This window comes from Juglans microcarpa x Juglans regia, chromosome 2D (genome assembly GCF_004785595.1).
Source record: "Juglans microcarpa x Juglans regia isolate MS1-56 chromosome 2D, Jm3101_v1.0, whole genome shotgun sequence".
NCBI lineage: Eukaryota > Viridiplantae > Streptophyta > Magnoliopsida > Fagales > Juglandaceae > Juglans > Juglans microcarpa x Juglans regia.
The window spans coordinates 17,119,142-17,188,270 of NC_054596.1; the positions used below are offsets into that span (position 1 = coordinate 17,119,142).

Genomic DNA, 69,129 nt, shown 5'->3' on the forward strand with positions numbered 1-69,129 from the left:
ACAAAATACCAAAGTCTCTTTACACACAACCAACTATTGAGTTTTAATAGTATATAGCTCTCAAAATATGCTAAATAATTATCAATAATCCCTTGAATTATCAATAATATAATTTTGAAATAACTTAAAATTGTTATATTTCCATATACTCCGCGAAATAGTAAGGAAAATAGAAACTAAATTCAAATCAAACCTCATTAAGTCCCAAACCATATCAACAAAATGACCAGCTACCTCTGAAAAAGAAAAACCCAAGGACCAACTAATATGATATATAATATTAGTTGGCATTAAGTCATTTAATTGTGATATATAGTTGGCATTATGTCATTTAATTGTGATATATAATAATGAGTTATTCTATTATCAAGTCAATGTAAAAGCACATCATCCACATTACTTCAACAATAATATTTTATTTATAGGAATAAATTTTAAAATTTATATTCCAAATCAAATTATGTCATGTAAACACTTTATACATCGTCACATTTGGATGGTGAAAGCGTTTCATTTCATCTCATCATTACAACTTTCTCAAATTCTCATACAAAATATAATAAACATTACAACTTTTTCAAATCTCAAAACAATAATAATATTAAAAAATAATATTATACTAATATTTTATTTAACTTTTAACTTTCATTTTAACTCACTATCCAAACAGCACATATTCTACTCATCAGCTTGAAAATATTATTGTTCTATAACAATAAATGTTTGCTTATCGCATACAATTATAGAAGATCATAGAACAACTTGTATGAATTATGAATACTTATTATCAATTAAATTCAGAAACTTTCATAATTCACCGTCCTTATATAACGCTTAGCTTTTAGTGCAAATCTCAAAACCATAATATGTGATAGATCTTATTTATAAATTATTTGGTCAAGTATTTAAAAAATCCTAATTTTTATACATTTATCTTTTCACCCTAGACTTTTCAATTTTATTGTATTGTTTATTATTTGAAAATTTCTATCAATATGGTACTTCTATCGTATTTCTATTAACAAAATTTAAAGGAAATGTGCATGTGACATGTAGTGACGATGCGTAACATGCCACATGTCTACAAAAATAAAAATATAGACGTAGTTTAAAAGGCTAAAAATCTTTTAAAGTACCTGAAGGATTTTTAGAAGAATAAATTTTTACAACCTCTTCATATTCCACACTCTATATTTTTTTTAATTTTTATTTTTTTTCTTTTATCAAATATTTATTATATGAATAATGAATAAAAAAAATTTGAAATAATTTAAAAAGAATAAACTCATAAAAATTTTAAGAAAAAGATTAAAAAATTAAAAATTTTAAAAAGATATGAAGTATGGAGTATGGTGAAGGTTGTGTAGTAAAACTCTTTCCCAAAATCCTAACAAAAACAAAACTAAAATGCATAAGAAAGAATTTTAAAAAATATATAAGAAAATATAAAGAAATATATTTATAACACGCAAAAATGCAAGAACATAAATAACAACTTTTAGTTAAAAGGGATTTATTATGTATTAGTCATTATTCACTCTCACACTTTATATCTATAATTTTTTTATAGAGTGTAGGAGTGTTTTTTATAAGATATGATATGTTTTTTATATATTGTAAGATGTGAAATGGTGAATAGTAACATGTATGAATAATATTTCTAATTAAAAGTCCTGAAATAAAATTAAAAAGAGAGAGAAAATGCTAAAAAGTTCATGTTAACGTGAAAAACATTAATTAAGCTATATACAAATTTATCCAATATGTTGTTTTCAATTTAATTTTTTATTTTATTTTATATTATAAAAAACAATAAAAATTACTTCAGTTATGTGGAATCTATGTTATAATAATAATCTATAAAATAATTTTTTTAGAGTTTCTTTTATAACCATTTCCTAAAAATAAATAAAGAAATAAAATGATGGAAACTGTATGTCGGCAATAAAGCTTTTCTTTCATCCATGATCTGACTAAAAAGTCAAAAGCAGGCGAGACATTCTGCTGTGCGCGTTCACATGCTATAATAATAAAAAAAAAATTAAAAATAGTAGCCGTTGAAGACACCCCCGCCCCTATCTGTATACTGTTCTCTGCACCTGCCGGCAACTAAATCCCAGTGGTCCACGACCCCCCCTACGTATTTAATCCTTTCTTTATTACTTTAAACTAAAATAAACAATTCAATATACCAAACCGCGACAGCCGGAAGGTATAGTAACGTCACCGGTGCCACCTCACTCCCAGTTCCGATTCACCTTCCTCATTTTAAGAAACGCACCGCACTACGACACTCGCTCGCCGTTACTCTCTCTCTCGACGGACTCTATAAACGCTGCGGTTTTTTCTTTTTCCGGGGAGTGGGAACCCGGGCTCTTTTCAGCTTTTTCGAGTCCCCTCTACTTCTCGTTGATCCCGAAAACGATGGGTTTCGGTTTTGCTAGCTCTCTGAGTCCACTCCGCCTCTGATCTCTTGTTGCTCCTCTTCATCCTCCGCTCTAAAGATTGAAGCACTTGGTCTCCGTGAACTCTCAAACTCCGAAGGATTCAAGCACCCGCTCCCGTTGAACCCGAGTACGCTCTGTTTGGGCTCTGGTCTTCCACGGTTCTTGTTTCCTGAGCAGAGTTCCTGCGGATAGAGTGGTAAGGGTGGGACCAAGTTTGCGTTTTCTGCTTGATCCAATGCCTGTTTGGTTGTTAAGGAAATGTGCGCAAGTTATAAGATGTTATTCTTTTTTAGGGTTCTTAATTTCGGAACTCTAGTACTTACTATCATGATAAAATAAAATCGAACACTAATAACAGTGCGGCAACAGTCTGAATTTTTGGCTTTTTACTGTCTGTTTGGCTGCTTAGAACATGATATTTTGGTGTTTACGAGGATTATATATGTTTGTATTTAAGTCTGTTTGTATCTATACGTCTTTTTTTTTCTTATTTCTAATGCTTCAAGAATTAAATTTTAATGCAATGGCCGTTTGGTTCTGAGTATTTATCTTCTGACTTCACTGTCGTTTTGTTGCTCTGAAAACGAGGGTAACTACAGAACAATAAAACGTAAATTTCTTTTTAAATATATATGTGGACACACACACATACATATGTGTTTGTTGCCTCAACTCTGGAAAATAAAGTACCTTCTGCCATTATTTATATTGATTAATCAACTTTTCAAGAATTGAACTCTATCTATGCTGAATTTGGTTGCTGAAAGGTGGAGCAAGTGTTGACTGCTGAAATTTATGGTGTTTTATTCCAGTTGAAATTTCATTTTAGGATTATTTGCTTTCCCCATTTTTCTTGGCAACCAAAAAGATAATGTGTGAGTTCCAGTCTTATGTCTAGTTTCCGTGCTTTTTTAATACACACACACACACGTTTTTGCGTCAAGGACTTGACAGGTTATGGAACAAACCCGAGTTTTGTCGTGCTGTCTTCTCCTTTTCTTTATCTATTATTTAATTTCTTTAAGTTGTTCTGCATACCCTAAATGTTTGATAAAGGGGACATTCCCTTCCAGGCAAAGCACCGGAAGTGAAGACTAGCTTTTGTTCAAACCATGCTTTTGGGCTGCATTCTATTCCTAATTTTATTTAGTACTCCTTCATGAAGATGGGGACTCTCCTTCATGAGTTCCAGTCTTATTCAGTGTCCAAAGTGGTGCCCTGTGATTATTCTTCAGGTGTATATTACCTTGTTATTCTCTTATAAGCGTCACTTACTGGTATCTGATCAATTCTTCCTGTTGCTTATACCGGCTTCCTTCTTGTATCATCAAACTGTCACCCATTAATATATCACCAACATCGTTTGATTCCAAATTCAAAGTACGTTCTAAACTATAAATTATTTTAATTGATAATTTTGGTCTGGATACTGCCCTCCAAAAACAAAATAAATACAATTGCATTTCATGCTCCAAATTTTTAAGTCAATCAATCTTTCTTGGCGAAAGAGAGATATCTCAAGCGACCAGCTCAGGTGCAAGATACTATCATTAATGGCTGGTATTTTAGGAAATTATCATTTTTTTGGGGGAAACTATCAAAGCTCCGAAAGTAAACATTAGTTTTTGTTCAAACCATACTTTGTGGCTGCAATCAATACCTGATCTTATTAAGGTGGGGGAATCTCTTTTACCAAAAACAGGTCGTGTCCAAAGTGGTGCCCTGTGATTATTCTTCAGGTGTACAGTACCTAGTTATTCTTCTTTTTTTTTTTTTTTTTTTTTTCAGGAAATCATCATTGCTTTCTTTGAGGTGCTCACATGGCTACACTTAAGGATATAGAAGTTGCAGCGGCTATCAATATCCTCACTGCATTTGCTTTTTTTGTGGCATTTGCCATACTTCGGCTTCAACCCATCAATGATAGGGTCTACTTTCCAAAATGGTATCTGAAGGGTTTAAGAAGCAGTCCACTCAACAGTGGTGCATTTGTAGGCAGGTTCGTTAATTTGGACTTCAGGTCATACATCAGGTTTTTGAACTGGATGCCTGCTGCATTGCAAATGCCAGAACCTGAGCTAATTGATCATGCAGGGTTGGATTCTGCTGTTTACTTGAGGATCTACTTAGTAGGGTATGCTCTTAAATGCTATTTTTCTGTAGCTTGCAAGGTTGAATGTCAACTGTCTTTTTATAGTCTAATGTCAATCCAAGGAGTTTTGAGTAGTCATTCTACATTTTCCATGTGCAGAGCTTTGTGCTAATATATTCTGTGGATTAACTTTTTTCCCACATGTTTGCATTGGAGGATGCGACATTTTAACTGAATATTTTTCTTACTTCGGACTTTGGTTTGTTACTTTGTCCTGTTGGACTGATTCTATCATTTCTGCTATTGAAGTGCAGGCTAAAAATTTTTGTTCCTATTACATTCCTGGCTTTTGCAATCATGGTACCTGTCAATTGGACTAATGTCACCTTGGAGCACTCAGATTTAACTTATAGTGACATAGATAAGCTTTCTATTTCAAATATTCCAATTGGATCTCATAGGTATGCAGATCTTTCTATTGATATCTATTGTGTCTTATTTTATTCTTTATACGTTCTTTTCTATGCCATCCTTATCAAATGTTATTTATGAACTTTTTGTTGACTTTAAGTTCTACTTGCTAGCTGTAGCCATCTTTTACTACAGTTCCACTTCTTAATAATGAATGCCTCCTTTTCATTTTTTTTTTTTTTTTGGGGTTAGTAAAAAGAAGAATCAAAAGGCGAAGATTCTTATGTTAGTACTAATACTGTAAATGACATGTTGTCAGCTCAAAATTGTTACCAACACCGGGTACTTGGGCTATGCCTATTTATATTATCAATAAAATCCTTTTTTACTGAAAAAAAAAAAAAACAGGATATTACATTTTTCTGCAAGTCCATGTGCAAGGTGGAATGATGTAACTGGACGATTATTTTGTGACTTTAGTATGTTTGATACTTATATCCGCTATCTTTGTGAGCATTTGGTTAGCCCTCAATTACTTTTCTCATTCTAATGACTGCTTTTGTTGTCCATCGTAATAATAAAATATGTTAGTTATAGTCTACGACTCTTTGTTTTTATGGTTTCGAGAGCAACTAGCGTACTGGGCTATGGAGTGAACAACAGCACATCACCGTATATTTAGTTTTGTACATACATTTTTCCTACTGTGCATAGCATTCCCATTAGTTTTTTTAATTAATTGTATAAAAAATATCTCTTGCAGATTTTGGACCCATTTGGTAATGGCATATGTTTTTACCTTCTGGACCTGCTATGTTTTAAAAAAGGAGTATGAGATAGTTGCATCAATGAGGTTGCATTTTCTCGCATCAGAACACCGGCGACCTGATCAGTTTACAGTAAGTTCAAACTTAGTGTGTAATCAAATTAGTATTATATTGACTTCCAGGTCACGTCCTTGTAGCATGATTGTTAAGTTATGACATCTGAAAGTTTAAGGCGGAGATCATGCATTCAAACAGCCTAGAAAAATGTTTGTTTTTCTCTGAAGTGATTCCTTTACATTGTTGTAGGTAAATATGCAATCTTATATGCCCAGAACTTAATTAGTTTGAACTGTATTGAGGAAGGTAAATGATGAATTGAACCATAAGGAGTTGTCGGATGTTGGATTTTGCTTAGGTTACGTTTGCATTGATCCTTACTTTTCCATATGTTTTTGTCGATCCTTTTATTTTGACTTTGTATTCTTCTCGGGTTTTGACTTGTTGAGTTGGCCCAGTCAGTCAACGTCTAGTTCAGTTTCCATGGAACTGCAGCCTTCTGACTCGAGGATGTGAAATTGTTAGTGAGGAATAAGACATTGTTCTTTTAAGTTAATTGAAAATCAAGCAAGAATGTTGAGGATAAAGGTAGAGGAATGGTGAGGATTCAACCGTGCAATCCCTGGGTGGTGGTAAGGTGGATAAGATTCAAGGGTTTAATTTGTGCATTGGTTGGAGAAGGGCAGTTTATAAGTCTGAAAATGAGTTCCAGGAGGTTGGTGAGGACATATGGCACTTGTTAGTCACATGTTGTATTTTCAATCCTATGATTGAATTAGATGGTAGGGCATCTTGCTACAGTTATTTCAATTGGGGTATCATTTGAACAAATTGACTATCAAATATGGATTTTGCATGAGGTGAAATTATTAGGTATTAAATTTTAAGGAAAATTTGTCTCAACCCCTGTGGTTTTATGAAAACTTTAAGGAAAGTTCAAGATTCTGGTTTTATGAAAGTGAGGTTTTGAAACCCCAGTATTATACTTTTGATTCTAAAAGACCTCTTGTGGTATTTTATGTGAAAAAAAGCAATCAAAACTACTTTTAGAGACCCTCTTAAGGGGAAAAAAAAAAAGCAACAGTGACTGTAGGGTAGCAGCAGGGATCCCCCCTCCATGCGGCCAGCCATTGCGGGGAGTTCCCCCCTCCGCACCCCATCCTATGCAGTGGGGATCTGCTACCCACCATGAGCAGCCACTCATTTTTTTTCTAGGTTGGAGGATATAAAGTGATTTTGATTATTTTAATAAATCATCATAGGTCCTTTAAAATCAAAAGTAAAAAAAAATAGTGTTTCAAATCCTAAATTTTTTAAAACTGGGGTCTTAAAAAAGTTTTACTTTTGATTTTAAAGGATCTCTTATGGCTTTTTATTGAAACAAAAAAAGCACTTGGAATTCTTTTATATTTTTTGTTAAAAAGTCAGTTAAGTCATTTAAAATTAAAAGTGAAAAGTTCTTTCAAATCTTCACTTTTTAAATTGGTGTCTTAAAACCCAAGAGTCCCAAATCACAGGTGGTGTAAAGCATATTTTCAATCAATTTTCCTCCCTCCCACTAAATTTTCAATTACTAAGATACAAACAATTGTATGTCTATGCATCCATTTGAATAGGGTGAAGAGTAACGAGGTAGAACATATGTATGGTACATTTATACTAGTAATTATTGGCACCATTTGTGATGAAATGCTCCTAAACCTTGAGACTATTTTTCTTCATATTACTTAAATCTTGATTTCTTTGGTAACTCAGGTAATAGTAAGAAATGTGCCACCAGATCCTGATGAGTCAGTTGATGAGCTTGTGGAACACTTTTTTCTGGTCAACCACCCTGAACACTATCTCACCTATCAGGTTGATTCTATACTTCTCCATAAAAACAGATAAATAAGTGAAAAAGCATGCATAGAATACATAAATGTGTACTCAAACACACAGATGTATGCATATCTACATAGATGCATACACCCGCACTGAGACACATACATAGATACATACATTCATTCATTCATGTAGATGGTCATAGTTTGAAGTGGTGGTAGTCTTTGTTCATGTATTAGAGGATGAATATTTTTTTTTGATCAGTAATAATTTATTCAAGAAATAGGCATAAGCCCAAGTACACAGGACGTATACAAAGGAAGCACCTACAACTTCCTCTAAAACAACTTTTCGTTTGTGGAAGGTGTATTAGAGGATGAATATTGTTTGCTGCACTTGTTCATGATTCCCTTTTTTACCAACTTGATTTGCATATCCAGTTAAAGAATAGAGGTATGAGCTGCAATCAGTGTGATTTTTAGTATGTTATAGTCATTACTTTAGTTTGATGAACATTATTCCAAATTATACTCCTAAATAAGAAAATTTGGTTTGATGTACTATTGATAATGGTGAATGGTATTGGGATCGTCTATGTTTGGAAGAATAATTAGAATGACCGTGGGATCGTTGTAGGTTACATATGCTTATCTATGTTTTCAAAACTTGAAGTGCACAAGCTTACAACCAATTGCTATTTGGAGTATCCACCTGCAGGTAGTTTACAATGCAAACAGACTTTCTAATCTTGTCAAGGAGAAGAAAAAATTGCAGAACTGGCTTGACTACTATCAACTTAAATATTCGAGAAATCAATCTTTGAGGCCTTCTTCAAAGGTATTGTACTCCTCCAGTTTTTGGTTTGTTCTTCCTAACTCAGATATTCTGGACTAGTGTTTTTCATAATCAAATACTGAACAATTGGCATTATATTATTCTCATTTTTCTTTTGTAAATAATGTGCTATGCACAGACTGGCTTTCTAGGTCTTTGTGGTGAAAGGGTGGATGCAATTGATTTTTATACATCTAAGATTGAAAATCTCTCAGAAGAGGTAAGCAGCATTCAGTGAATATCTTGATTTTTCTTATTTGACATCCTTGAAAGTGTATACCATGTCCTTATGTCTGTGCTACAATACAAGCATTATTCATCACTTCAAGCTAGGGTATTCTTGCCACCTTAATTGTTCTACCTAATTTACTCCTTGTAACTGTTTCCATTTTAAATTGGAGCAACAAGTCAATGGCCCAAAATGATATGTAGTGGGCCCACCACTCTAGTTTTATTGATGCATCACCCATTTTTAAGAAAAGCTTATGGACAACTCAGCTGATTAGTCTTGATCTTCTAATGTGAGTTTAGCACTCTAAAACCGTGGTTGGGGAAAAAACTCTGTTCAAAGTTGTTCCTTTTACCAGCTCACTGACATGATTGCAATTGAGCTGTGCATTGATTTGAAAGCAAATATTTAATACTGTGTGTTCCTTTTTAATGAATAATTATCAGATAGCCTCAGAGAGGGAGAAGATTATCAGCAGTCCTAAATCAATCATGCCAGCAGCGTTTGTTTCTTTCAAAACTCGTTGGGGTGCTGCTGTTTGTGCACAAACTCAACAATCGAGGAATCCGACTATATGGTTAACTGAGTGGGCTCCAGAGCCACGTGATGTATATTGGGATAACTTGGCGATTCCTTACGTTTCACTCACAATTAGGAAGCTTATTGTTGCGGTTGCTTTCTTCTTCCTTACCTTCTTTTTCATGATCCCTATTGCATTTGTACAGTCACTTGCAAACATTGAGGGTATTGAGAAAGCAGTCCCTTTCCTAAAGCCCATAATTGAAATGTGAGTGTCTTCATCTTTTTATTCTTTGGATTCTTATTTTGGTTTACATAGAGAAAGTTGAAACATATAGAAGGAGATTTTAGGAGTGGTGCCTAATCTATCTCTGTCTTCTTTAATTGCTTGCGTCTTTGACATTTAGCATATCATGAAAGTATATAAGAGAAGGAATTTCAGGAGAAAAGAAAGTATGAAGGTTGAGATTAGGAATGAGGCAGCAGTTCAGTTGGCTTGTAATAATAAGCCCTCGGTTTACAATTCTCATAGATGCGGTACACATTTGTGGTTTGCCTTACCATATGCAAGTATCTGATGGAACATTTAGAAATTGTTATTAGTCTGTAATTGTTAGTTATTAGTCTGTAATTTAAGGGTGATGACAACATTTAGAAAGCTTTAATACTTCCATGTATCTAGTTTCTATCTCAAAAGCTGTTATTCTTGTTGAAGAACATTTGTACAATATAGTAAACAAATTTATAGGTATTTCCACTTACTAGCTTTACTTTGATGTTAAAATAAATTCCATGATATTCCTTGAAGGTCTCTAAACTAATTAGTTGTAGCTATGAAAACTAGAATAGTGTTTGTTCATGATTGTTCTGCCCTATTCTCACCTAGCAATTCTACTTGTCATTTTCTTGCGGTACAATATGTACTAACATCCTCTGCTTTTTGCAGAAAAGTCATAAAGTCATTTATCCAAGGTTTCCTTCCAGGAATTGCTTTGAAGATTTTTCTCATTTTTCTACCGGCGATATTGATGCTAATGTCAAAATTTGAAGGATTTATTAGCATTTCTGCTCTAGAGAGGATCTCTGCAACTAGATACTATATTTTCCAATTTATTAATGTCTTTCTTGGGAGCATAATTACTGGAACTGCATTCCAACAACTAGATAATTTCATCCACCAGTCAGCAAATGAGTATGTCCTAAGTTATACACTGGATATTTTCAATCGGTATTTGTTTGGATCTGATTACCATTTCCAAATATCTTATGCTGTGGATAATTGCTTTTACCAATTTAATGAGCTTGGCAACTGTTGCTCGTTATTGAAATTATCTAAATAAATGGCTTTTGATCCTACCAGCTTCATGTAGCTTTACCGTTGCAATGCTCAGATGAGTTCACATGATACAATTTTGTTCGTTGTAGCTCATTTGGAGTTTGTTATGCACATTGTATTTCCATCGTGTCAAATTTTCACACAACTTGATTTCTCTAAACCCCCGACCGATCTTTCTTATTTCCCACGACCCCAGGATCTGAAAAGCTCCCTCATATTTGTGTTTATAGATGTTGTGATAAGTATCATTATTGTCCATGACTTATGCCATGCATACATAGTAGCAGGTATGGCTATCATGTGCAGCCATAAAATGATTTCTCCACAAGCTTTGTCCTGCAATTGTTTCCTCAGTTTCTCTTTTGTTAAAGTTATCTAGCTAATCTTCTTATGTTTGATAAGTAATCGAGAAGTTTATTAAACTTATCATTCCTTTCCCTCCAAATAAACCACATTAGATAGAGAGAGGCCATCTTCCTCACTGCTGCAATTTGTGTGTTGCCATATAACCCCTCTTCAGCTTACAAAGAAATCTACAAACCTTCTGGGTATAACCCAAGCCAACCCTACTCAACTAACCTTCTGGGCTTAACCCACCTCGCTTTTTCTGCGCATTCAGCACCAATCAATTAGAATGATATGATATTTCCTTGAGGTTATCCATTGCGAGTTTCTTCCCTAAAGAGGATTTCTAAGCGAAGAAAGTTGCTTTTAAAGGTGTCGTAGTCTGTTAGATGCTCCTCCAATACAAAGAATTACTGTCCTGTGGTCTAAGGATCTGATATAACAAACAGTGAACTTTCTTTTCTTGGAAATGGGTCCAGATGATTTTATCAATATTATATAGTGGAGATTGAAAAATTCTGTGAAGGCATCAACATCCCTGGTCTTGAGCTGCTCTGGAAAAATGGACATTCCACTGAGGGAGCCATTGGATAATTCCAAGTTAGCCATTAAGGCCTCTGCGGGTGGTTGATTTACTTGTTGGAAGGAGATTCAAGGCTGTCCCCAAGTGGCAGCAGTATGGAAGATGATTCCATTGTGCATTATATGTGGTGTACTTGGCCGGAAAGGAATGCGCGGTGCTTTGAAGATAGGGAGCACACAATGATGGAGCTTCAGAATTTTTTTGTACACACGTTATTGCTTTGGTTATCAGCCATTGTACTTAATGGAAACAATGTTCATGACTTCTTATCCTTAATTTAGTGATTCTAGAATGTATTTAGGCATTCTTTTGTATACCTCCTGTGTACATGGGCTATGCCTATTTCATTCGTATTAATAAAATTTACCTCTTATAAAAATAAATAAATAAATAAATAAAAAAAGCCTCTTGCTCACGCACAATGTTATGCATCTGTTGGAAAGCTTCCTTAAGGACTCTGTCTCCACTTTTTAAGACATGCCAAAATCTGATTCTTGAGCCATGGCCATACTTGTGTCTTGTGTATGTGCTTTATATGCTTTTTATCTTATGTTCTGTGCTTCCTTGATTTGAGAATTTGTAATATAACATTCTTGTATAATTTTGCAGTATCCCAAAGACAATTGGTGTTTCCATTCCGATGAAGGCAACCTTCTTCATAACTTATATAATGGTTGATGGGTGGGCTGGTGTTGCTGGAGAAATTCTAAGGTTAAAGCCATTGATAATTTATCACTTGAAAAATTTTTTACTGGTCAAGACTGAAAAGGATAGGGAAGAGGCAATGGATCCTGGAACCCTTGGTTTCAATACCGGAGAACCTCAAATACAACTTTATTTCTTGCTTGGCCTTGTTTATGCTGTGGTGACTCCCATTTTGCTCCCTTTCATCTTGGTATTCTTTGGCCTGGCATATGCTGTATACCGGCATCAGGTAAAAGTAGCTCTTCTCATATGTTTGTAATGTAAGGATAGTGATAGGGAAGAGGCAATGGATACATTTTGCATATCTGTTATCTTATGAGCAAGGACGAATTACCTTTAGCATTCAATTTGCATATGATGTACTTGTTTTCAGTTCAGTGGATTCCATTTTTAAAATAATGCTAGACACAGTCATGGGTTGTGCAAGCGCTGAGCACTCCTTTTGAAAAAGAGCTAGGTCCACCATCAAAAAATTAATTTTTTCATGTGGATCCCATATTTACTCATTTTTTCAAAAGGAGTGCGCTGCGCTTACACAACCCATGATTGTATCTAGCATAACTCCCCATGCAATGCGGTCGATGCACTGTTTTTCAGCTTGGTCTTGGTGTTAAAGATATGCTTACCATGGAGGATTTCTAGTAGGGGTGAGCACCGACTTAGTTGAAGTCGAATTCCCCTAAATCCGACTCCGACTCCGACTCTGGCTTGTCGGAGTGGAGTCGGATTTGGGCTTTCAGCTTTGGGCTTTTTTTTTAGCTTCATATTTAACCCATTTAAAAAAAAAAAAAAAAAAATTTGGGGTCTTTTAAATATCAATTTTTCGAAAAAATTAAAAACTAAAACTAAATCATTCACTACTAATTTACTTCTATACTAATATCTAACTTGTTTTTATACTAGACATATACTATAGTGTCTAATTACATGTTTTCATACTATAGTATTACATATTATTTTTAGTGTCTAATTACATGTGATTATACTATAGTATTACATGCTATTATATTATACTAGTATCTAACTTATTTTTAACTTATTTCTATATTAGACTTATTTCTAGTGTCTAATAACATGTTATTATACTTTAGTAAATTGGTATTATGTGTTATTAACTTATTATACTAGACTTATTAGTTATTTCTATACTACTGTCTAATTTATTTATATACAAGACTTGTCTAATTACATGTTATTATACTAATGTCTTAACTTATTTCTAACTCAATTATATACTAGACTTTCTAGTGTCTAATTATATGTTATTGTACTTTAGTAAATTAGTATTATGTATTATTAACTTATTATACTAGGCTTATTTAAATACTAGTGTCTAACTCATTTGTATACTTGATTATGTATGGTAGTAATACTATAATGTTTACATATACTAAATTATCATTAGTCTATTTATATTACAGTATAAGTATATTGTTTTATAAAAGTTAGCTCATACTAGAATATTATTGAATTTAACTATAGAAGTTCTAGTTATATGACTATATAACTCTACTAGTATATATGATAAATATATAGAATTCATATTTTTATAACATATATACAATATCGGAGTCGGATTCAAAGTTGGAGTCAGAGTCGGAGTCGGTCTAGAAATCTGACTCCAACTGAAAAATTAAAAAAGAAATCTGACTCCGACTCTGTTTTGTCAGAGCGGAGCCCGAGCAGAGTCGGATTCCTAGTCGGATTTTCAGATTTTTACTCAGCCCTAATTTCTAGTCAAAAACTTTGAGTGGTCTTTCTTCGAAATTAGATCCTTGCTCAGTTTGTTTTCCATAACGTTGTATCAGATGTTTGTAAGGAAATTGATAGTTGAATTTTGTGAAATGTCAGTTTCTAAGAATAGTTTCTTCATGAATGCTGTGATTCGTCCCCCAATGTGGCAAAATATTTTTCGTCATTTTATTAGTTCTGGTTTCAAGTAATCTGTTATGAATGGGAAAATGTGGATGTCAGCATTATTAGCTCTTTGTTACTTCAGGATTTTTGTGATTCAAGTTTTACTTGTTATTTTGTTGAAGGGGCTGGTGATATCATCATTGATTCGAATGTATTGGTAGAATCAAGATGGTGTGTATTTGTGATGAAACTTCTTTGTGTATTTAGCTGCACTGAGCCAAGTCAAGTGTATGCTTTTCTAACTGTTTTTACTTTCTTTTGATGCTGGAATAAATTTTTTTTTCTAAGTTCTTATGCTGCATGTTTTGACTAGGAAAGTTGCTCTAATGACAGTCTTGTATAAATCTGCAGATTATAAATGTCTACAATCAGGAGTACGAGAGTGCTGCCGCATTCTGGCCTGATGTCCATGGGCGCATAATAGTTGCTCTAGTTGTTTCCCAGTTGCTACTAATGGGATTACTAAGTACAAAAGAAGCTGCTCAGTCAACTCCATTGCTTCTTGCGCTCCCAGTGTTGACCATATGGTTTCATATATTTTGCAAAGGCCGTTATGAACCTGCTTTTGTTAGATATCCATTGCAGGTTTGTGGATGTTTCTTCTACTGGTTGGAGTATCTGCATGATAAAACAATTTGTAGTTGGGCCTTTTGGCGTTTCAAATCTACTACCTTATTTTTCTTCCCCAGTTTATATGGTGAAGACATTTTAGCTGACTAATGTTTGATCATAATTTGAATGGAGTTTGATAGATGCTCTCCTATTCTTATACGGTTTCATTTATCTGAGAGTGATCATTTTCATTTTGATGTACTTTTTTAGGAAGCAATGATGAAAGATACCTTGGAACGTGCAAGGGAGCCAAACCTAAACATGAAAGGCTTTCTACAAAATGCCTACATGCACCCAGTTTTCAAGGGAGGAGATGATAGTGAGAGTGATGTTGCTTCGGGAGACGGGGATCAGGAACCTGAGCTCGTCCCAACAAAGCGTCAGTCACGAAGGAATACACCACTGCCCAGCAAGCATAGCGGTTCAGTGTCATCCCTGCCTGAAGCTGTTCAGGAACATGCTCAACTTTTATAGTGCGACTTGGGACTCTCCTCCACTTAATATGTTGGCACATAAGGTCAACAGAAGGCAGTTGTAGTTCATTCTCTAGTAAAGCAAAATAAGGAAAAATGGGGGACAAAAGAGAAGAGAAGAGAAGATACACATCACTTGGTTTAGGTACGGTTTTCTAAAGTGCATTCTTTTTTGGCCTTTAGTAACTGTGGCTTGGCATCAACGAAGTTAGGCTGTAATTAAGTTATCATACGAACTTGAAGGTTTTAACTGAAAAGTAGCCTTACAATATTATTGACCAAGCTGTCCTTCAAATCTTATGGGCAACAATAAGTCTATGCACTATAGATTGTAAGTAGCTCTTTATATGGTTATTTGACGATCAAGAATCCCATAGTATTTGCGTAAGGAAAAAACTACTTTGCTTCCCAAATTTACTGCTTAAGTTAACCGCTTGACCTTTCCTTCTTCTCCTTTTTTTTCTTTTTTTTTTTTTTTTTCGTAGTGACTAAGAAAGTAATTTTAAATATATTGGAGTATTTTTTTTTATTTTTTAAAAATATTTAAATATATTAAAAAAATGTGAAAAAAATGAAAAAAAAAAAAAAAACCAAAAACAACAGTTGGTCAACTTGAGCAGGCTACTATGGGCGCTTTTTTGCATAATAGTCCATTTACATTTAAGAGATTATTATATATGAGAAATGATAATTGCAATTATAAGTAAATATCTCACAATTATTTTTAAAAAAATAAATAAATACGGAATTCATATAAAAAGAAAATTAATTTTTTAATAGTAAATTTTATTCTTTTTTAAAATAACTGTATGATATTTGTATACTTTATGACTATGTAGCATTATTCTTTAAAATTAATTATTGCATATAGAGGAAATAAAACGGATTCGTTGTTGGATGATGTACCATTGTGAACTTACTCGTGCGCTATCAGGAGGCTTGCATTTGTATATATTCGAAGACTACGTCCGTTTGAATTAAAATATGAAATAAGATAGTTTTAGATAAATTGAATAAAATATTATTAGAATATTATTTTTTAATAATATTATTGTTATGAGATTTGAGTTGAATTGTTTATTATATTTTGGATAAAAATTTATAAAAATTGTAATAATAAGATGAGATGAGTTGAGATTAATTCTTAGGCTTTGCTTGGTAAGGAAATTTATCTCAACTTATCATTACAATTTTTTTAAATCCTAACATAAAATATAATAAATAATTCAACTTTTTCAAATTCTAAAATAATAATAATATTAAAAAATAATATTCTGATAATATTTTATCATCTCAACTCAATTCAACTCAACTCAGGCTGCATTTGAGTGTTAAACTGATTTGAGTTGAATTGAGTTGAAATGATAAAATATTGATAGAATATTATTTTTTAATATTATTATTATTTTAAAATTTAAAAAAATTGAATTGTTTATTATATTTTATGTTGAAATTTAAAAAAATTATAATGATAAATTGAAATGAATTTAACTTCCAAACGAAACCTCAAATTTAACATCCAAATACAGCTTTAATCTAAACGAAACTACACATAAAATGGGGGGAAGTCATTTTTATTATTTTCTTGCTCCACAAACATTCCTTTCCTTCCACCTTTCCCTCTGTGCGCGGATTGTGCACAGAATTGGGTTCAGAATATCACAGAACAAGCTTTATTTTGCACCCTAAAATAGACAACAACAAAAAAAGGCACACGCACACTCACAAACACAGAGACAGCGTCGTTCCAACTCAACCCCACCCTTTCTCCTGGGCCAATTAAGACGTCTCGGAAACCTCCCAAGTCCTAACCTCTCAAGTTAGAGAGAGAGAGAGAGAGAGAGAGAGAGATTGCAATTCGTAAATGGAGGTGATCACCGTGGCGGACACGACCTCGGGCAGCAGAACGGCGGCGTTTTCTTTGTCGACGACGACAACAGTAACACTAACCTCCTTGCTCCCTTCGAACCTCCCCCTTCTCTCGGCCTTTCTCGCCGGCGGTCTTGCTCAGTTCCTCAAGCTCTTTACCACCTGGTCCTTACAACTCTCTGTCTCTTTCAATTTCACCGAGCTTTATTTATTTTTATTCTTCTCTTTTAATTCACTTGGTAATTGCTTTATCACTCGGTGGACTTTGAAATTCCAGAGTATGATTTTTTTGTAATGATAAGCAATGTAATAGTTTCATCATAGTCTCTAAAGAAGAGAAATTTGTTGATCAATCGTATATCTTGTTCAGTTTTATTAGAGACATGTTATTGATGGATTCAATCATTAATTGAAAGACCATAATTTTCTTCTTCTTTTTATTTGGTAAGTTCATTTTTTTTTATTTTTTTTTGGAAAATTTGAAAATTGAGAAGAAATATATGCAAATTTAGTGTGAATTTGCTTTTATTGTATATATTTTGTGGGTTTTGAAAGCAATTACTGACCTTATTGTTTGCTAAGCGTGAGATACCGAAATCGTGTAATCATACTCTTCCATTGCATAATAACAGCACCCCCCCCCCCCCCCCCCCAACTTCTTTTTTTTAGAAGTAATAGCTCAATTATTTGTCCTAGTTGCTCAGGTATAAAGAAAAGAGATGGGATTCTAAGAGGATGCTTAATTCTGGTGGAATGCCTTCATCCCATTCTGCAACTGTGGCGGCTCTAGCGGCTTCTATAGGTCTCCAAGAAGGAACAGGAGGACCGGCTTTCACCATTGCAGTGGTCTTGGCATGTGTTGTACGTGCTTCCCAACCATTTTCTTCGTAAATATTTCCTCCTAAGCTTGACTCATAGGCTCTTATTGATTCATGAGTGGAGGGTATAAGGGGTCTGGATTTCCTTAGTAGTTGGAACGCCTGCAAAAGGATGTCAATTGTTTGATGAAATAGTGCTTTCCTGATAGCATATAAACAGTCCATAAGTTAAGCTTCCCTGAAATAGCAATTCACCAACTTCTTCAAGTATTTGGTTCATGATGTCATGAAATGTTGTCATCTTTGTGTAATTACTATTATCACTTTGGGAATTCGTTGTGAAAGGTTACTGTGCATTATTCGTGCAAGGTGGGTGTGATTGATTGTTTAACATACTTGCAGGTGATGTATGATGCCTCAGGGGTAAGGCTCCATGCTGGTCGCCAGGCTGAAGTAAGTTCTTGATATGACCGTCAATTTGCTTTTTTTTTTTGTGCTTGCTTTTAGCTTTGCTGCAGGACACTCCTGCATGATCAAAATTTCTTTCGTTTATTGATTTCTTTGATTGTTATGTGGTTCTCATTGTAGTTGCTGAATCAAATTGTGTGTGAGCTTCCTCCAGAGCATCCTTTATCCAACATAAGACCACTACGTGATTCCCTTGGGCACACTCCACTTCAGGTCTGTTATAATCTTACTGCCCTTGATTTCAACTAGTGGTATTTCCCTGGTCTATAATTTGTGTCTGTCTCAGGGCTTTAATGGTATAATTTAAATCACTGGTTCCACGGTGAAATCAACTTGACCATGATTACATGTGACTCTATCTGTTGGAATTCAATCACTCTGGAGGCACATATGGTTGCACCAGTGCATGCTATAGACAGTAGAATGGGTTTGGTGGAGATATGACAAAGAAACGACAAAAATAACAACACACGCTTGGACACACAGACACACTTTACATATGTGACTTGCAATGCTGGATGAAAACTTGAAATAATAAGCAAATAGGACTTTCAATGCTTTAATAATGCAGTAAGAATGCAATTTCAAGATAGGATTGTTCTTCTACACACCATACTATGCAATCCCAAGAAGCAACTAGTATTTCCTGTAATACCATGGATTGTGTATAAGAAGGTAGTAAATGGGACCCCACATTGCTTGCAGGGAGAAGTTCAATTTATAATGATTCTAAGAGGCTTGAATTGTAACATTGATTGGTCCTTTTGAAGTATGGGCCCGATGTGACTTGGGCCTTCCTTGAATTGTTACAAATGCTATCAATTGCAAATCCAATTAGAAGTGTAGGACTTGAGCCGTGCCACCTATAATGAAATGATCTAATAAGGACATTGGGGATTTAAGTGCTGGAGATTGTATTGTCCTGAATTTTGTATAAATAGGTGGTGAATAGGATCCACATTTCTTGGAGAGAGTAGTTCAAGCTCTTTATAATGAGTCCAAGGAACTTCAATTGTAGCATTGTCTAATCCTTTTGGAGTATGGATCCAGATGTGGGTTGGAACTTTCTTAGGTCACTACATTTCAATTTGGAGGAAAAACACAAAAATTGAGTCTTGCGAAATTGATCAATGCACATTCCCTATTCTTGTAAAGTAAGAGGGGAGAAAAATTGAAATTATTGTCAGGAAGAGTTTACAGGGTACAAGGGTAAAATTGAAATTGATCAATGCACACAAGATTACCCTTACAAGATTGCTTGCGTGTACATGTAATGGTGCTATGGGCAAAGTTGGATAACTATTTTGTTATGAGGAAGGAAAGACACCTTTGGGTTTGCACTTTTGGCTTTTTGAGACCGTGAGCAATTGAGATCTCAATTTTGGAGCTTGAAATTTGAAAATGCCTTCGATATTTTTTAACCAAAAAGATAAAATGTACGTTTATACTGTCCAATAAAAAGAACAATAAGGAAAAAAAGGTGGCTCCCCAACCAGTGCTCACAGTAATCAGTGGATGGCAGGGATAGCCCTTCGTTCGGCCCAACCCACCAAGGGGTGGCTGTGCGGAGGGTTGAGGTGGGAGATCTCCTGCATGAAGTGGGTTGTGAGGGGTGAGATTTCTAACCCTGTGAGGTGGGCCACTTGGGGGTGGGGAGATCCCCCCCCTCCATGCAAGGTTGGGGGATCTGCCCCAATTCTCTTGGTTCACCACGTGGGATCTATCCTCTCCCCTTGTGACCCACCATGGGGAATCCCCCACCTCCAGTTCCCAGAAGCTAAAGGTGTCAAAAGATAGGAAGTGTATGGCATAATTTTCCTAAAGTTAGTTATCTTTTCTAATAAATATTAATCTCTAGGTACTTGCTAATGGTGAACAATCCTTTTATTTGGTCTGGTACAGGTGGTTGCCGGTGCTGTGTTGGGATGCCTAGTAGCATATTTGATGAGAAACTCCAATTAGGATATCAAATGGCCTTTAATTCTTTTTCCATAAATTGGATACATTTAAACTGTGTATCTGTGATGTTGTGTATACTCTTATGGTGGAACTACCATTCGTGAGCTCCTACTCAACCATGGAGTTCCTCTTTAATTCTTCATTCAAAATCTCGTTCAGCACAATGAAATGGTAGTGCAGCAGCAGTATCTCATGTCTTCTGTGATTCTCTTGATAATTTTAGCCTGAGCAAGGGGTAAAGAAATTTTCAAATTACGTCTGCTGTCTTTGAGAGAAGTGAGCTATGCTCGGATAGAAACCCTAGCCCTAGGTGATCTGACTCTATTAGCATGAGATCTTCAATTCGACCAATCCCACTTTGTGTGTTGCCCGAAATGGGATGCTAAAAAGGCCCTGTGTGGTTTCACTATTTTTACAAGTTTTTAAAAAGGTCGATGCTACTGCCTCTAAGTATGTACCGATGGGCGTGCATTTAGTGTATTTAATATTTATATTTTTATCTTTTTCTTTCAAATGTTTTTTAAACATCTTTCAACATTTTTTAAAAAAGAAATAAACAAAATCACTAGTAGTCACTTTCTTAACTTTTAAGAAAAAAATAAAATATATGAGCGGTCAAACCCAAGGAATAAAATCATGGGATAATTTAGCATTTTCCTTTCGAGAATGGTTTTTTTTTTTTTTTTTTAAAAAAAATATCAACTTCAGTCCAAATACGTTTTAAATCCCAAAGAAATTTCCTATTTCTTAAAAATTGTCTTTCATCATTTGTTTAGGCTTCCATGAAAAGAAAATTCAAAACCAACTCAATAAGTTTACAACTTTGCTCTTCAAAATTGCAAACAACTTTCACGAAAACTCAAAAAGAAAATCTTTCAAGTTTTTTCAAGCAACTTTTTTGTAAAAAAAAAAAAAATCAGTTACTTTTACATGTCCAAATACAAATCACAATGTATATCCAAGGAATTTTTGCTTTTTTTTTCTATCCATTTACATTATACTTAAATAGGATCTCACGATGCATGGATAGTACTAAGGTAATATGCATTTGCGGAAAATTCATTATCGAGAGCCTGTAAACCACTGGAATCAATCGAGATTATGTCCTTGGACACCTGGTGCCAATAAAAACAAACTATTTTTCTATTCCCATGTAAAAACCTATGAACCCTCCTCGTTTATCAATAATTCTCATTTTGATAATAAAATTAAATAATAATGCAAAATATAGATTTTTAATAACTTGATGCAAAGTACAAAACATTTGATAATTTAAAAGTGTAATATGTATATTTTCCTTCTCTCATTCCTTCTTTCCAATGTTACTTTTTAACATTTGGGCCTTTGGCGTTAGAGGTTTTATTTTAAATTATTATAATCTTAAATTATAATTTAAAATTATAAATTTTTCCTTTTTTGATTAAATTATTATAATTTTATTTTTTGTTCAATTTACCTTTTAAAATAAAAAGTAGTTTTCACGTGGTAACCCGTGTGTTTTGTTAATTGAGGTAGACAAAATTTATAATGTAAGTGACAAAAAACTTGTTACAGCATGGGATACTATTCTTAAAAGACAAAAAGATAATACAAGAGGTAAATCTCAATATGATCAAAACAGAAGGAGTTATTGACTAAAATTCCTAAAAATAAAATAAGAGGAATTACAAATTTTTTTTTTTTTTTTTTTTGATTTGGGAGAGGAGGTTTCGAATTCTAAACTTTCATTTTAGATGCTGGAAGTTATGCCAATAAAACCACGTGCCGCTGGTGAGAGGAATTACATTTTTCACTCATAAAGAATCACTTATTTTTCATTTTGCAGCGTACAATTATAAAAATCCCATTTGCATCTTGTACTATCAATAAACTACACTTACCACATTGGATCATGTGTCGCGATGTTAACGTAGTATACAAAATACATTCATGCTATATTCACAAATACATTTCATAAAACTAAATTTATAAACTCATATAGCGTGACGTGGTATATTGATTATAAATTTCTTTTAAAGTAGATGTAATGTATAACATCAAATTATATCAATTAAATTTAATTTTTTAATATCTCTTTGTGAGCGATGCATTTCTCATTTTTTATGTTCTCGTGCACAATTGTTTGTAGAAAAAATTTATTCTCAAATCGATATATAGAGCATACCTGGTAAATTCTTTATTATATAATTTAATTTAATTTAAAAGATAACTTTTAAAATTTAAATCTTTCAAATCAAATTTTATTATTTAAATTACGTGAATGGTGTACTCACCGACCTGATAATAGAACAAAACTTTTTTATATAATAATATTGAGACTGATTTGTCCTTTTTCCTTAGAATTATTCTTTTACTTAATCCTACAAAAACCTTACACCCCACCTCTCTAGTTAATCAATATTTGATTTGTTATTTTTATCTTTTTATTTTAATGCTTAAATGGATGTATATTTAGAGCTTGTTTAAATATAGAAATGATTTTATCTTATCTCATCATTACAATTTTTTTAAATTCCATACAAAATGTGATAAGCAATTTAACTTTTTTAAATTTTAAAACAATAATAATATTAAAAAATAATATTTTATTCAACTTATCTAAAACTATTATAATTCATCTCATCTCATTATTTAAACTAATTCTTAAATAAATAAAAAGACAAGAATAATAAATTATATGTTAATTACGTGGATGTGTGCGCTGTAATGTTTCCTTGCAGTATTTATTTAAAGTAAATTGTCATCGATTTGTAACAGACTCCATTCATCTCTCTCTCTCTCTCTCTCTCTCAAACGTACACACACCTCCTCGCAATGCAGATGAAAGCTTAGGACTGAACCATGACGAAGAAGAGAGCAGCATCGCAGATACGCCACCTCTTGAGGTTTTTCTCAAGAAAAATGCTTCTTGCAAGCGGATGGTGTATGGTGTAAACGGCTTGCAATCGGCGTATCCACGTCAATGTTTTCATTTTCCTTCTCTCTTCGTGGTATGATCTGTACCTTACTTGTCTTCCATGGCCCTTCCTTCTTCGAAATCTCAACCCCTTCCTCATCCTGCTCCTACCCTTTACACATTCCTAATAATTTCATCCCAAATTAATAACTCCTCTCTCTCTCTCTCTCTCTGTAATAGCTAGATTTAGGTTTTCTTCGCAGCGCACGTTTGCCTCTGTAATGCCCCATCTACACTCGCTTCAATTACGGAAATCCCAATGTACGGACACTCACAGGCCCTAAACATGCCCAATCAGATCTCCGCGTCAGCCGAGGACGACGACGTTTCCGGCGCCGGTCAATCGATAACTCCCTCATTCGCTACGAAGCCCACTCAATTGATGACGCTGCCGGCTCAGTAGGCGGTGTCGTCGATGACGACACTGCTGACGCTATGTACAGTCATGGTGGTAGTGATGGTGGAGCCTCGGAGATGGTGATTCAGCGTCACGACGGCACCAGCCAGCTCACGCTCTCATTTCGAGGCCAAGTTTATGTATTCGACTCTGTTACCCCCGATAAAGTTCAGGCAGTGTTGCTGCTTCTAGGTGGATGCGAACTATCTTCAGGCCCACAAGCGGAGATGTTGCCTCAGAACCAGAGGGGTGGTGTGATGGAGTACTCTGTAAAGTGTAGTCAACCGCAAAGAGCAGCTTCATTGAATAGGTTCCGGCAGAAGAGAAAAGAGCGATGCTTCGATAAGAAAGATATAGTGTTCGTCAAGAAGTTGCTCTCGGGATGCAGCGTAATAAGGGCCAATTTACTTCTTCCAAAAAGTTTGAAGGAGCTTATAATTCGGGTGCACTCCAGGAGTCAAGGCAAGATACTGGCTTTTGGACTATTTCTTTGAATGCAAGTGCCTGAGATGGGAAACATCGAAAAGCACCCAGAGAGAGAGAGAGAGAGAGATGGAACCGTCCACTAACCATCTGCTTTATGTTTTATTTTTTTATTCCACGTAAGACCCCGATTACTTGCCGCTTTGCACGCCCTGTTTGTACCCAGCAGAATTGTTTTCTCAAAGCTCATTATCTTTCTCTGTGTCCTGCTATGCTATTGGCTTTTCAGTTTTCACAGGTTGCAGTATTCTCGGTCCAAGCTCCAAGCTCCAAGCTCCAGGCACCAATCTTTACGTCTCGAATTTCTCGTACGTTACGTGCCCGTCATCATGTTCACTTTGAAGGCCCCCCTAAGATTGCTTTTCTCTTCCTTGTCCGCCGAGACCTTCCTCTTGATTTTCTCTGGGGTGCCTTCTTCAAGGTTTCTTTTACCTCAAGATTATATGGTTGTGATAAAAAATTATAACAGCAAAAGAAAAAAGCGGAAATCACGATATGGATCTCTAGAAACAGCGTAGTGTATTGTGATCAGAACACTGCTAAAAGCATATAAAATCAATTTCGAAAAATTCGACAGTTTGTTGTATATAAAATGTAAGAGCAGAGTTCCAGAAAATTATATGCTCCGTGAGGTTTTGATATGTTTGTTTTGATTTGTATATCGTGAACTCTTTTACAGAATGGTGATGTTGCAAATTTCTCCATCTATATTCATTCAGAGCCAGGTTTTGTGTTTAAAGAGACGACTACAAGTTCGGCATTCTTTTATGGCCGACAGTTGAACAATAGCATTAAGGTACCAAAAGTTCGGCATTCTTTTACTTTGATGAACAACCAGAACTTGTTCGTGTTTTGTTTTGATTCTCCCCAAACCACAGTTTGACTGCCAAGAAGAATGGAGGAAAATATTAGAAAACAAGGGTTGTGTATCGTGTTTTACATGACAAATTAATCTCCCATCAGTGTCCCAGTTGAATGAAATTTCTTGGGATCCAAACGGATCGAGTCACATGGAATGATTTTGTTCCAAAGTTTTCTCATGCTAAAATTTATTTGGGTATTCATATGGCAGGTAATGTGGGGAGAATCAAGTATGATAGAGGCGGAAAGCTTATTGCTTGAAAAAGCTCTTAATGATGCATCCAATCAGAGATTTGTCCTTCTCTCCGATAGGTTGAATCTAGTTTTTTGAACTTATCAAGTTCGGTGCTACATTGCTAATGCTTCTATTTTGTGCGAAGACCTAAGCTGTTCGTGTAGTTTCTAATCCATTCTGTTGATTTTTTATTTTTATTTTTATTTACTCTCTCTTGTGAACGACTGATTAGCAATATCACTTTTCTTTTTTGACTAACTGGATTTAGATGATACAATATTACCCTTTTATTAATTGCTTGTGATGCAGTTGTGTCCCTTTGTACAACTTCAGTTACATCTACAACATCGTGATGTCTTCTCCAAAAAGTTTTGTGGACAGGTAGTAAAAAGGAATTTATCTCCAGCAGAACTAGAATGAAATTCTTTATAGACATATTGCTTATACTCGTGTGGCACTCGGATGTTTCTGGCAAATATGGAACAAAGAGGGAATCTGAGTTTTATGTACTGTGTGACTGTTATAGCTTTCTTGATGTCAAAGATAATCGTTACAATTCCAAGATGTCACTGACTATACCAGAGAAGAATTGGCGAAAAGGATCCCAGGTTTTATATCTCCCCTGTTAATTTATTTCTTTCTTCTTACCAACAGTGACAATAAATGATGGGTATTGCAACTGATTAGAACGATATTTTTCACCCACCTAATGAACTTAAGAGTTACAAAGTTGAAAGTTGTTCATCACGGTCCTACATTTTGTATCAAAACTGTGCCTCTGAAATGCTGCTGCTCCATTTAAGCCACTGAGATTGATTCAAACACTTGACAAATTTGCTTGGACAAAAGCTTTCTTTTTGTAGTTATTAGTTTCGAATACCATCGACTATGAGATTTTGTCCATGTTTATTTCAGTGGGTCATTCTGATCAGAAGACATGCTGAAATAGTCGTGGACGATGATATTATTCTTCCTGTCTTCAGGGAATTTTGCAAGGTATGCAGGAAGACACCTTGTTGGGTCCTATTTCATATTGTTTCAATCTGATAAAGTTGCAAGAAATTCTCTTCTTTAACAAAGCAATTAAGTTGGTCATGAATTTCTCTAACACAGTTCTATATCTACCATATAATGAAGAAAATCCAGTTTCTAGCTGAGTCGCTTGCCATTAGTTCAGTTGCTAAATTTGAGACAACTGACACTTCTATTAATGTCCTCACTTTTCAGCGATGGCCACCTATAGACTCAACCAAGGGAAGGCAACTTCTAGTAAGTGAATACTATTTGCACTTTCAGATGAAGAAAAAAAATAGATGATTTACCTCATGCCTTTTGAAAGGGCATACTACTGTACATGCCGCCTTTTATGCAAGCAGGATATCGAATTCAGATTTACATTTCCATGGCTGAAAGTTCAGAATCACCACGACTGTATCCCTGATGAACATTACGTGCAGACATTACTTGAAGTAAGCAATTCCTTTTCTTCTGTACATAAGTTATATTTGGATTGACCGTTCCATAAAAAAAGGTAGAATAGATTGTCATTACCAACTTTTCATTGAAAAATGTGTCTTTCATGGGCATAGATAAGCATTGTGTCAATTTTTTTTCTTTAGTTTCCCTTATTGGCATCATATGGCTGTTTTCTTTTTCTCTGGAAACAATCAGGAATAGAATTTTCATTTTGGGCATTTCATTAAAAATATTTTGTTTGTGTTTCACATAAGATGAATGAGCTTGATGATGAACTTGAACGAAGGACATTGACCTACACTTCATGGGATCAGTCTGCAATGAGAGAGGAAGAAAGCTCTTGGCACCCTATCACGTTCCATTATGCAGATGCTGGTCCTCAAAAAATCAAAGAAATAAAGGTGAGTTCTCGTGCCAAGTTCAGTTCAATTTTAGGCACTTAAAGCATAAACCCACAATGTATTAGAAGGAGAATATTCCATATAAAAAGTCTGATTCTGCTTTATACGAATATTTGGATATAGAAAACATAGATGTCCTTGCAGTACTTGGTATATACCTGCAACTTGACAAATTATAATGCGTTAACTTGACCTATAAAATCCTTGTGCTCAGGGAATTGGTAATATGATAAAGCCAAACCAATCCGAGTCAATTATTATTTGCAACTTGTGCAGTGCCATGTTTACGTAGATGTAAACCAGCTACTACACTCCAGCTTGTAGTGTTCCTATGCGGTATGCCCGTTTTGACCATAAAGTTTGTCTGGTTGATCTTGATTAGTTTTCTTACCATTTTCTCACAGGATATCAACCATCTCTACTATGAATCTGAACACCATTTTCTCACAAGATATCAACCATCTCTACTATGAATCTGAACACCAAACTGAATGGTGCCAAATCCACTCCAATCTCACTCCATGTTTCTTATTTGCTAGAAAGTTCACTCGTGGGGCAGCCATTCGCCTTTTGAAAGAGGGATTGATTGGTTCCTATGATATAAATGAATTATCAAATACAACAACACCATGGATGGCTTCATTCACCCGGAAAAGAAAAAGTGACCAAGCTATGTAACTCTTGTAGCATTGTGAAGTGGCCTTCAGAAAATTTTGCAGAATGTTTTTAATCTAGCTCTACAAAGCAGTTTCTCATACCACGTGACTGTAGAGATCCGTACAAGTGGAGATTGTGGTGCAACCGAGAAGTGAAGAGGAAAAAGTGGGATAAGGTGAAGCTTGGAAGTGTTTGAAAGGTGAAATCAGTACCAAGTATTTCACCGTAATTTCTCTGCTCATTTCAAAACCCCTCTAGTTTTCTTTTCCTTGGACCAAAATTGAATAGAGGAAAGAAAAGGGATGACGATCTCAGGAATTTTATGGGAGATGTTAGAATGCTTTAGAAGGGAAGTAAATATATTGACCAATGTGAGAAAGCTTCCTGTTTTTTTGCAATTAATGTTAAGATCCAAAGAGAGTTAATATTTTGGATCAACATGGTAATATTTCCTTTTCGTACTGCATCTTATGGCTTCTACTATTCATAAACAATGGAATTCTGGAACATATCAAACACTAAAAATGAGAAGCTCCAACCTCACAAAATATGTTAACATGCAATGTTAAAGGTTTTCATGATTAGATAGATACTATCATTTTCAAGTGAAATGAAAATGAAAATAACTTTACAACCAAAATTATCACAGTTGAGGTTATTTGTAATCCTTCTAACCTTTCATCTCTTATTGTCTTAATTTCTTGTTGGGTAAACTTGTATTTAGGCTTGATTACGCTCAACTTGATTTCCAAAAGATTGGGTTAAGCTTCGTTATGATTCATACTAAATTAATTCATTTTGGAGAACAATTAAGTCTATCATATAATGTCTAAGGTCCTTTGAATCAGATGGTATAAGGCCTAATCTCCAAATGGAAAAATCAGGTTTGAAGGGACCCCCCCCCTTTCTATATATATATATATATATATATATATATACTATCATATAATGATGTGACATCAATTGATTGGCTCACAAAAGCATCTCAATTTAGTACAAATTATATGTTCTCATATATTAAAAAAAAAAAAAGTGTTACTGCTACAAAAATATTACATAATAGTAAACTCACAAACTGACATAATTTCATATGATACGTTAGATTTACAAAAGTACTTTTACAATCTAGCATACCATATCAAATAACGTCAAGTTGTGGCTTTACTTTTATGGAATATTTTTGTGGCTAAAACATTTATCTTAAAAATATATATAATTAGGTCAAACAATATGATGGAAAGTAAAATTTATACTAAGAGTTGATCTTCAAATCGGATTTTGGGCTTTTGGGCCTTTTACACCTTCCATGGGTCTACTTACACATTAAACCGCTCTTTTGCCTTGAGTTCGTTCATCCCTCTCTCTTCGAGTTCACTTTCTCAAGCTTGAGTCCGTTCCTACTCTCTTCCGCACCATCAATCTCTCTGTCCTTGAGCTCCCAATGCCTTCTCACCAAGTCCGTTCCTCTCATTTCTCTCACCGTCACTCTCTCTCTTGGCGCTTTCTCACAATTTTTTTAGAATCGTGTTGTTTGCCCTATCACCCTAATCATGTCAATTTCCTTCCATGGCCATTACTCCCCAAACATCCTAAAGCTTTCATAACCATTTGATAGAACTCCACAAAGAGAAAAAATTTCAAAACATTGATTACAACAATTTGAATAGATTTATGTTACAAGGCATGACAGAGGAAGTTAGGGTTTGGAAGGTGATGGAGTTCAGAGATGAGTTTAAGTGAAGTGAAGTGGGTGTCGTGGGTCGTGGGCCTTGGTGCGCATGGGTCCTTAATAAAGTCAAGATTTGTAAGGTCGGCAGCATTTGATCATTAGAGGTTAGTCCATTAGGTCGTAGGTCAGCTAGGTTGTAGTGGGCATTTATCTTTTGTTATGAATTGTTATTTTGTATTACGTTCATGTAGTATTTTAATTTTAATTTTCTTAGTGGCTAAGAGTCACGTAGTGGAAGGAGTGTCAATTTTGTTATATGCGAGAGTAGAGGGTTGTTAGAGGGTAAGCAGAATATTCCAAACTTTATCTTTCCCTATTTTCTAGAGGTTGCTCCCCTCGAAGTGGGCTGTATCCCTACGTTTGATAGTAATTCCAGAATTTTCTCTCATTTTCTATCATACTTTCTATTACACATTTTTGGGTTTATTACAATTGGTATCAGAGCAGTCTGTTCTCTATGCAATCTAATTCAAATCGCAGAAGGCACCCAAATTAATCAACTACAAGATGGTCTCAACTCCCTGAAGAAGTCCACAGAATCCCAATTCAAGGCTGTCAAGGTTGAAATGTAGACTTTAAGAAGACAAGTTGAGAAGTCTATAGAAGTGGAGATGTAGGCTATGCGTAAACAGGTGGAGGTAGTGACGCATCAACTTTCTTCTCTAACCCTGGAGCTGTAAAGAAATAACAACACCCAGTTCGAAGAATCATCTTCAAATCAAAGGGAGTCAAGACATGATTCAAGAGTGACACACGTGGGGGAAGTTCAACCAAGGGCAGTATGATTGGATTTCCCCACTTTTCATGGGGAGGACCCCTGGGGTGCCTGTATAAGGTAAATCAGTTCTTCACTTTCCATAACATACCACCACTACACAAAATGAGACTTGTATCTTTTCACATGGAGGGCCAAGCTCTTGTGTGGTTCCAGGACTTGGATGAGTTAGGAGCTTTGACAAGTTGGGAGAAATTTGTTAAGGCATTATTTGTCAAATTTGGTCCTAGTAGTTACGATGATCCGATGGCGTCTTAGACAAACAAGCACTGTGGAAGTCTACAAGGCTAGCTTTAGGCCTTATCAAATAGGCTAAGGGGGTTGTTTGAGAAGTATAAACTTAGATATTTTCTAAGTGGATTGAGGGATGATATAAGGTTGCATGTTCATACATTCAACCCTAACAATTTAACTGATGCCTATAGCCTAACTAAAATATAGGAAGAACGTGTAAACCTACACAATAAATTAATCAACCATACCCTAAACCTATACACTACTGAACTAGCATCCTTGAAATTCCAACCCTCCCTACACCCAAATGACCCCAACAAAAACCAGAGTAAGGCCATTGTCCTAGTGTAGAAAATTAGCCAAGCTCAAATGAAGAACAGAAGGGAGAAAGGTTTATGTTATTATTGTGATTCCAAATGAAGTCTGAGCCATAAGGGCCACAACCCTAAACTATATTTGATTGAGGAGGTGGAAGATAGCTTGGAGGGTTGTGGGGATGACAATGATTCAGGGGTAGAACAACTTGAGAACCTGAAAATGCTCTATGCAAAAAAACTACCAAAAATCTCATTACATGCGATTATAGGTTCCTTAAGTCCCAAAACTATGAGAGTTAAATGGAAGATTGACTGACAGTGGGTAATCATTTTTATAGACTCGGGCAGTACCCACAACTTTGTAGATCCTGTTGTACTTAACCGAGTCTCATTGTCCTTGGTTATGGAAGAGAAGGTGAGGGTTAAAGTAGCCAATGGGGAACAAGTAGACAGTGAAGGGAAAGTTATGAGGTTAATGTACAAGTATAGGGAGTGATTTTTAACATTGATATGTATTTGTTGGTTTTAGCAGAATGTGACATGGTACTTGGTGTACAATGGCTTCAAGGGTTGGGATTGATTTTATGGAATTACTTGTAACTTACTATGCAATTTCTACACAAACACAACCCAATGAAGTTAAAGGGGTTAAGTGTAAATACTTGGATCAAGGAAGGGTCTGTCAGCATTATGCATAAAATGGAAAAAAAAAAAAAGAAAAAAGAAAGAGTATTGTTACATCTGATTGAGGATTCCAAAAGTATAGCAGATTAGGAGATTTCCCCATCTATTCAGCAGCTGCTCAACCAGTATTCTGACATCTTTGCCTCCTCTTATAGCTTACCACTTGCAAGATCCATGACCATTTCATTAACTTTCAGCCTGGAACCAACCCAATTTGTAAGACCCTATCGCTATCCCTATTTTCAAAATGATGAAATAGAAATGATAGTTAAAGAAATGCTAGATTCAGGTATTGTGAGGCCTAGCCAAAGTCCCTACATTCTACCCGTGTTGCTAGTGAGGAAGGTGGATGGGACTTGGAGATTGTGGGTAGACTACCGGACTCTTAATAGTTTGACTATTAAGGATAAATTTCCTATCCCGGTAGTGGAGGAGCTAATGGATGAACTGTTTGGAGTTAAGATCTTCTTTAAGTTTGATTTAAGGTCGGGCTACTATCAAATACGTGTGAAACCATAAGATGTTCCAAATACTATCTTTCGCACCATGAAGGACACTACAAACTCTTAGTTATACCATTTGGCTTAAGTAACGCACCCTCAACTTTCCAAAGTTTGATGAACGAGATTTTTAAACCCTATCTCAGAAAATTCCTCTTAGTCTTTTTTTATGATATTTTAATTTATAACAGGGATGAAGATGAGCACTTACTCATTTGGTTACGTAGTTCAGATGAGATGAGATGCGATGTTTTGTTGAAAGTTGAATAAAATATTATTAGAATATAAATTTTTAATATAATTTATATTTTAGAATTCGAAAAAGTTGAATTGTTTATTATATTTTGTATGGGAGTTTGAAAAAGTTATAATAATGAAATGAAATAATTTTGTGTATCCAAACCAGATCTTAATTCACTTACAGCTTACCTTTGACACTTTGAGGAAAAATAAACTATTTACTAAACTAAGCAAATGCATATTGGCCTGTGAGAAAATTTCATATTTGGGGCACTAAATCTCTGTCTAGGAGGTATGAGAAGACTCAGATAAGCTAGAAGCTATGTTAAAGTGGCCCAAACCCATGTCCCTAAAGTATTTGAGGGGTTTCTTCGACCAGACAGGGTACTACAGAAGATTTATAAGGATTTATGGTGGCATTATTGCCAAGCACACCAATTTGTTTAAAAAACGATAGTTTTAAATGGGATGAAGAAGTATAAACAGCATTTGATAAGCTGAAGTCAGTCATCACTCAACCTCCAGTGTTGGCACTACCCAACTTTCAACTTCCATTTACCATTGAATGTGATGCTTCAGGGGATGCTATAAGTATAGTGCTGATGCAAAATGCCAGATCCTTAGCATTCTACAGTAAAGCCTTGAAGGGAAGAGCCTTAATGTTATCAACCTATGAAAAGAAATTATATGCACTGGTGTTTGCAGTGTAGAAGTGGCGCCCATATCTGCTAGGGCTGTCTTTTTTGGTCAAAACGGACCACTAAAGCCTCAAATTTTTTTTGGATCAAAGGGTGAGAACTACTATGCAACAAAAATAGGTGTCAAAATTAATGAGGTATGACTTTATTGTGGAATACAAAAAGGGAAGCGAGAATGTAGTAGCTGATGCATTATCTAGACAAGGGGAAGAGGAAGTGCAGGTGACTGTGCTCTCACTACCCAACTTCAATTGGATCATAGATATTAAAGCCTCCTATATCTCAGATGCTAAGTTAAAAGAGCTATTTAACAAGTATCCTAGAAAGGACTTGCAAGCCCTCTATTTAGTTAAGGATGGACTCTACTTTTACCAAGGAAGGATGTATATCCCTGTTGACCAGTCCCTTATTAAGAAGTTGCTGACCTTGGTGCATAGCAGCCCTATGAAGGGATACTTGGGCTTTGAAAAAGTTGTCCACAGATTAAAAAGGGACTTCTATTGGCCTGGTTAAAGTCAGATGTTAAAAATTTCCTTACGAGCTATGATATTTATCAAGTGGTAAAAGTGAACAATACCTTTCCTAGTGGATTGTTGCAGTCTCTGCCTATACCACAAAAACTATGGACACACATAACAATGGGTTTTGTATAGGGGTTGCCTTTGTCTGGGGGATTTAACACACTGCAGGTCATAGTGGACAGATTCACCAAGTATGCACACTTTGTGCCACTGTTCCCCCCTAAACTGCAAGATTAGTAGCCCAGTTGTTAATGAAGCACATCTTCAAACTACATGAGACGCCAGGTTCTATTGTGTCTAACAGGGACCCCATTTTTACTAGAAAATTTTGGAAGGAGTTTTCATTACAGGGTGTTCAATTAGCCTTAAGCATAGCTTACCATCTACAATCGGATGGATAAACAAAGGCAATCAATAAATGGTTGGGGAACTACCTAAGGATTGGTCGAAGTTGGTGTAGTTGGCTGAGTGGTGTTACAATTCTAGCTTATATGACTCTTCCAAAGTATCTCCCTTTGAGGCATTATACGACTACAAACCCCCTAGGCTACTTAATTACATGATAGGAACTTTTAGAATGGAAGAGGTAGATTTGACACTAAGAGACATAAATCATCTCTAGACTCTACTCAAGGAAAACATCACCAAAGCACAAGACCGTATGAAATGCTATTCAGATTAAAAAAAGGAAGGAACATCAATACATAGTGGGTGTTTGGGTATACCTACGGCTTCAGCTGTATAGACAGTCCTCAATCCACAAACATTGTAATCTAAAGCTTTTCCCCTGCTTCTATGGTTCTTTTCAGGTGGTGCAAAGGCTGGGAGAAGTGGCGTACCACCTGACGTTACCGGAGATGGCCCAGATCCACGATGTCTTCCATGTGTCTCAACTCAAATGTAAACTGGGACAATACATCACCTTAGTGTCGACACTACCTAGGGCTGTGCAAATCCTCTACCGGCTTCGACTCCGGTCGACGCCCGCTTCGCCTTCGACTCCTACGGAATCTGAATAGTCGAAATTCGGAGTCGAAGTCAGAATCATTCTGAAATTTAATGTCGGAATTAGAGTCTATATGGGCTTCGAACTCCGACCAAAAATTTTGCAGAAATCCTCTACCATTTTCTATTAGCTTGTTTTAATTGTCTTAACCAACTTTATTACTTTTTACGAGGTTGTTTTTAAGAATCAGCATAAAGGCTAAAGTGTCTTTCTCCTCAAGCAACTTTATCAACTTTACTTTTTTATATACTTTCACTTTTTGGTTGAAAACTTGAAACCACTGTCGTTTTTCATTTTTTTTTAATTTATTACGTTCAAGCTAGCTGGTGCAAACTGCAAATTCAAGTGACAAGAAGTCTCCTTTTACTAACATTGAAAGGAATTGCGCCAGCTGAAAGACTTCTCTCTGATATTAAAAGAGATTCGAAATCACCAACGGCATAAAGACTTCCCTTTGGCTCTGAATATAAAAAAAGAAAGAAAAAATAAACTTCAATCTTCAATTGCTCCAACACGCGAGAAGGCTCCATATCATTAGTATTCGAGCTCCTCTTCAACACCGTGCCTCTACCCATTTCCTTATATACTTTTGTGAAATCATCATGTAAGTGGAGAAATGCACCGGAATATATCTTGTATAACCTAAACTTACAGGCTCAATATCATCGCGATGGCGTTCAACGGTGACGCTTGACTAAGTCCTCTCTCTCTCTCTCCATGTGTTGCTCCGATGCTCCGACTCCAAAAAATCCGATCGGAGTCGGAGCCCAACTTCGATTCTGACTTTTGTATGAATCGGAGGTTGGAGTCGAAGCCCCCCTAACACTCCACCCCCCCCCCCCCCCTCCCAACCCCCAGTGAATGCTCAGGGCATCCTTAAACCATAACCTGAAGAGGTTCTAACTTGTCGCATGGAGAAGAGAAAAGGACAAGCCTTTCGTGGAGATCCTCATATGCTGGCAAGGGCAACACGCTAAGGACAGCTCTTGGGAGCCTTACTACCACATGCGTAAGGATTTTTCCCACCTTGTGGACAGGGTGTTGTGAAGGGGGGGATTTTACACAGAGTGACAAAGGGAGCTAGGTCTTGGAAGGTGATGGAGTTCAAAGAGGAGTTTAAGTGAAGTGAAGTGGGTGTTGTGGGCAGTGGGCCTTGCTGTGCATGGGTCCTTTTAATAAAGTCAAGTAAGATTTGTAAGGTTGACAGCATTTGATCGCTGGAGGTCAGGCCATTGGGTCGTAGGTCAGCTGGGTTGTAGTGGGCCTTTATCTTTTGTTATGAATTGTTGTTTTGTATTACGTTGATGTAGTATTTTAATTTCTATTTTCCTAGTGGTTGAGAGTCAGGTAGTGGAATGAGTGTCAGGGTTTGTTATATGCGAGAGCAGAGGGTTGTTAGAGGGTAAGCAGAATATTCCAAACTTTATCTTTTCCTATTTTCTGGAGAGTAGAGGTTGCTCCCCTCGAAGTTGGCTGTATCCCTACGTTTGATAGTAATTCCAGAATTTTCTCTAATTTTCTATCATACTTTCTATTACGTTTTTTTGGGTTTATTACAATTTGAACAAATATACAACCAGCGCTGTGATGGGAAAACAAGAGAATTGACAAAAAAGAATCACTATCTCAAATTGGATTGAATCTAGGGAAATCAACCAGTTACTTTCTCAGACTTGTTCGAGACAGTCTAAAACTTCACTCCATATTTTTCTAGTCCAATGTGAGAGAGAGAGAGAGAGAGAGAGAGAGAGAGAGAGAATGATGGTATAGTTTGCTCTTCTATCCTGCTTCTTCTGCAATTTGTGATGCCAGAGCCTTCTGATGCCTACTGACTATGGATGTGCTTGGCCTGGGAACTTGAGAATTGGTTTAGATCTATTCGAAGGGCAACTTACCGATAGGGAGAAATCTTAGATTTAATTCAACTTTAGGAGAGACAGAGAAAGCAGCAAGGGCATGAGATTCGATCTGCTATTGAATGAGAGAGTGGAGAAAGAGAGAGAGAGAGAGACCGAACTAAGTGAAAGAGAGGTGTTTTGATGTGTCGTTGTTACCGTAAATTGTCTATGCTTAAAACGTGTCACCCTCCTATTGGAGGGTGTAAATCCAACAATAACATTGCGTCTGGTTTGGAGAGGCTCTCTTTAGAGTAATACTGGATATAGTCTTAAGGTGTGTAAAATTTTGCATAATTTTTTTTTAAAAAAGTAAGATCTACTATTAAAAATATTTTTTCCATATTCATCTCAGATTTAATTATTTTTTTATAAGGACTGCAAATATTATATAGCAAACGGCATGCGCTTACAACCTCATGTAACAACTTTCTCCTCCGAAATTTGAAACTATATTTTGGAGGGAAATGTCATTTCCTTTTGTTCGCTCTCTCTGAGGTAAAAAAATTCGAACACTTTCAAAACCTTCGCTATCTGTATCTGGTACGGTCGCTTCCATACTGTCCCCAACAATGGCCGAAACCCTAAGCCCGAACCCGAAGCAGAGGCTCGTCTCCTCGGCGGTCCCGCGGATCCAATCTCCGACCAGCCCATTCTTCCTGGGCTCCAACGACGATCAGCTCGAGCGCGCCCAGGCCCGCGCTGCTCGTGCTGCCAAGGTCCGCCGCAAGTCCATTGCACCCCCCCGACTTTGCGACGGAGATCCTGAACCCGACCCTTGCCTCGGCAAGCAGCAGATCCTCGATCTCTTCCGCAATTGCATCAAACTCGCCAGCGAAAATGTCCGTATAATCATTCTCTCTCTCTAAAACTATATAGGTGTTTAAATTTGACTTGTTTAGTTTTAGGGTAAAGTAACCGCTGAAAGAAGAAAACTAGAGAATTTTTCTGGAAGTTAATCAGATAGTATTTAATCATAATTGGAGGAATGTGAGTTTCGCTGAGTTTTTCTTTCGTAAATGTTTTTGTGTTTCCTTTGTTAATTTCTTGGTGATTTTGAATTTCTGTTTGGGGCGTGCAGAAAATTAATCAAAAGAACACGTGGGAGCTAAGTTTGATAGACCATTTAACAGAGATTATAAAGGTCGAGGAAGAAGACGATGCGGAGACGAATTTCCAAAAGGTACTCTATTGTACTTTATGTTCATTATAAGACTGGCAATTCCAGCCTCTCTAACCACCAATTTCTGTGTAAAATAGTTCTCAAGAAAATATTATTCGGGTGTAAAGATAGATATTGGAATAAAAATTGGTCCTCGATTCAAGTGACGGTGGGGCGCCCAAGATGTGCCTTCAAATTTTGTCGTGCGTTGTGTCCTACAAGAGGATGGGGTTGTTTTAGGTTTGTCGGAATTTTTGTAGGTAGAATTATAAGTTTTCAGTCCAAATTGATTTGCAAGTGATGGTTAAATTCCGCACACAGAATTATGCTTTGGGTCGGATTGTTTTAAGGTGGTTATTTTGGCCTGGTGGGAGTACAAATACCGTCACTCCATTTTTCTGAGTGGTCAACAGATATTACCTTCATTTTTTTTACTCCGGGAATCTAGTGCACGATTTTTTGCTGGGTTGTAGAAATATATGCATAATCCTTAAAGTTAAAAAATGGAGTAACTTTTGTTCCAAAACTGTGGGTGATATAACTTTCCTGACACGCTCTGGCACATGTTATATACCTCAAGTGTTAATTTATTTTCATTGTGTAGGCAAGTTGCACTCTTGAAGCTGGAGTTAAGATTTACTCTTTGAGAGTGGATTCAGTGCATTCAGAGGCTTATAAGGTCCTTGGTGGGATGAACAGAGCAGGTCAAGAAAATGAACAAGGTCGAGTTTATTACCATCAGAAGTTGCCCTTGTAATTTTCTTTTATGTGTGTGCATGTGCTTTTTTGAAGGGGGGAGGGGTGAGGGGTGAGGTTGGGTTTAGGAATTAAAAATATTGAAAATTTTAATTTCGAACATTTTAGTTATTGACACACGTGGGTTGCAAGAAATGTAAAGGAATATTCAAATTAGGTATATTGACCCTGATTATTAATTATAAAAGAAATTAAGAGAAATTATTGGCCTATAGATGGCAAAGTGACATATTTTCTAAAAGTCTTGCTTTCTGATGCATGTCATGGAAAGTTAAGAATAATTACTTGATGTGTCTGGTTATATTTTTGATGTTGTTGATTTGCATCACCAAATTTCACTTTTGAAGTCACGCCCTTTAAGTTCCATTAATTTTCTGATTCTTTATTGTAGCGTCAGATACTACTTTGGAGGATGCCAACGCTGACAGTGGACAAGAGGGAGGTCCTTCCAAAAAGGAGATGGAGAGAAAGGTGGATGATTGTCTTATCTTGAGAATGGGTTTATTATTGAAAATATATACTTACAGATCTTATGAAATGCAGTTGTCACCTTTATCAACACTGGAATCCTCTTTTGAGGCTCTTAACGTAAAGAAGTTTGATGGTGAACACATATCTTGTGCTGTGTCTGTTACTAGCATGAGTTGCAAGGTTGCGTTTATGATGGAGTTGCATTTGTATTTTCAGTTGCATTTGCAGTGGATCCACTTTATCATCAGACATCTGCACAATTTGATGAAGGAGGAGCCAAAGGTCTTTTAATGAATAACCTTGGGGTATATGGTGGATGCAGAATGCTCTTTGATTCACTGGAAATACCGAGGAAGTGCATGACATGTGAAAATCAGCATGATAAATCAGAAACAATTGATCTTTCTTTTGCCAAAGGTGTGTTGGTTTTGGTAATATATGTCGTTTCTGGTCTTATCAATAATAGGAAAATTTAGTTGCAATAACAGTCATTTCCTGTTCTTCGCAAAGACTATGTTGAACAGATGGTGCTGAACATGCGGCTGAAGAATGAAATTTCTCCAACTCTAAGAGATATAGTCAATCAATTTGATGAAAATAATAGAAGACCATCGGAGTTTTATGCTTCTGGCCAAAAATCAGCAGAGAAAGTTGGTGCAGCTTATGAGAATGAGGTTGATTTGGATGGTGATGCAGTTGAGAACTGTGGGACCTGGAATTTTGATGATGATGACCAAACAAGTGTGCTTGATGACCCCATTTGTGCAGATTCAACTTACGCAAGTTATCATGAGGTGTTAGCTAAAGACTACCCATCAAATTGGTTTTGGCTGTCATATATGCTTTTCTTTGATTTTTCTCTTTATTACAAGGAATTCAAGGATGGTGATGTTTGATCACAACTTGTTAAATTTTTGTAGGAAAATGAACCATTTTCTTTCCATGAACCTGGTAGTGATGACAGAGTTGAGAAAATTGATGGTTATCTGTTCTCAAATCTGGGGTTTACCAAACAAAATGCTTGGGCAGGTCCTGACCATTGGAAGTATCGGAAAGCTAAAGGTAGGGTTCAGGGCACTACCAGCAGGTTATATCATCAATCAGCTTACTCATTTTGGTAGAATTTTGAATGCTATTGCTATGTGGAATACATTTTGAAGGTTCAGAGGATGATCCAGCTACAAAAAATGTGTCACCAGTGACAACAAAGCGACCAAGAAGTAAGAAACAAACAGAAGTTGATATTGATTTCACAAAAGCGTTGAATGAAGATTTATCAGATGTCTTTGCTCCTCCAAAAAATCCCAAGTCATTACTGTTGCCGGCAAATAGAGCACCTTGTAATACAAAACTTCCTGAAGATTGTCATTATCAACCAGAAGATCTTGTTAAATTATTTCTCCTCCCTAATGTAAAGGTAATAACTGCAGTTAAATTTATATTATGGTTCTTGTGAAATGCCATAATTTTATTTTCTTTTAGTATTGTTGAATGCTTAACTTGTTTGCAGTGCCTTCGGGTGCGGAGACGAAAATGCTCAGGTAAAATTCTATAACATTATTCATAAATTTATCTTTTGATTCCTGAATTTCCCCTTATTCAGGCTAAAATATGCACTTTATGTTTAAAATGAGCTATTGTAGTGAGCATCATTAGGCCTTCCTATATTTTCAGATGAACTGAGGCAGCAATCGGATGACTATGGGCCGCTGCCATCCTGGGACGATGCGAGTGTTTTTGGTGGGCAATATGACAATGGAAGTGACCATAGTGATGTAGAGGACTCCAGTGCACTTGTTTCTCAACCTCGCCAGGTTGGTTTCTTGCTTTTTCACTCCAGCATAATTTTATTTGTATTTGCATGCCAGTTGTGGACTTTTGAGGTTGGACTTCCTGTGGGTTGGAATCATAGGTGGCTTTTCTGATTTCTGCATCCTGGTTTTTAGGTTTAAAAATCCGCTATTATTTTCAGATTGCTTTGTTAAATAGAGCAAGCATGTACAGACAGTACTTGCAATTTGTACTCATAGTTCGTTCCTTTATGTAAACAATACAGGTCAATAAAATTGAAGTAAAGTATGACAAAACTTCTAAGCAAGTTGATGTCCAAGCATTGAAAGAAACTCTTTGGGACCATATACACGAATCTTCTGCAGTATCTCCTCAGGTACGGAAATAACTTTCTACAAATTGCAGTTATCCTCATCTGAATTCTTGCCGGCAACAGTAGCTTAATCTGGGATTTATCACTAAACTGAAATAGCCATACAGAGGGTTGGCATATTGTTTGTTATTCCATGCTGCAGTTACATTTTTTTCCCTCAAAGACATCCTAGCAGTTAATAATGCCTGATGACCTTGACACTAGATTTGTATTGCTAATTAAGAAAAAAAATAATGGGTATTTCTTGAACTGTCATGCAATCTTTTATCACATCTTCAGAGCATCAATCCAGATAGATACCGAATCTATGGATTAAAATCCACTTTCAAGATACCTTGTTGGTGAAGTAGACACTTTATACCAAAACTTGTGCTTGTTTGATCTATATGCTATCAGCAATTTTAGTGTAAAAGAAACCAAAAGAAAAAGGAACAGAAGAATATAGAAGGCATCTGTAGACTGAGTTGGAACAATGAAGCTTATAGTAAAATAAAAATAACTAAGAGATGAAGCTTGAAAGGTCAAAAGGGGCTTGAAAGAGAATATGAAAGTAGTCCATTTGGTATCCTATTGTATGAGCTGCCACAGGTTTACCTAAGTTACTTCTTGAAATAATGCCAAGAGTAGATGGTTTTTTTTTTTTCTGATGCAAAATTCCATATGTTGAGCTTATCTTATTATCCAAAGAGAATGTCTTGTGATTTTTTCTCTCTGTAATGAATCACGAATAAACTTTGTTATTGATGAGGAAGAGTTACCTATAGAATATTCCAAAAGCATTCTTGCTACCTTCATTCTGTTAGGCAAAGATATTAATCTAATCTGAAATCTTCCTTAATCTCAACCTTATATTCAACTTTATTATACCATGTCAGCAAAAATATCTTTACTTGTTAGAAACTAATTTACTCTATGCTGACTCAAATAGTAAATTACACTTTTCATTTTATAGCATTCACCATTTTAAAAATTACACTTGTTATCTCCCTTGCACGTTTCCCCATGTTGCTTTGAATCTACCATTTTTGAGTTTCTTCAATGTAGCATTGTCATGATGTTTATATCAGATGTAATATCTGTATCTGTATTTTCAAAAGTAGATTCTGAATTTACATATTTCTACATTGGAAAGGATCAGGAAGAAGCGGTGTCATTCAGGCAAATCTTGGCCAGTTTTCCTAATGACTGCAGAGCTGCTGGAACTATAAATGAGATCTCCCCACATCTGTGTTTTATATGCCTACTACATTTAGCTAATGAGCATGGGTTGAGCATTCATGGACGTACCAGTTTGGATGATCTCAGCATTCACTTTCCTATTAGTGAGTGATACACGTGCAAGTGAGATTATCTAGGCCATTATTTAACCCACGAGTTATTGTGTACTCTGTTGTGGAAAATATGTAGTAAGCCTTACTTCTATACTCCTGATCAACATGGGATGAGGGATTCGTGGTTCCACCAACTTGGATGATCTCAGCGTAAGCCTTCCTCATGATGATGATAAAAGAAAACAGAGCTGGTCATCTAAATTTGGCCTACTCTTTCTTGTGTTTTAGTATGAAAATTGTAGGCAGTGTATAATCCACTGATCCATGTACTGGTCTTCCCATGTCCGCATATATTTAATTTTTCTAGATTGGTAGATTTCGTTTTTGATCACTGCTTTCAGACTGTAAACAACATGACCAATGTTATAACATGAGTGCTAATTTCCATATCTGGCATTTTTGTGGAAAAGAAGGTATCAATCTGATCAGCTTGCCAATAATTTCACCATGCATGATGATGTTGGTGGATGCTAAGCTACATCCAGACAGAATATGCATTTTAAACAAAGATAGCAAGGGATAATAATATGGTACCCCTATGTTCATATTTAATCGCGATTTCTTGTTTTGCATGGAAATAAGAATAGCCACTGATCTACCACTTTGTGAGTCTTACAAGTTGAACATTGACTAAATTTGAGGTGGGAAAAAAATCCACAGATAGGCGGACTCCAGAGTCCATAACAACGAGATTCCTATACTTTGCTATTAATGATTATACACTGATTTAGATAGCTTAGGATATGACGAACAAATTCATGAGCCTCTTTGAGGCAAGGCCTGTTGAAAATTCATCACCACCAGCCGAGACCTCCCCTTGAATGACAGTTGCCTTAGATTGTGCCTTATGAGGTTACGATCAGTCTTTACACAGTCTGGACATTTCTCTGATTTTGGGTACGAGAGTTGGCAATATCTTCTTTCCATCCTCTCTGACGAGCTCTCAGCTCCCACATAGCTGTCAGTTTCTTTTGGGCCACTAATGTTAATTCAGATTTCTCCCTCGCTTCCTCGCATGTTTCCATGCCGGAACTACACTTATCTGCTTCCTTTTGATACTGGGATGTAATCTTCTTTGCCTCGAGCAGAGCCATGTCAGCACGCTGCTGATTTTCCAAAGCCTCAGCTTCCTGCAGCTTCAGCTCCTCCGTCAATAGCTCTGCAAAATTCTTTTCCGTGTCTTCACTCACCTCTGGGTCATGCTTTACACAATCTGCATTATGTATGTCACATCCAACAAAGAAAAACTAGTATTACCAAAAGAAATGAGATTCAATAAAATTCAAATTCCAGTTATCATCCTCTAACAACTAGTTGATTTTCCAAAATCAATATCGAGGGAGAATGATGAAGTAAGAGAAAATACATGGTATTTCATGCTAACCAGAAGACAAGACATGTAAGCCATAAGGTAAAGTGCATTCCAGTATGGATGCTGGTGCAAGCCAAGTGAGAAACAAATATTCTCACGAATATCAAATTATCAATGCCAAAGTATTCCATATATGTATTTTGTTGTCTACATGATGTGTGTCTCCCACATGTGGGAAAGCCCTAAGTTTCCACATAAAGATAGAATCAAAACTGCAAAGTGTGTAAGAGTACATTTGCAACACAGTTCACAAATCTGGCATATCGCATGAACCCACTTTTCAAGTCATTAATCCATCCAAATCCAAAAAAATACCCAGGGAAACAAGAAAAACAAGAATTTGAAATAAAAGGTTACACATTACCAAAAATACATAACGGATTGAATAAAAAAACTCTCATATATTAAACTTCCTTGAGAAGATGATCTTCTATAACTGACTAGATACAATTATCACAAAATCATATGGAAGTACAAAAGGTATTCACAAGAACTGGATTAAAAAGAAATGAAAATAATTAATTTCTGTGTCGCCTGATACAAATACAAATTACACGTGAAGTGTCGAAGTGAATAGTTGAGATGGATTGTTAACCCCGGTTGAAATTATGTCAATAACCAGTCAAAAACCAAAACATGATGCATCCCTCACTTTTTCTTGGTGAGTAACAGGGGGATAATTTGTATTTCAGTTTTCAAAACAGTGTGTTAAAGCACATGCATGCTGGTGATATTGAACAAAAATCTTTTTTGATAAGATATCGAGAAAAAATCTTAATTAAAACAGATCCTTAATAAATACCTCCTTCTGTGTTTGAAGCCGTAATTTTGAAGGAAATGTTAAAAGAGCACAAGCTAAACTAAACAAGATCAGAATGTACAAGCCAGATTGTGATCCATCACAAAAAGAAAACTGCATGATATCTAACTGCAAGGAATAATGACATATTCTGCATCCCTACTTCCATGCAAATGCTTATGGGAACAATATTAAGAAAAAAATTCTGTTATTCGGTTTCATACACCAAATCAACTACATCCTAAACAGCTGATTCATGAACAGAAACTAACCTGCAAAGGAAGTATTGCTCAATCCTGCATAAGTACAGACAAAGAAACTGAAATAAGTACATGCTTCATTATAAGAATTATAGCAGGTGGGAGCAAAATATTGAGCATCATATAATCCACAAAGCAAGTGATTGACAATTTGCAGACAGACCAGGTGTTCTGGAAGTTAGAAACCTGGGCGTGTATTATTCACAACGGGCCATTGGACAGCAGTTTTGTTCAAACCTAGGATACGTGGCCCAACTGAGGGGTTGCTCAATTCCCTCATATCCAAAGATGAGCTGAAAGCAATGACCAATAAAATTCAATCCTAGTTCTTTGTATATAGGGAATATTTTGCCTTTTCAAAGATGGAACTACGTGTTGCACATCTTACACATTACATGCATACAGTGGTCTTAATGGAGATTGGCTGCAAGGAAAATGGACTGGGATGAGGATTTGTCAAAGCATAGTCGAAATGTTTTGGATTGGGATCCTGAGTATGATAGTAGGAAGGGAAATCAATTTCAATTTATTCTAGCATTAGCAAAGAAAGAGTCACTAGTCACTACCCCAGTAGAAAACCTCACCAACCACACTTTCGGATTAAAGCTTTTAGTAAGTTCTCCTAACTCTCTCGGTTTATATCAGAAATTTCAGGTCATTGTTGGCGTGGCATTTTTTAGATCAGTGTTGTTGAAGTATTCCTTCTCATAGGCACAAAAATCGCGCTTTTCAACAATCAAAAAGATAATTACCGAATAGTTGAAACCTAGGGCTTATAACACTGAGTGAGTGCTGAATATTACAATGTTCAGATCAGACACTAGTATGAGATATCAAACCGGTTCAACGTAGATCTGGAGCCAATTGCACACCCCGGAAGACTAGTGTCAAAAGTAATAAAAAAGAAAGAAAGAAAGAAGCTACGAAACCTAGCTCAATCCCCAAGGCCATTAACGAACATCAATATTTCAACTATGCTTCCAACAACACATTAACAATTTCCCATCAAGAATCTCAACAGAAAATAAAAAAGAGAAAAATCATTAATCGAAGCATTGTGGGAAATCATATTTTTTCTTTTATGCGCGAGATCTACACGATTTTTTTTTTTTTTTTAGCGGATCAAACAAGAAAAGAAAAGAGATCTAAGAAGGAAATAGACAGTGTAGAAGGGAAAAGATCATTCATACGAACCTTGGGGAATGGAGAGTAGTGGCTGAGAGGAACAGTCGCATTGGCAGGGAGGACAGGAATAAGAGGAGGAGGAGTGGCTGACAGCGGCCAAGCCCTCCATGAAGTGCCAGTAGAGGGGTGGCCCAAGTATGTAACCCCCAATGCACAGCCCCACCACCACCAATCCCACCTTTAATACCATCGGATTATTCATTGCACCAGCGTAGATCAACTGCTCTTCCCCTTCCTCCTTGTCCTCTTCTCTTTCCCGTTTGATTGTCGATGTTTTTTTTCTTCTTTTTTCTCCGTCTTTCTTTTCTTTAATGAATACTATTATGAGCTTTATTTTCGTGTTCCAACTTTGAGCTCCCGTCGCAGCGGTTATTCGGTCTGATCCCTCTGTAATTTCCACTTTGAACGACTGGCATCTTGATCTTATAATTGAATGCTTTATAATTTTATAAATTAATATAAATTGAGATAAAACATAAATTATACAATTAATTTTACTATAAAATAGATTTAATATTTTTTATAAAATTATATTAATAAAATCTCTATTATAATATTTCTCAAATTTAATATAAACAATTTGTAAAATTTAGACGAGATGTTTCGTTGAATATTAAATAAAATATTATTATAATATAATTTTTAATATAATTTTAATTTTAAAATTTGAAAAATTAAATTATTTAAAAAAAAATTTATTTATCATCTAATTTATTTATCATCAGATGATGTGATATTAGATAATCGATTCACAAATTAAATATAATAAATATTTTTTAATTATTTTTAATATCATATTATAAAATGATGAAAAGATGATGTGAATTAAGATAATAAGTAATATTATTTAATTATTTATTATATTTTTTATAAAAATTTTAAAAAATTATAATAATCAAACAGCCTTCGGTTTACTTAGCGAAAAACTCATGCTCAATAGTCAATAGTGCGATAAACGATACCGTTTTGGTTCTTTCAATGGCCTCAAACGCAGAGAAACCTGGTCACTCTGTGCCCAACTGAACGATTGCTCTCTCCATACACACTACACATACAGAGAGATAGAGAGGTGGGGGAGACAGCTTCCAAAACCTAATAATGGCGTTCGAAATCCCATACGATCTGATCAGGAAGGTCCAGATCTCTCTCCGTAATGAAGCGAATCTCTCTTCCTACGACCCGGACGATCCTTCGCTCCCAAGCCTCCCTTCTCTGCAACAAACCTTATCCCAACTCGATCCCTCGCCGGCTTACCTCCGCTGCAAGCACTGCGAAGCCAGACTCCTCCGAGGGATACAATCCCTGATCTGTGTCTTCTGTGGCCGATACCAGAGCAGGGACCCCACTCCTGAACCCCTCAACTTTCGAGACACGTTTGGATGCCGCTGGTTGCTCGAGTCCTTGGACCTTCAAGGAACGGTACGTATGGTAAATTTCGGTTGGCTACGGTTGTTTCAGCTTGGTTGCTGACAAATTATGAACGGAGGATGAGAAAAAGTACTGCTTTTGGAATTTGAGGAAGGGTAGGGAACTGAACTTTGAGAAAGTCAATGAAATTATGCCGTCAATTGGTGTTTGGTTTCCGAATCCGAGAACGTACAGTAACATAAGTAATAAAAAGTTACAGCTTTGAATTTTGCATGTTTTATGTTTGGGTTTCCAACTAATAACTGGCTCATCTGTTTCTTGGTTATTTTTATTTTTATTTTTTTAAATTATGATAGAGCTACTTTTAGTACGTAGAAATGCAGCTAGGATAAAGAATGTGAATGCAATTCTTATTTTTCAGTGCATGAACTAGTTCACAACCCGGAATGCATGTATGTATTTATGTACGTACGTTAAAAATGAACATCGCGGGATTCTTTGCATGAAGTATATTCTGTGAAATTGCTGCATTCTATTTTCAGGAGATGGTTGTACCATCTGTTGGAGCAAATGAATCAAACAGAGGACAGAGTGCACAAAAAGATGAGTTTCCCTTGTCAGATTTGTTGAATTTAGAAATAAAATTGTCTGTTGAATCTGAGAAAGTTTGGACTGCTGCCTCGAGTGAGACATCCATTCAAAGGTCCTTGAATTTGGCTGGCGTCGATATTGACAGCTTTTTTACTGATGGTGAGAGACATGCCGCACCAAGTGCATCCGAAGAGCAGCTAGCCTGGAACAAACAAATTGGAAGGACAGAGAGCAAGGAGTTCCAAGTTCGTGAAAATCTTAGTTTGTTTGAGAATGTTCAGCCGCCTGAGACAGCTACGTGGTCTACTGAAGATGTGGGTGGCGACTCTGTTTCTGGTTGGGAGGCAAACTTCCAGTCTGCTGATTCAGGGACAACTCATGAAGAGACCAAATCACTGGACCCTTTTGTGGGTTCTGCGGGTGATATTTCTGCTCATTTGGACTCATTTTTTGGACCTGGAAAAGATTCTATTGATGGAAAGGCAAAAGACAATACTGTTTCATCAGCATCCCTAGAGAGTGGCTGGTTTCAAGATGATCTATGGAGTAATTCCAATGCCGTAGTAACTGCACGGACAGAGCAGGCTGAAATAACTGCAAACACTAAGGATAGCAGATTAGAGGAGAATGTGAATGATTCGTCTTCCACCAGTGTTGATTGGCTACAAGCTGATCAATGGCATACCAACAGTGACAAGGCACCTGATAATAAGATAATCGATGAAGATGATGATTCATTTGATTCATGGAATGATTTTGCAAGCTCTACTAGTGCACACAATCCTTCTACTAGTTCTTGGGATCAAACTGTTAGTCATGCAGCACCTTCTGTAGAACAAACTTCAGAAATAAAATTGTTTGTCTCAGCAAACAACTCGCAAGAATTAGATTTTGGTGGCTTTTTGCAACCGGGTTTATTCTCCGGAGCATCTAGCAATCCAAATGGAGCTCCAAAAGTAAACACTAGTCAATCAGAGGCTTCTAGTTCAGACAGGTTTGTATAATGCCAATTTCCATTTAACAGAATTGAAAGCAATCACTTGATTCTATCACTTGAGTTTTGAAGCATTCTGCTAGATGCCCAAGGAGTTAGTTTTCGGGTCATATAACTCATAATAGGTGTTACCATTTTATTCATTTACTGTACTTTAATAAATATTCATTAGCTTATTTACAACTTGAGTGATTGAGCGAAAGTAAAACGTTATAATACATGTGAAAAGTGATGAAGACGAAGTTAGTATGCTTCCACACTTTGCTAAATAAGTTAAAGAGAAACAATTGATTACAAGTTTGGAGATTTATCTATCTTTGGATGCCCCTTTCACCATGGGCTTCTGTTATAACTTTTGTTTCCGGTAACATATGTTTACCTTTTGCGGGTGTTAGGAGCAAATTTAGGTGTTGAAGGCATTTTACTTGCCTACATTTGTTGTGGGTTGGATTCTAGGCTGTCATTTCACGATGGAAAGACATTTTATAAATGTGGTGTTTGAGTGGCAATGTGGTTGTGGAAAGAAAAAGCTGATCTAATGAAGGGACAACTGTCACCATCTGACATTGTCAGTGACAAGGCAAGGGGGGCTGGGGGCTATGAGGCTCTGGCATTTTTTTCTTTTTCTGTAAAATTTATGATAATTATATTTTTTTCCTGTTTTATTTTAAAAATTAAACTAAAATATAATATTCATATTAGATTATTTCTCTTTTAAAGCTTGTAATTATTTGGGTAAAGCATATTTAACAAAAACCCTCACGGTCATTGTATAGCTAACTACGCGGTCTGTAATTGCGCTAATTAAATTTTTTTTAAATATATGTTACTGCTATACATTATTCAGTGAAATACAAAACTTAGTTTATGGTTTACATATATTACGATATTACTCTTTTATATAATTCCTATATAGTCGTTTCCATAGTTCAATCTCACTTTTTGATTGCAATATATGAAAATCTTAGATGTAAAATTACCAGTATTTATGGAAAAATGCAAATTTGAAATTTATTTGTTTCTTTCGTATTGTTTACATGTTTTTTACCACTTAATTAGAAGTATTCTTAAAACAATTTCAATCTAACTATTTATTCCAGACCTAAAAGTATCCGACCCCTCCAAATTATAATCCTGGCTTCGTCCCTGGACTATGTGGAGTTAGTTAAGGGTGAATCATATGTTTTATGAGAGTGGTGGTGACCAAGGTACATTTTGTGCATATGAATTATATATTTGTGAGGGTTGTGATTGTGGGGTCGAGTTCTTAGATTTGCCAGCTATTTCAGCAAACAAGAGGCTTTGGTGGCTAGAGTATTAGTTGTCTTCTATGGCTTCAAGGTGCAAAAGATATTAAAAATTATTCTAGAACCTGGTTGAGATTCACACTCGTGCATGAGCACAAGTATGAGTTTTGGGACGACTAGTTGATGCTAAAGAAATTTGCTGAGTAATAATTATCTCTTAGATAATTACTTCATAGAAACCAATCAATTTAAATTAAAGGTCTATAATATCTTTAGTTCATTCCCTAATTGCGTTTATTTGATTTATTAGGGTCTAATTTATTGATTAATCGACTTATTACATGGAAAAATTATGTTTGTTTGATCCTCAAATAATAAATGATTTGGAAAAGTTAAAAGTTTAGATTTTTTCTCTCCGTACACATGTGAAACTTTTGTGTTGCCTGTTGATGTTATGGTGAATTCGTGATGGGTTTCATGAGAGAAGTGGTGATTGAGTCCAAATTATTCACGTTAGTCACGGAAGGTGGTGGTGTTTGCATTACAGAGAGGGGGTGGAAGAGGAAGCATGAACTTCTGGTTGAGAGGAACACAGCTCAGTGGCTTGTTAAGTCGTTGGATGTATGTTCAAGTGGGACGGAGTAGGATTTCTATAGCACCATTAGAGAGGGTTACTGTAGTTATTTAGCACAGAAGTGCTATAACAACAGGGGATGTTATTTAGTGGTGGCTGAATACAGGGAGGGGGGGAGGAGAAGCTTCATCCTCATTCCGGAAGGTAAGGAGGGGAGAGGTTGGAAAAGAGTGAAGGAAGCTTTGGGGGAATGTGTGTAGGAGGGGAGTTCGAGGGGTGGTCATTACGGTGGAGTCTATCGGAGACCTCAGGTGGAGACGATGCACTCATATAAGGTGGCTCTGCTCCGTTCGAGACCATGGCTTGAGGAGAATGGAGAAGGTGGTGGTGGTTGGACCACTGATAGTCGTGTGCCTCAAGTCCCGAACGGTATACGAAGGCCTGATTATGGCAGAGATGAGGTGCCGGTACTACGTTGGGTGGTTGAAGACCTGCAGGGCCAAATGAGGAACTTGCAGATAGAGTTGGAGGATGTACGAAGGGTGGTCGGGCGAAACATGGATGGAATTATTTGTAAGGGGAAGAAGCCGCAGGGGCCGGGCCTTGTTGAAGAGCCAAAGCAACCCCTCCAGCCCAAATCAGGTAAACGAAGGTGGAGACGTGTATCTGGGTTGAAAGTGTTGGGCCAAAATGGGTCTCAGCCCAATGGGTTAAAGATTACGGATGGGTCGCGGCCCAGGGACCCGAAGTCTCGCGAAGACAGCCCGAGGGCTTTGCCTGCGGGTGCGTCTGGTGCGCAGCTCATGCCGCGCAACTCGCCGTCGCAGGGGGGATGTCGGCCGACACCCAGAGATCGCCGATGAAGACAGTAGCTATCTCCGACGATGGTTTGTAGGTGTGGGATAATAGGCAGGAAGTGGGTTGTTCTGCGACTTGCGCTGCGACAGGAAAGGGAGGGTTGTCGCCGGCATTTGGGGGTCAGACATTGCCGATGAAAGGAAAGGAGGTGTCCTTGTCTCCGACGAACCCCTTTACGAATATTTCTGAGGACACCGAAAAGAACGGGGCTTTTACTGACTGTGAAACAGAAGGGTCACTATTTGAAAAGGACGGGGTGTCTTCTGATGAAGAAAATGTTCATGCCATAGTAGACATGGGGGATGCTACGGCGGTGGAGGAGACTCGAGATACCTCAATGGACAACAGGGAGGGTGAACCAGTCCCGCTAAATTTTATGTCCCCCACGCACACTGGAGTTTCAGATTGGGTTTTTAGGAAGGTTACTGAAATTCAGAAAGTTGTGGGATTGGAATACGAAGGATACGAAGATCAGTTCATGGCCTTGCTCACGGCTATTGAGGTGGGGCACCAACAACATAGGAAACTTGGGTAAAAAAAAAAACAGCGGGAACTCAAGAGGTTGATGTGGTCGTTGAACATTGAGGGTAGCTCTAGTAGGGGCAAGTCGAAAGGGAAGGGGCTGACCGTGTCTCCATGAAACCCAAAATTGTATCGTGGAATGCCCGCGGGCTCAATGGGGCTAACAAACGTCTTCAGATAAGATATTTGCTTCGAGAGTGGAAGGTGGATATTGTTTGTCTACAAGAGACCAGGTTGAAGCTAATCAATAGGAGACTTGTGAGAAGCTTATGGAGTTGTGCACACGTGGATTGGGTTTACTTGGCTTCCAATGGGGCGTCAGGAGGTATAGTGGTAATGTGGGATAGAAGAGTGGTGGAGAAAGTGGAGGAATTCATAGGAAGGTATGCAGTAGCGTGCTCTTTTAAGAGTGTGGCAGATAACTTCTTATGGGCATTTGCAGGTGTCTACGGCCCAAATATAGACAGTAATAGAGTATTATTGTGGAAAGAATTAGCCGGAGTTCACAACTGGTGGAACCTCCCATTGTGTATAGGGGGAGATTTTAATGTTACTAGATTCTCGAGCGAGTCATCCGGAAATAGAAGAGGACGACCAGCTATGGTAGATTTCTCAGCATGCATCTCTGATTTGAATTTGGTAGATTTGCCTCTTGCCGGGGGCCCCGTCACATGGGCTAATAACCAAAGTTGGTCTAGGTTGGATCTTTTCTTAATTTCGTCAGATTGGGAAAGTCATTTTCCAGATGTCTGGCAAAAGCGCATGCCTCATATTGGTTCAGATCACTGGCCTATTTTGCTTGATTGTGGTGGTCTTCGAGGAGGGCAAAGGTACTTTAAATTTGAAAATATGAGGCTAAAATCTGACGGTTTTGTTGAAAGAGTAAGGCAGTGGTGGTCCTCGTATTAGTTTCAAGGTACCCCTAGTTTCATCTTGGTTGGTAAATTGAGAATGTTGAAAAAAGATTTGAAGCTGTGGAATAGGCAATTTTTTGGCGATATAGCGGAAAACAAGAAAGGCAAGTTGAGGGAGAGGCTCCAAGAAACCAGATCCCTTACTTCGGATGAAGTAGCGCGGAAGACTTTGTTGGATGTGGAGCTAGAGAGAATTATCCTATCTGAAGAGACTTCTTGGAGGCAAAAGTCGAGCATTGTGGCTCAGAGAAGGAGACCGAAGCACGAAATTTTTCCATCGTGTAGCAAATTCCCACAGGAGAAACAACATTGAGATGTTGAGAATTGAAGGTGTGGAGTGCAGAGAAGAACATGTTATTCGTGACCATGTAGTTGGCTTCTATGAGCAACTCCTAACTGAACCCGTCAGTTGGCAGCCGTCTCTTGATGGCCTGGCATTTGATTCCATTGGTCTAAATGATGTGTCTCGATTAGAAAGGGCTTTCGAGGAAGAGGAGGTCGTTGAAGTAGTGAGGAGAATGGCTAAGGATAAAGCTTCAGGGCCGGATGGGTTCTCTATGGGTTTCTTCCAAGACTATTGGGACGTTACTAAGGAATATATTATGAAGGTGTTTCAAGAACTTTTTGTAGTTGGTAAATTTGAGAAAAGCCTAAATACCACATTCCTCGCGTTGATCCCAAAGAAGGTGGGGGCAAATGAGGTCAATGAATTCCGCCCCATTAGCCTGGTTAGTGGAGTTTACAAGATCATTTCCAAAGTTTTAGCAAATCGGCTAAGTGAGGTGGTGGGGAAGATTATTACTAAGCCTCAAAACGCTTTTGTAAAACGTAGACAAATCCTAGATGCGGCACTTATTGCTAATGAATGTTTAGATAGCAAAACGAGGGCAAACTCAACAGGGATCATTTGCAAGTTAGATATGGAGAAGGCGTACGATCATGTCAATTGGGATTTTCTTCTCTATTTTCTCTGGAGATGTGGGTTTGGAGAGAGGTGGAAATCATGGATTCGTTGGTGTATATCAACGGCGAAATTCTCTGTATTAATAAATGGCAGTCCAGCAGGTGTTTTTCATAGTACGTGAGGTCTGAGACAAGGCGACCCACTGTCGCCTTTGTTATTTGTTGTTGTGATGGAAGGATTAGACAGGATGATCTCGGCCTTGACGAATCATGGCTTTATGGAGGGCTTTTCGGTGGGAACCCCGGAGAGGGGGATCATTAACATATCTCATTTATTGTTTGCAGATGATACTCTAGTATTTTGTGAGCCAGATCTAAGTTAGGTGAGTACGTTGAAGGCGGTGGTGTTGTGTTTCGAAGCAGTTTCTAGTTAAAAGTGAATTTTGATAAATCCGAATTGGTGCCAATTGGTGTGGTTCCAAATGTACGACAACTGGCGAGTACGTTGGGTGTAAGGTAGCGTCTCTCCCGTTGACGTATTTGGGGCTTCCGTTGGGGGCAAGAGCACGGATACCCTCTTTATGGGAGTCAGTGATCGAGAAGATCGAGAAGAGATTAGCAAGTTAGAAGAAAATGTATTTGTCGAAAGGTGGTAGGCTCACACTGAAAAAGAGTACACTCTCAAATTTACCAACTTATTTCCTTTCACTTTTTCCTATACCTGCAAATGTGGCGCACATAATTGAGACACTCCAACGCAATTTTTTGTGGGGAGGTTTGGGGGAGGAGTTCAAATTCCACCTGGTTAAGTGGGAAACAGTATGTCACCCTATATCTCACGGTGGTTTGGGTATTAGAAATGTGAGGACCTTCAATAGAGCGTTACTCGGTAAATGGTTGTGGAGATATAGTAAAGAACCGGATGCATTGTCAAGAGAGGTGATTAGGTACAAGTATGGAAAATTTATGGGGGGGTTAGAGCACAAAAGAAGTTAGAGGATCTTATGGAGTGGGCTTGTGGAAACATATTAGACGAGGTTGGGAGGTTTTTCTTCAACACACCCGTATTCAGTTGGGTGACGGCTCTAGGATTAAATTATGGAAGGACATATGGTGTGGCGACAATGCTCTACAAGATCGCTTTCCTCCTCTATTTCAAATTGCTGGTGTTAAAGAAGCTTCAGTGGCGGAGGTTATGGACATGTTGGGTGGGCAAATTCAATGGAATATTAGCTTTAGCAGGGCATTACAGGATTGGGAGATGGACAGCTTGGCAGATTTTTATAGGCTTCTGTATTCTGTGAAGCCAAGCAATCAACATGAAGATGGGTTGTGGTGGCTACCCGTTGGAAAAGGTGCATTCTCGGTTCGTTCTTTTTGTAAAGCTCTTTCCCAAAAGCCCATTACTCATTTCCGTGGAGAAGGCTTTGGAGGAATAAGGCGCCCCCTAAAGCTGCTTTCTTCGTGTGGACAGCGTCGTTGGGTAAAATACTCACGACTGATAATTTGAGGAAGTGGAGGGTTATTATAGTAGATTGGTGTTGTATGTGCAGGGGTGGGGGTGAGTCGGTAGATCATCTTCTGTTGCATTGTGAAATTGCACAGGCTTTATGGTACGAGGTACTTAGTAGGGTAGAGTTGGCGTGGGTCATGCTAGAGAAAGTGGTGGTGTGCTGGCTAGTTGGCCAAACATTGGTGGTATACATCAGATTAAAAGGGTTTGGAAGATGATTCCAATGTGTATCATGTGGTGTCTATGGCAGGAACGTAATGCGCGGATGTTTGAAGACAAGAAGAGATCGCTAGAGGAACTGTTAGCATCTTTTTATAGCATTCTTTGTATTTGTGCTATTGTTGTTGATTTCAATGGCATGGCCCTACATGATTTTCTTGTCTCTTTGGTGCCCTCTTAGTAGGGTTCTCTCTTGTACATACTGGGCTAGGCTTATTCTTTGAGTAATATATCTTTCTTACTTATCAAAAAAAAAAAAATTATGTTTGTCCGGAGAGGGGGATGAGGTGGAATTGGCGGGGTTTGGCAGCTATATATATGCTTTACATTTGTACCATTTATTTTTTATAGGTAAGAAGTACATCTTGCATGCTTAAGGTTATTCAATCTTGACTGGCTTCCCTTCTTGGTATTGGATTGCCGCTTATTTTTTTTCAGTGGCATGATCCATGCACTTCATCAGTTTTGGACCCCTGTAAATATAAATGTAGCCTTTAAATTAGTATTTTGGTGTCGTGTGACTTTAAATGTATAAAATTACTAAGTTCATGCTTGAAAATGATTTTGGGCCAATTCTTTAAGTTAGCATTTTGGTGCCGTGTGACCTTTAAATGTATAAATCACTTTATATTCCTACTTGAAAATAATTCTGGGCCAATTCTTTAATTTAGCATCTTGGTGTTGTACAACAATCAGTAGAACCAATTAATGAATCTTACATATTATGTTGCATGTTTCAGGATGGCCGAGACAAGTTCAAAAGTTGGAGGTGATGATGAAGATGTTACAAAAGGTGACGATGTCTCCAGTGCAAGAACCTGGTCAAACTCCAGTGACGTGGAGTCAATAATGTCACAAATGAAGGATCTCTCGTTTATGCTTGAGAGCAATCTCTCAATTCCCCAGAAGCGAGATGGAAGCAATTCATTTTCTAATGGTAAGTGAGAGACCCGCCTAATATACTTTCTTTGCATGCCGTTCCCATATCTGTATCCTTGGTTTTTTCATGGTCATAAAGCTTCATTTTCCTCCTTTTTTTCCCCTGAATTATTTTCTGCAAACGGATTTGATGTTCCTTGTGTGGCCATAAAACACATATTTGCCAGATTCATGAGTATGAGGATAAGTTCACTTACCGCCTTTTTCTCAAGATGTGTGCTTAGGAACCGATGGACTATGTTTTATCAGCAGACTTTGTAGGTTTTGTTTGACAGTGATGGTAAGTAATCCAGGAGACAGATCTAGTACTTACCTCCATAGCCCTTGCTACGTGCACCAGTGCTTTGAAACCAAATCTGAACATTCTCAAAGTAGGCGAAACTGGCTTCTTATTCTTCTATTTAAACGTGGGTATTTGGGAAGTTCACTAAGAAAGAAGATCCACTTCATCAAATATTGAGTTAGTTCTATTCTCATATTCATTCTGATCTGTTAATGTACTTCGTGAAATGGAGCCTAGCATGTAAGCCTGCGTTGGCAAATCATTTGCTTCAAACATAGTAAGATAGCAGATATAACAAGTATTTACTACGTACCTTGTACCAACACAACACAATAAAATTACATAAATTTCTTTGGCGCACTTTCCATGAAAATGCACAGCGAAGATTCATTTTGAAGTTGGATAGAGAAGATAAACGTATTGCAATCAATGAGCACTAGCAGGAACAAATGCTACCTCTGAACTCAAACCTTTAGCTTTGCCAGAAGATTTGGCAGTGGCAACAGAAAAAGAAAAGATATCCGATAACAGTATCTTGAAGCAAAATCTCGTGAACCACAAAGGATGTTGAATTTTTCCAAACAAAACATGAGTCGTTTCATTATCAGTGGTCTATTTAAGGTCACAAATATTAAGCATTTTTCCTTGCCATATTGCCACCGCATCGATCCAAAATGGCTGATCCAACAGGATATGTGATAAGGGAAAAGGAACAAGAAACATAGCAGCAAGAAGAGCTTATATTAAGTTACACGGATGAGCTAGATATATTAATACTAGGATGTACAAGTTCTATGCACTTTTTTAAAAAATAGTGGAGTCTACTGTTAAAAAATAAGTTTTTTCATATAGGTCTCAAATTTTACCCACTTTTTTAGAAGAAATGTGTGAGATTTGTATATTCTAAAATTGTACGAATAATTTTTCTATATTTATTGAGATAGTGTAGCATACATTGCTAAGGTACTAGTGCCGCAACGTATGGTACTTAGATAGTACTAGTGAGGGCGGCATTTGCTTGATTTCCATTTGCCTTATTAGCCAATCTCTATTAAATACCCTAGCAATTTGAGTGCCATGTCAAGGGAAATGTATCCCTCTCATTCCAAGAGGCAAAAATGCAAATAGAAGGTGTATAGAGAGGGAGCCAAATCTATGAAGTTTGAAAGGAAGCTGGTGAAGCACTATGGTAAATTGCCCTATGCACAAAACTTAATGATTAGGTGTAAGGTATTTTTCGTACAGCCGAAATTGCGAAGTTTGAGAAGGAGTCAATTTTAACTGGTGGTTTGGAGAATATTTTTTTTCCCTCGGAGAGGTGTTGTTTCGGAAGACACCAAGGAGTGAAAATGGCAGGAAAGATTACCTCACAAAATCAAGCGAGCACTGACACGCAAAGACCCAGAGAAATCAGGACTTTTGCCTTCCAAAAATGAATAATAGTGAGAGAAAAATACTCATGAATCCTACCCAAGAACAACCTTGAGAATGGATGGAGTTTGGAAAAAATTCCAAGAAAAAAGAACTGAAATAGTGAAAAAGGGAAGAACAGATCAAGCTCGTGCTTAGACTTGATGCAGGATGAAGAAATGGAATGTAAGATGAATTTTGGGACGAGTTTTGGTAGAGCCGAGTAAAAATCCGAAAATTCAACTCCGCACTGTTGGAATTAGAGCTCTGACAAAATGAAATTGGAGTCATTTTTTTTTTTTTTCTAGTTGGAGTCGAAGTTGGAGGTATTACTACCATATATAATCAATTGGATGATCATCACCACGCCATCCATAGAATTACTGACAGGTTAGGCCAGCTAACTGATATAATTAGAACATTGATTGAAAGCTGCTAAGTGAATTCTTTTGAGGAAAGGTCTCATGATGTTAGAATAGTGAATAATGATGAGAAAAGTTTTTTACCATGAGGAGTTAGGCTGGAGTTTCCCCATTTCGATGGGAATAATCCTGTTGGGTGGATTTTCAAAGCCACCCAATATTTTAGATTCCATCAAACACCTTTAACTATAGACTTTTGATGGCCTCTTACCATATGGAAGGTGAGGCTTTGGTATGGTACCAAGATGTTGTGGATTGTGAGATTTTTATTGGATGAGATTCATTTGTGAAGGCCTTGCAAATTAGGTTTGGGCCAATAACATATGATGACTCTATGGAGGCTCTAACTCGCCTCAAGCAAATCTCTTCTATTGTTGCCTACAAGGCCTAATTTGAAGGGTTATCTAACAGAATAAGGGTTTGTCAGAAAGGTATAAGCTAAACTATTTCTTGAGTGGATTGAAGAGATAAGAGTCGTTTGCCTATGCGAATGCTCAATCCTATCAACTTTAATATAGCTTTTAGATTATAAAATATTCAAGAGAAATACTTAATGACATCTAGGAGAACATGGAGACATGGTGGAGTAAATGTTGAGAAGGGGCCCTTTTTAAACAATGGGAGAAAAGAGTAGAGTACTAAAGCCTAATGTTCTAGTTAAAAAAGAAAAAAAAAAAATTCTCTTCACAAATGGATGAGAAGAGAATGAAGGGGCTTTGTTATCATTGTGAAGAGAAATGGAACCCAACACGTGTGTAAATCCAAAGGTTTACCTTCTGCAAGTTGAGGATTGTATAGTGAAGGGGGTAGAAAATGTAGATAACAGTGACAAGTTGAATAGCTTAGGGGAGAGACCACGGGGGAGGATGAAAACTTGGAGATGTACATCCATGCTATCTCAAGGTATCCTAACAATAATGTCATGAGATTGCTTGGAATGATTGGAGGATTTTCAGTGAAAATTTTGGTGGATTCAGGAAACACTCAAAACTTCTTGAATCCACTTGAGGTTCAAGCAACTAAATTGAGAATCCAAAATGATTCCAATTTACAAGTTAGAGTGGCTAATGGAGATAAGGTGTTGAGTAAGGAAAGATGTGAAGAAGTGATTAAGATCCAAGGCTCAAGGTTCTCAGTTCCTTTTCATGTTAACTTTGGGGGGCTATGACATTGTGCTTGGGGTTTAGTGGCTGAAAACTTTGGGGCCCATCAATTGGGACTTCAACAGGATGTCTATGAGTTTGTTTTGGGGAAGACCACTAGGACCTTGTAAGGACTTGATTATGAAAATATAGAAGTGCGAACAAGAGAGAAGTATTTGAAGTCCTCTTTTGTGAGAAGGAAATGTTGATTCTTGTAGTTAGTAGCAATGGATTAAGGGAAACAGGCTGAAAGTCCTTAGAAGAAAGTAACATAAGTCATTGATGAATTTCAAGAAGTTTTTGGAGAACCAGTTAGGCTGCCACCTATGAGAGCTTTTGATCATCAAATCCCTTGAAGAAGGAAACTTCTCTTGTGTTAGTCAGACCCTATAGGTATCCACACTATTAGAAAATAGAAATTGAGAAAATTATTCAAGACTTGCTGAAGTCTAGGGTGGTGCGACCTAGTCAAAGTCTTTTTTCTTCACCTGTTCTATTGGTGAAAAAGGCAGATGGAAGTTGGAGAATGTATGTGGATTATTGAGCATTAAATCAAGAAATCATCAAGGAAAAATTTCCCATACCTGTTATTAATGAGTTGCTTAATCAGCCTTTTGGAGAAAGGGTATTTTCTAAGTTGGATTTGAGGTCGGGCTATCACCAAATTAGAGTTTAGAAAGTGGATATCCAAAAGATAGCAATTAGAACTCAAAAAGGCTACTATGAGTTCTTAATAATGTCTTTTGGCTTTACAAATGCCATTGCTACATTTAAAGGGTTAATGAATGAAATATTCAAACCCTTCCCAAGGAGATTTGTATTAGTCTTCTTTGATGACATTTTGGTTTATAGCAAGAACCTTTTTGAGTATGTGGGGCAACAGAATTTGTATGCTAAGATGTCAAAGTGCAGGTTTGGAGTTGCTGAAATTGACTACTTATCATTTATTGCAGTGGAGTGAAGGCTGACCTATAAAAAATTGCCTCAATGGTGGAGTGGCCTATGCCTACCTCATTGAAATCATTAAGAGGATTATAGACCTCACAGGTTACTATAAGAAGTTCATAAGGCACTATGGATCTATAGCAGCCTCATTGACTGTGTTGTTGAAGAAAAGTCCATTTATTTGGTTTGAAGAAACAACCAAAGCTTTCCTCCAGCTAAAGCAGGCGACACACTCAGCCTCCTATTTTGAAGTTACCTGAATTTTTTAAAAGTTTCACAATTGAATGTGATACTTTTGGGGTAGGCTTGGGGGTTGTGCTTATGCAGGAAGGCTATCCCATTGCCTTTTACACCAAGACTTTGAAGAGAAAGGCTATATTGTTATCAAAATATGAAAAGGAGCTGCTGGCTCTGGTGTCTGCAGTCAACAAATGAAGGTCATTCTTGTTGGGATAGATCTTTAACATCAAAACTAATCAGTAGGCTTTGAAGTATTTGTTGGAACAAAAGGTGGGGATTGATGCACAACAGAAGTGGATATCAAAGTTGATGGAACGCGATTTTAGATTGATTATAGAAGATTGAACAATAATAATAAAGTTGCTGATGCACTTTCAAGGAGGGTTGAGGAGGAAACAACTACTATGGCTTTAATTTTATTTCCAACTCTATTGTGGATAGAAGAATTGAAACAAAGTTATTTGCTGTCTCCTAAACTGAATGAGATTTACTCCCAACTTCATCAAGGTGGAGAGGGTCCAAAGTACTACTCACTGTAGCAAGGCTTATTTTCAAGAAAATAAAAGCTAGTGTTGGCCCCTTATTTACCATCTAAGGCTAGAATACTGCAATATATACATCAAAGTCCATAGGTAGGATATGTGGGCTATCATAAAACATTGCGGAAGGCCAAAATGAATTGTTATTGGGAAGGAATGCACAAGGACTTTAAGAAGCTTGTTAGGGAGTGTGATGTGTGCCAAGCTATTAAGTATGAAACCCTCCATCCAACTAGGGTCAGAGGTCAAAACCTTATTCGACTCCGACTCCGATCGGAGTCGCAGTTCGACTCTTATCGGAGTTTGGAGCTCAGAGTTTCAATCGGAGTAGAAAATGAGTTTTTTCAGGCCCAGTTGCCATACTCAGAAAATGAGCTCTAATGGGCCCAATATCAACCCTTGTTTAATAATGTAAATAAATAATTAAAAAAATTTAAAATACTGTAAAAAATAAGTTAAAAAGCTAAAATTTAAATATAATAACTAAATCAAACTACAAATCACAAATCACAAACCATAAATTTAAATTTAAAACTACAAATCGTAATAAATTTAAATTTACAGCACCAAAATATTGAATAATGTCATAGATTTTATTCAAACATGAAATAGCCATAATGCTCCACGTCAGTCTTAACAGTCCATGCATTTGAGTCGATGACTCGATGGTGATTTCCAATTTTTCTGCATGAAATTTATTGATAAGATGCACTATATTCTCTTTAATCATTTAACTATAGATTTCTAAACATCAGCCAAGTGATATTATGAAATTACCTCCACTTCTAAACCTTTGTGTATCTTATACCGCTGGCAGCCCGTAAGATGTTTTATTAATATTGGCGTGCCTTGCTTCTTCGAATGACAATTGCATTGTTGTCCACAGTAGTGGCATCAAGCCTACAGGTTTTCATGATCACTGGAAACTTTGATGAAATGTTCTTATGTCTACGACCTTTTTTTACAAGGTCGTGCTGGTGAATCGGCCTTAACATTCATCAACTATTTTTCCTCATCAAGCATATCAATGTCTTCTAGATCTATTGGGACTCGACTACTTACACAGGAGATAACTGCTTTAGATGGAGGTCTACAGCCTGAAGTGCCAGTTGGTGACGCCAACAGCTGTGTGTCATCCTCTTGTGGAGAATCGCGATGAGAATGAGATGGCGTAGCATCCATTATTTGAGCAAATAATCTGAAACAATTAACAAACAACCATCATTTTAAATGTTATGATAATTATCTACAATTGGAAACACATTGAAAAGGAAAAAATAACAAACAATCTGTGTGACGTTCGCTCGAGCCATACTCGAGCGCTACTTAAGCGAATGTCACTTGGAACAAAAAACTCAATTTTTACAAAACCTAAATATCTCAATTCTTCAATTTAATAGCTTAAAAACTAAAATCATTGAAATGAAAACATCAAAGAAGTTGAAATGAATAACAAATCATACACATTTCACAAAAGGAGTTACAAATCACATTTCACATTTTACAATTATTTGGAGGAACACCAAATCTATTGGATGAGGAAGTTACAAATCATTCTTACTATTAATCCAATGACGACAGAGTTGCAGACGGCAACCTCAAGTGACGGTAGACGGCGAGGGGGGTGAACTTAGTTGTGCAAAAGTGAGGGGGGGATAAGGGGTCCTGCGTTTTAGATCCCCTTCGTTCATGAAATGACGTTGTTCTGCTTTCAAGCGGAATGACGCCGTTTATTTACCTATCAAGACAAAACGTCACCTTGCCCTGCGAAACGACGTCGTTCCTCTTGAAGTGGAATGATGTCGTTTTGATCATGTTTATGTGGGCTCCGGCCCTGACTCTGAACTCTAACTCCTGGTTTCAGAGTATCCGTCGAAGCCTTATCAGAACTCGAACGAAGTTCAGAGCTCAGGAAATTTTCCCACCCCTAGCTGGTTTACTACATCCATATCCGGTTCCCAACAGATATTTCCATGGACTCCATTGAAGACCTCCCTCTCTCAAATGACTTGACTGTAGTGTTCGTAGTGGCGGACAGACATACAAAGTTTGCCTTTTTTTCCTTTTTCTTACCTCTACACAGCAAGTAAGTGGCTCAGGGTTTTTTTTTTCCTAGAGTTTTTAAACTTCATGGGATGTTCAAGTCTATTGTCTTGAATAGGGACCCAATATTCACCAGCTCCTTTTGGGAGGAGTTATTTCATTTACAAGGGACATCATTTGCTTTTAGCTCAGCTTATCATCCTCAGTTTGATGGACAAATTGAAGCATTAACAAGTGTTTGGAGAGTTACCTAAGATGTTATAGTAGTGACAAATCAAAGGAATGGAGCATATGGATTCCTATGGCTGACCACAAAGGACTCTTCCATGGAGATTTCTCCCTTTGAAGCCCTCATGGGTATCTTCCACCTAAGTTGCTCACTTATATTTAAGGAATAATTGCTAATGCTGCAGTAGATCTACAGTTGAGGTCAATGGAGCAACTTTTATCATTACTGAAAGAGAACTTGCACAAGGTCCAATAGAGAACAAAATTGTTTGTAGATAGGAACAAGACTGAGAGGAGTTTGAGTTGGGAGAATGAGTATTTTTTAGGCTACAACCTTATATGCAGAAAACAGTCTCAATGAGCCATAATTTGAAACTAGCCCCAAGATAGTTTGGTCCTTTTCAATTGGCTGCAAAAATACAGACAGTGGCCTATAGATTGAACTTACCCTCACTTCCAAAATTCACTAAGTTTTCCATGTGTCATGTTTGAAAAAACAATTGAGGCAACAAATTACTCCATTACCTACATTACCTCCATTGAACCTACAAGGGCATATTCAACTTGAGCCTGAATCTATACTAGAGAAAAGAATGAAGAAAGTTGGAAATCATGCAACCATGAGGTTCTTGTCAAATGGTTGGGAGCACCAATAGAGGACAATTCCTTGGAGTCTTTGTGAAAGCTCCACAACCTTTACCCACACCTTGTGTGCAAGGTCCTTTAATGGATGAGGAGTTGTAAGTAACCTTGGGGTCAAGGGCCTTAGGGGAAGGGAATGTAAGATGAATTCTAGGATGCGTTCTGGGGTGATCTGTTGGGAAAATGAGGAGCAACAGTTTTAACAAACTGAAGTTTAAACGGGGCGTTTGGGTTTAGTCATATGATGTGTTTTATAAGAGGAAGAAAGACAGTGTGTTGGTGCATTAATTGAAACGTTGCGTTTGAGTCTTTATTGTAATGAAACGTTGCGTTTTGGGTCTTAAGTATAAATGGTATGTTTTTTATTGTTAGGTAGCATTTTGAATGGAATATAAAGCTGAGTTAGCTTGAGAATTGTATCTTGATCAAACTTGTGATGAATTAAAGTGAAGTGAGAGGTATGAGGTTCCTCGAAAATCTCTTCCAAGAATAAAGATTCAGGTTCTTGGTTTTTTTTGTTTTCTTTCTTGCATTCTTTCTTTCTATTTGTTCTTGCTGGTAAAAGGGAAGTGAGACTATGACATGGAAGTATTGCCGAGCAAAGCATCCACTCGATGACAAGAAGGAGAAATAGGGTATAGAAGAACCATCTAGGAAATGAAGACCATGTTTGGTTATAAAACGTTTTGGGGTTGTTAGATAATTTTTTTAGATGTATTTTTTATTGAGTTTTGGAAAATGGAAGAAAGTTTTTAATAATTTTTTTTAAATAAGATTTTTGTTGGGATTTGTGAAAGTGGAAAGAGAGTTGAAAAGATATTAATTTTTTAGGAATACTTTTGGTTTGATATTTGTAAAGTAGTTTTGATTTTTGTATTTGTATAATGAATGGATGAAAAGTTGGAAAATTGAAATAATGTAGTTTTTTTTTTTTTTTTTTTGTGTATGAAGATGTCTGATTTGCAAATCTGAAATTTATTGAAAATCAACACAAGATTTTAGAGAATTTTACTAAAACCAAACAAAGTAGAAACTTCCTATTAGGAGTGTTACCAGCACCTTATGGGGTAGAGTTGCCCCCTTCCCGCATCCTGTATCCTCCATCGTATCCCGGTAGTGGGGCCCTGTCCATGTGCTAGAGTGTGAGGGCGGATCCCTGGTACCTTCACACCCCCCCCCCTCCCGGCCGCGATGGGGGCCACGTCCATAACTGAGGAGAATGAGTAGTAAACAGCGAATGCGTGAGGGAGAGTAGTATAGAGAGCCATAAAGGAAAGAGAGAGAGGGAGGGGGAAGAGAGAGAGTGAGCGGCTGGGGGGATTTTGGGTTAACTTAACCCCAAAATGACATCGTTTAGGCGTTCGTATTTTAAAAAAGATTTGTTACCAAAATGATGGTAACGAAATATATATATATATATATGTTTTGGGTTGGGCTTAAGCCCAGCCCGGGAGGTGGGGTGAGGAGGGGGGTAGGGTTGTGTCTAGGCCCCTTGTTTCCCCTACAGGCAGGGTTGAGGCGTTGGACGGCTGCCACCCGCCGCCCAGCCCTACTTCCTATCTATAGAAAGAAACATAACATTTCTTTGAAACCATGCTAGACGGACAGGAGGAGTGAAACCCCATCAGGGGCACAATATCAATGCACAAGCCATTCCAATAAGTTGAGAATGTGTAGTTTTTTGAGATTTAAATATATTTGATCTGTAATTTTGAAATTTATTGAAAACCATGAAAACCAAAATAAAATGTTTTTTTAAAGTTTTCCTAAACCGGTCGAAGTTATCTATCTGAACAAGAAAATGCAGTGTTTCTTTGGAACCACATGGGACGGGACATGATGACCCGAAGAAGCGAAAAACTGAAAGTCCCATCAAGAACTTGACATCAATGCATAAGCGGTTCCAATGAGAGAGATAAAATGGGTAAAATTAAACGAACTGTCTAGAAGCCAACCTTAAAAAGCATGTCAAGAACATATTTGAATGGCGTTTTTGTCGGATGCCCAATTACAACAAGGGCAATAAACTGACATGCATCTATCTAGACCAAATATTGGAAGACATTTTCATCCATCCAAGTGCTAAGAAAAAAAAGTACAAAAACGCTCTTTTTCTACCAAGAATACATGCTAATTTTACTTGTGCTGGGAAATGATGGATTCCAGAGTTGTGTTTGTTCTGTTTAGCCTCCTACGTATAACTCTTATATAACAGTATATTGGTGTCCCATGGAGACGTTGTACAGTAATTGTTGCAGAAACCCGACGGTTGTTGGGTCATCCTGAAAGGAAAGTCATACAAGATGGAGTCATAAAAGTACGTATTTTGCTTGCTCTATTACAAAATTTCCAAAGTGCTAAAACATCAGGAATGTAAATGAAGTCAGAGAAGAACTTACACGGAGGAGGTTGATGAGGTTGGGATCTCTTAAGCTGGCGGGAAGGCAAGTTCTCAAACCATCACGTGCCCTAGCATTTCAATAAGAATTATAATCCATGTCATGAATAGATAGAGACTGATCTTAACATTTCACATGCACATGATTAATGTTGGGTTGACCTTGGATTGTGTGAGAGCCTCAGATAACAATAGATGATATATTTTAGAAGCCGTTTTCCGGGTAGCTCAGCAGTACGACATTCCAACATGTTCCCCAAAGCACGGCTCAAAGTATAAAACCGTTGTGCAAAAGCACAGCAATACCTCAACCCCTCCTCGTTTATAATAATTCTTTGAACAATATATGTGGCAACCTGTATTGTCAAATATATTAACATGCAAGTTCATGACTAATTTCTGATCAGAATTAAGCATTTAGACATACAAAGGAACGACAATCCATATGATTAATTAGATATTGCATGCATGGTTGGACAGAATATAAAAATGAAAATAAAATGCGCTTGTGACATTTGATCTTTTTCTTGTTTAAACTGTCCTCTAATCTCAAATTGCAATCTATCTGAATGTTCAATCCAGCTTTGGCTCAGCTTGTCTTGAGAGTAAAAGACTACTCGAGTTTTGCTTACAAAATGCTTGAACATGTACAATCAATGAAAGTATTTCGCAGTTCATAGAATTAAGAAATCGCAGCCAGTACTTACTGTTTTTGACAATTCACCGCCCACCTCCATGCAGCGAAGGCAATAAATAAATATTTCGTTTTCTAGAAGGTAACTAACGGCTTCTGCATCACCAGCCTTCAGGTAGAAACAAGGATGAAAATGTAGTTAAAAAGCAATCAAGCCTCTACAGAGAATGGATATTTCCCATGAAGCACAGACTCTGTTTCCTGCATAATACAGGAAGTATCTGTGTTCTGATTGGAACGTACGTTTACCATGCAATTTTTGAAACAAACTTTAACTATCAACAATCAAATTGGGTGAGAAATATATATATATATATATATATATATATATATATATGTATATCAAGGAACATGGGAAAACAAAGTGCTTAAAGACTACTGAAGAGGTTGAAGGAAAGATTACCTTCACTAAGGAACCGATAACACCTAAGCTGGTAAGCCTTAGATGTTCATAAGGCCTTTCCCTGTTCTCAATGTTAAGTAGAGGGAATAGATACGATGGAATTCTAGCTGCAAAAAGATCATGAATTTCAATCAGAAGGTCACCATATCCCAAAAAGGCAACCAACTTGTAACAATGCTTAACTCCATCTACAAAGCATATTAGATCACTTCCATAATTCTATAAGAAAACAGAAGGTAAAAAAAAAGGCTAAATAAAAGACATGAACAACTTTTTCTACGATGAATTTATATGAACTATGTGAAGGTGCAGAAAAATCACATGGCGCATATGATTCAATTCTATATATATGTCACCAGAAAATAGGATTAAAAAACACAACCTCCATATGCCAGTCCAATTTTTCATCCTACTTCTCAATCATGGAATGGTTAAGTCCGGTACGTTGCTCTTTTTGCTAGTTATGAAACTAAGATGTAAATTGGACTTCTTCTGAATCAAAACAATAGCCATTCTTTTTGGGATTGCGTAAAATTACCCTTGATAAACCGCATCCTTGTATCTCGGTGAGAAGCTACGCACTGTAAAAGAAAACAATGTATGATCAGTTGCTTCTTAAATTGTAATGAAAACTCACCAAGCATGGAAGCACATCATAAATAGAAAGAAAGAAAGGAAAAAAAAAGTTAAACATGTAATTGGACAATGACAGTACTGTAACACCTTTGGAAAACATTAATGTATATATAGTTACTTAATTCTTTAGAAGGAATGGCATCCAAAGGGGGAAAAAAATGCTAGTTATGGTTTGATCACTCAAAAGAAACGTCTTCCATCTATAACCAAAAAGTTAGCTAACAGTACATATACTGATCAATGTCATGAGAATGATTGAAAAACCTCACAAAAGAGTACACCAGCAAATTGATATTCTTACATGGAAGAAAAAGAACAATGCAGTGCTAACTTGATAATTATTTTCAAACATAAAAATGAGCATATCATCCAATCAATTAAATAGGAAAAAACAAAAAGAAAGTAAATCAAAGTAGAATTAGATAGTGGCGCTATATAAAGCCAATATTGTAACCTGAAATAGAGCAAGAGCACAGCATACACGATTCGATGCTCTTTGTGTTAGGTTTTGGGCTGATATGAAGCGGTATACGTCGAGTATTTCCTGAAATATTAATGATAGGTTCAATTGTAAACGTCAATCTTCAAATTGAAAGTCAGTTTCAAATACATGATATATAGGAAACAAAAGA

At 36.9% G+C, this 69,129-nt stretch overlaps 7 protein-coding genes and 1 pseudogene across 22 annotated transcripts in view; 6 read left to right on the forward strand and 2 right to left on the reverse strand.

Moving 5' to 3' along the window:
* Window positions 1-2,087: 2,087 nt before the first annotated feature.
* LOC121248628 (CSC1-like protein At3g21620) lies at window positions 2,088-15,253 on the forward strand. 5 transcript variants are annotated; one of them, XM_041147145.1, is made up of 13 exons: window positions 2,091-2,643; window positions 4,236-4,446; window positions 4,542-4,581; window positions 4,849-5,000; window positions 5,714-5,849; window positions 7,530-7,631; window positions 8,316-8,435; window positions 8,572-8,652; window positions 9,108-9,448; window positions 10,127-10,372; window positions 12,054-12,378; window positions 14,418-14,651; window positions 14,889-15,253. In XM_041147145.1, the coding sequence occupies exons 2-13, from the start codon at window positions 4,268-4,270 to the stop codon at window positions 15,150-15,152; spliced, it is 2,220 nt and encodes a 739-aa protein (XP_041003079.1). In that variant the 5' UTR covers window positions 2,091-2,643; window positions 4,236-4,267; the 3' UTR covers window positions 15,153-15,253. The 5 variants fall into 5 exon arrangements, with proteins under 5 accessions (XP_041003078.1, XP_041003080.1, XP_041003079.1 ...); XM_041147144.1 differs by having other exon boundaries at window positions 2,088-2,643; window positions 4,236-4,581; window positions 4,854-5,000; window positions 14,418-14,763; window positions 14,889-15,136; XM_041147143.1 differs by having other exon boundaries at window positions 4,236-4,581; window positions 4,854-5,000.
* Window positions 15,254-16,734: 1,481 nt separating this feature from the next.
* On the forward strand, window positions 16,735-20,450 carry LOC121248631 (uncharacterized membrane protein YuiD-like). Its single transcript, XM_041147148.1, has 5 exons — window positions 16,735-17,185; window positions 17,725-17,881; window positions 18,241-18,291; window positions 18,427-18,519; window positions 20,209-20,450. The coding sequence occupies exons 1-5, from the start codon at window positions 17,016-17,018 to the stop codon at window positions 20,266-20,268; spliced, it is 531 nt and encodes a 176-aa protein (XP_041003082.1). The 5' UTR covers window positions 16,735-17,015; the 3' UTR covers window positions 20,269-20,450.
* A 2,752-nt stretch (window positions 20,451-23,202) lies between these two features.
* Window positions 23,203-24,126, forward strand: LOC121248630 (annotated as a pseudogene).
* A 186-nt stretch (window positions 24,127-24,312) lies between these two features.
* LOC121249309 (glycosyltransferase BC10-like) lies at window positions 24,313-27,752 on the forward strand. The gene is made up of 9 exons (XM_041148019.1): window positions 24,313-24,522; window positions 24,781-24,897; window positions 25,174-25,274; window positions 25,507-25,578; window positions 25,724-25,805; window positions 26,113-26,193; window positions 26,571-26,666; window positions 26,928-27,078; window positions 27,526-27,752. The coding sequence occupies exons 1-9, from the start codon at window positions 24,313-24,315 to the stop codon at window positions 27,750-27,752; spliced, it is 1,137 nt and encodes a 378-aa protein (XP_041003953.1).
* Window positions 27,753-36,768: 9,016 nt separating this feature from the next.
* On the forward strand, window positions 36,769-42,859 carry LOC121248632 (condensin complex subunit 2). 5 transcript variants are annotated; one of them, XM_041147154.1, is made up of 13 exons: window positions 36,769-37,172; window positions 37,412-37,513; window positions 38,097-38,214; window positions 38,640-38,719; window positions 38,792-38,852; window positions 38,936-39,136; window positions 39,230-39,513; window positions 39,640-39,781; window positions 39,886-40,136; window positions 40,230-40,260; window positions 40,394-40,533; window positions 40,776-40,886; window positions 42,016-42,859. In XM_041147154.1, exons 1-13 carry the CDS (start codon window positions 36,903-36,905, stop codon window positions 42,211-42,213), a joined length of 1,989 nt encoding a protein of 662 aa, XP_041003088.1. In that variant the 5' UTR covers window positions 36,769-36,902; the 3' UTR covers window positions 42,214-42,859. The 5 variants fall into 5 exon arrangements, with proteins under 5 accessions (XP_041003088.1, XP_041003089.1, XP_041003083.1 ...); XM_041147155.1 differs by having other exon boundaries at window positions 38,646-38,719; XM_041147149.1 differs by having other exon boundaries at window positions 36,772-37,172; window positions 39,880-40,136.
* Window positions 42,773-46,234, reverse strand: LOC121248633. 2 transcript variants are annotated; one of them, XM_041147157.1, is made up of 4 exons: window positions 45,840-46,234; window positions 44,883-44,938; window positions 44,658-44,681; window positions 42,773-43,427 (listed from the first exon to the last, which is right to left on the reverse strand). In XM_041147157.1, the coding sequence occupies exons 1-4, from the start codon at window positions 45,878-45,880 to the stop codon at window positions 43,081-43,083; spliced, it is 468 nt and encodes a 155-aa protein (XP_041003091.1). In that variant the 5' UTR covers window positions 45,881-46,234; the 3' UTR covers window positions 42,773-43,080. The 2 variants fall into 2 exon arrangements, with proteins under 2 accessions (XP_041003091.1, XP_041003090.1); XM_041147156.1 differs by lacking the exon at window positions 44,883-44,938 and having other exon boundaries at window positions 45,840-46,232.
* Window positions 46,235-46,743: 509 nt separating this feature from the next.
* LOC121248634 lies at window positions 46,744-56,673 on the forward strand. The gene is made up of 3 exons (XM_041147158.1): window positions 46,744-47,249; window positions 47,741-48,783; window positions 56,274-56,673. The coding sequence occupies exons 1-3, from the start codon at window positions 46,929-46,931 to the stop codon at window positions 56,476-56,478; spliced, it is 1,569 nt and encodes a 522-aa protein (XP_041003092.1). The 5' UTR covers window positions 46,744-46,928; the 3' UTR covers window positions 56,479-56,673.
* Window positions 56,674-66,310: 9,637 nt separating this feature from the next.
* Window positions 66,311-69,129, reverse strand: part of LOC121248635 (CCR4-NOT transcription complex subunit 9-like) — a 5,331-nt gene continuing 2,512 nt past the window's right edge. For 3 of the 7 annotated variants that reach the window (XM_041147163.1, XM_041147162.1, XM_041147159.1), the window contains 7 exons: window positions 68,952-69,041; window positions 68,400-68,442; window positions 67,862-67,968; window positions 67,472-67,567; window positions 66,927-67,120; window positions 66,766-66,835; window positions 66,311-66,648 (listed from right to left, as the gene is read on the reverse strand). In XM_041147163.1, the coding sequence (XP_041003097.1) occupies window positions 66,571-66,648; window positions 66,766-66,835; window positions 66,927-67,120; window positions 67,472-67,567; window positions 67,862-67,968; window positions 68,400-68,442; window positions 68,952-69,041 (678 nt within the window). In that variant the 3' untranslated portion in view covers window positions 66,311-66,570. The remainder of the gene's footprint in view (window positions 66,649-66,765; window positions 66,836-66,926; window positions 67,121-67,471; window positions 67,568-67,861; window positions 67,969-68,399; window positions 68,443-68,951; window positions 69,042-69,129) is intronic. The other 4 variants (XM_041147165.1, XM_041147160.1, XM_041147164.1 and 1 more) reach the window with 2 other exon arrangements.

What these genes read in the sequence shown, in the direction of transcription:
- LOC121248628 (XM_041147143.1), top strand. Translation starts at nt 4,268, where the DNA reads ATGGCTACACTTAAGGATATAGAAGTTGCAGCGGCTATCAATATCCTC. An exon ending in TTGAGGATCTACTTAGTAGG is followed by an intron (nt 4,582 to 4,853) that starts GTATGCTCTTAA and finishes ATTGAAGTGCAG; the next exon opens with GCTAAAAATTTTTGTTCCTA. An exon ending in ATGCTGTATACCGGCATCAG is followed by an intron (nt 12,379 to 14,417) that starts GTAAAAGTAGCT and finishes ATAAATCTGCAG; the next exon opens with ATTATAAATGTCTACAATCA.
- LOC121248631 (XM_041147148.1), top strand. Translation starts at nt 17,016, where the DNA reads ATGGAGGTGATCACCGTGGCGGACACGACCTCGGGCAGCAGAACGGCG. An exon ending in CAGTGGTCTTGGCATGTGTT is followed by an intron (nt 17,882 to 18,240) that starts GTACGTGCTTCC and finishes ACATACTTGCAG; the next exon opens with GTGATGTATGATGCCTCAGG. An exon ending in TTGGGCACACTCCACTTCAG is followed by an intron (nt 18,520 to 20,208) that starts GTCTGTTATAAT and finishes GGTCTGGTACAG; the next exon opens with GTGGTTGCCGGTGCTGTGTT.
- LOC121249309 (XM_041148019.1), top strand. Translation starts at nt 24,313, where the DNA reads ATGCTATTGGCTTTTCAGTTTTCACAGGTTGCAGTATTCTCGGTCCAA. An exon ending in TTTGTCCTTCTCTCCGATAG is followed by an intron (nt 25,275 to 25,506) that starts GTTGAATCTAGT and finishes CTTGTGATGCAG; the next exon opens with TTGTGTCCCTTTGTACAACT. An exon ending in CCAAAAAGTTTTGTGGACAG is followed by an intron (nt 25,579 to 25,723) that starts GTAGTAAAAAGG and finishes TGACTGTTATAG; the next exon opens with CTTTCTTGATGTCAAAGATA.
- LOC121248632 (XM_041147149.1), top strand. Translation starts at nt 36,903, where the DNA reads ATGGCCGAAACCCTAAGCCCGAACCCGAAGCAGAGGCTCGTCTCCTCG. An exon ending in CGGAGACGAATTTCCAAAAG is followed by an intron (nt 37,514 to 38,096) that starts GTACTCTATTGT and finishes TTCATTGTGTAG; the next exon opens with GCAAGTTGCACTCTTGAAGC. An exon ending in TTCTCCTCCCTAATGTAAAG is followed by an intron (nt 40,137 to 40,229) that starts GTAATAACTGCA and finishes ACTTGTTTGCAG; the next exon opens with TGCCTTCGGGTGCGGAGACG.
- LOC121248633 (XM_041147156.1), bottom strand. Translation starts at nt 46,032, where the DNA reads ATGAATAATCCGATGGTATTAAAGGTGGGATTGGTGGTGGTGGGGCTG. An exon ending in ACTACTCTCCATTCCCCAAG is followed by an intron (nt 44,682 to 45,839) that starts GTTCGTATGAAT and finishes GTACTTATGCAG; the next exon opens with GATTGAGCAATACTTCCTTT. An exon ending in GAGCAATACTTCCTTTGCAG is followed by an intron (nt 43,428 to 44,657) that starts GTTAGTTTCTGT and finishes TACATAATGCAG; the next exon opens with ATTGTGTAAAGCATGACCCA.
- LOC121248634 (XM_041147158.1), top strand. Translation starts at nt 46,929, where the DNA reads ATGGCGTTCGAAATCCCATACGATCTGATCAGGAAGGTCCAGATCTCT. An exon ending in CCTTGGACCTTCAAGGAACG is followed by an intron (nt 47,250 to 47,740) that starts GTACGTATGGTA and finishes TTCTATTTTCAG; the next exon opens with GAGATGGTTGTACCATCTGT. An exon ending in GAGGCTTCTAGTTCAGACAG is followed by an intron (nt 48,784 to 56,273) that starts GTTTGTATAATG and finishes TGCATGTTTCAG; the next exon opens with GATGGCCGAGACAAGTTCAA.